The sequence below is a fragment of the Rutidosis leptorrhynchoides genome, chromosome 3 (genome assembly GCF_046630445.1).
Source record: "Rutidosis leptorrhynchoides isolate AG116_Rl617_1_P2 chromosome 3, CSIRO_AGI_Rlap_v1, whole genome shotgun sequence".
NCBI classification, from domain to species: Eukaryota; Viridiplantae; Streptophyta; class Magnoliopsida; order Asterales; family Asteraceae; genus Rutidosis; species Rutidosis leptorrhynchoides.
In genome coordinates this window covers 658,040,328-658,112,416 of record NC_092335.1, presented here as the reverse complement: position 1 = coordinate 658,112,416, position 72,089 = coordinate 658,040,328, and the positions used below count along the sequence as shown (strand labels likewise).

The window sequence follows — 72,089 nt, the reverse complement described above, 5'->3', positions numbered from 1 at the left end:
TCCTTCACCACATCCATCCATCTACGTTGACGATAATTCAAATCCCGTTGATCAAAAAGATGTTTCAAACTCTTGTGATCCGAATAAATCGTACACTTGACACCATACAAGTAATGGCGCCAAATTTTCAAAGCATGGACCACCGCCGCTAATTCGAGATCATGAGTCGGGTATCTCTTTTCATGTTCCTTTAATTGGCGAGAGGCGTAAGCGATGAATTTACCTCGTTGCATTAGAACACACCCGAGCCCATTCAAAGAAGCATCACAATAAACTGTCATATCATCTTCACCTTCCGGCAATACTAAGACCGGATCTTGACACAATTTCTCTTTCAATAATTGAAAAGCGATTTCTTGCTCGTTCTCCCAATTGAATCTCGTATTCTTCCTTGTCAATTTAGTTAATGGAGAAGCAATCTTTGAAAAGTCTTGGATAAATCGACGATAATAACCGGCCAATCCGAGAAAACTTCGGATTTCCGTAGGCGTAGTCGGTTGTCCCCAACTCTTCACCGTCTCTATCTTCCCCGGATCTACTTGAATACCATTCTCGTTCACAATATGGCCAAGGAATTGAACCTCCCTTAGCCAAAATTCACATTTTGAGAACTTAGCATACAACTTCTCCTTCCGCAACGTCTTCAACACACTACGAAAATGATGTTCATGTTCCTTCATACTCCTCGAATAGACAAGTATGTCGTCGATGAACACGATTACCGACTTGTCTAACATAGGTTGTGAAAGGACCCGTTCATATACATTATAAACGATTCACAATAGTTGATTACATTGCGAGGTATTTGACCTCTATATGTGTAGCGACCCCGACAAATCGTCAAGTGACGGCGTCGGCTACGTGGGTCCCATTACCTGATTATAAGTCTTTAAGATAACGTTTGACCAAAATATGTCGCCTTCATTTCAAAATAAGGATTGTTTCAAGTTTACAAGAATTGTTCAACCAAAAGTTAAGTTACAACGTCATAGATACGATTGAAATCTAGGCGACACGGTTTAAAGTAAAGTCAAAAGACGCTCCATGAAATGCATGTATACTCGACATCGGATGCAAGTATCAAATAGTAAGCGGAAGCATGTTTCACATATCGTGCAAGACCTGAGAAAAACATAGAAATCTGTCAACGAAAACGTTGGTGAAATCATAGGTTTAAGTAAGTAAGTACAAGTGAACCACAAGATTTGCATCAATGAAATAATAGTAATACATTCCAAAAGTTTGTTTCACGAGCACCCAATTATCAAAGCTTAACATTCCTTCCATTGTATACCCCATCACTTAGTGCTAGAACAAACACTGATTCTCGAAAATATATTTCATCCGTAGACGGTAGCGAACCGTCAAAGATGAGGGTTGTCAACCCATATGGCCATATAACATAAGTTCTCGCTTACACCCGGCAAGTGTAACTAATGATAATCGAATTGAGGAATTTTGTTCTAAACTCGTATGTAGAATGTTTGTTTTCCCGTTCTTGTGTTCACTTAGTTCAAAAGAATCGTTTATGTTTTCTCATCCCAATATAAGTTCAAAAAGAGTAAAAGTGGGACTATGATCTCACCTTGAGTGCAAGAGTTAATAAAGTACTTCAACAAGTAGACGCGTGCAAAGACAAAGCTAGTCTTGACCTAATCATATAGGTTGTATCAATAACGGTAAACACAAACGGTCAAAGATGTTCAATTAGTCCTACGGCTCGTTACGACTCGATTATGTAGCATGTGAATCAATTAGTCAAGTTTCATGCACGATACAAGTAACTAAGCATGTTAGAACGATCGTATAATTGTTTGGTTAAGTTTGACTAAAAGTCAAACTTGGTCAAAGTCAAAGTCAACGGGGTCGGATCGGGTGTCCGACAATTTTCTCATGATGAGAAATCATTTATGAGCAGAATGGCCAAGTTTCATGTTAATCGGAGTTACGGTTAAGCGGGAAACATTTTGTGAAAGGAAAAATAAAAACTAAAATGAGCTGGGCATATGCGCGGCGCGCAAAGGGTTGCGCGGCGCGCACCCAAGTGTAAATCCTGGTCAGAACTTAACCACGAAGGCAAACATCTGGGATTTCTAATTTTTGCGCGGCGCGCGGGTATATGCGCGGCGCGCAATACCTGGGAAACATGCAGTTTGCAGAAAAAGACCAAGTCACGAACCAAAACTCAAATTAACCTATTTTATGAACCGAAAACATCCAAAATGCATACTATATATCGTCGGAAAGGTAATTTGACAAGGAAAACAACTAAACACGTTTCATCAAACAAAAACATCAATTTCAATAACCGATTTCCCGTCAAGTGATCATTAAGAATCCATTTTCAAAGTTTCAAGTTCATCAAATGCATTTTAAGTTTCGGGAATCCAATTCACACATGTGATATGCCGTTTCGAAGGTAATTAAGCATACATTACAACTAATCACTAACAATTAACATTCCATGGCATTCAAGCATCAAAAGTTCATGTCAAGAACTATCAAACCCTAGTCAAACATCACAAAATCAATATTCATGTTTTTGAAGTTTTCTTAATCAACCTACGCATCAAAACGAAGCTAGTGATACTAGTAACACAATTAAAACATGCACTTTAACAATCTAACAACATTAACTCATCCCAAAATCAAGGATTAAGCACACCCATTTCAAGTTCATGCTAGTTACTCCAAAAACAACAAATCGAGCAAACCAAACATATATTCATGTTAGACTCGAGCCATAGACACTAACTAACACCATTTCAAATCAAAAACACGAATTTAGAGAAATCTAGAGTTTTAGAAATGTTACCCAAACGAGATGAAGTTGGTATCAAATTGTAGAGGATGAAGAGAGGATTCCAAATATGTAATCGGATTTGTTGTGAGCTTCCAAGATTGAATTTAGATGATGAATGAATGGAATGGGTTTGTGTGTGTGTTCTTGAGATGGAGAGAAAAGGGATGAGGGAGATGATGGAATGGATGAAATGGGTTGACTAGTTGACCTAGTCAACTAGTTTGCCCATTTGGCAACTCCGGTCCCTCGAGTTTCAAAGCGGGTGCGGGATTTAACCGATCGAATATTTTTAAAACGCAAGTTAACGAGAGATGTTATAATTAAATGACGGAATTATTATGAACGTTAGTCAACGGAAACTACGAATTTAAATAACGAAAGGTATTATTTAAAAGAAAAAGACGGTGTTAAAAATAAATTTAACGGAAAACGCGGGATGTTACATTATCCACAACTCAAAAGAAATTTCGTCCCGAAATTTAGTTGGAAGTAGTAGTCGATATCTCTTACTCGAGACTTTACGTTGTCAATGCTATGAATAAGTGAAAGTACGTTCTTGAGGGTTCTCATGAATTTGGATAGTCAGGGTTTTACGTTGCATTAAGGTTCGGTTTTTACGATCCCCAGTTTCAACTGGTTTTCCTATGAAGAGAAGTTTGTCATCGATAGTTGATGTATCCGGCAGGATTGCACGTTCCTGTTCCGCAGGACACGTTTCTAAGTTTGTTACACGAAATGTAGGGTAAACGGAAACTTAATTGAGTCGGAAGTTCTAAACGGTAGGGAGCGGTTCCAATACGCCCCAAGGTTTCAAAAGGGTTAACATGTCGCGGGTTTAACTTTCCCTGATTCCCGAAACGGATTACACCCTTCCAAGGTGCGGGTTCTCAATATTACGCGGTTACACACTGGGATTTGTGAGGTTCTCCTCTAAGTTTGGTATAACTCTTCTGGCGACAATGGGTTGTCTCGAGCCCTTCTCGGACTTGAACGATCTCAATTGTTGTTTCTTGATGGAGTTCAGATTTCGGTGGTTGATGCTTTGGTTAAATGAACAGGGGTATGACATTAGCGGTCATATAAGGTTTCGAAAAGTGCGCGTGAACACACGAGTGGTAACTACTGTTGTAAGAGTGATCTACTAAAGGTGACAATACGAGTTTGTGAGATGTCTTTCCAAGACGTAAATCGTTCGTTTGCTCGGTTCGTCAGTTTGTGGGTGGTACGCGGTACTCATGTCTACGCGGGTTCCCAAGGTTTCTTGTAAAACTAGAAGTGAAACGAGTATTTCGATACAGAATAATTGACAAAGATACACCGTGTTGGAATAGAATCTCTTAAGATACGTTTGAACAAGTTAGTTAGGGTTCGAAAAATGTTCGTTAGGACTATTCACCCTCGTGGCGAATACTTATGTAATATGAGGAGTTTCTCTATCCATGGAGAAATGTTACAAGGAGTTTCTTTAAACGGAAATGCGAACGGTAAAGATAGTAGTGAAATGAGGACTTAGAATAGGATGAGTTTACATCTCGAGGTTGCCATAACGTGCCTCTAGTTGTCAAAAGTTGAAGTCTGAAAGAGAAACGAGGTAGTACATGTAGTTGTATAGTTCGGGGTTGAATAATGGTTGGACGATTATCAGCAACGCAAGGGCGTTAAGTCAAAGAAGAGTGAAGTATCGTTGGATTGTGTGCTATCTTAAATTCCAGTAATATCAGACGGTGACGGTGAAATAACAGAGGTACGTAGTGTGGTACGTGATGACGAGAAGATTGATCGGATCCACAATTTAGTATTCGAATTCTTCGTGTAAAATAACGAATTTCCGTTCCGTTGATTTCGAGTCGAGGGAGTATGCCTTTCGGCGTCCGAGTAGAAATATTTCCATATTTGAGTCCCATCTGGTGTTGTACGAATTTAGCTAGAAATGTTGGTGTGAAGAATCACGCTCAAGGTTCGATCGCGGAGAGATTAAAGTCGTGTAATACTAGAAAAGTCAGAAATGAATCTTCGGTAACAACCGGTGAGATCTAAGATTTTTACGAATACAAGTCTGAGTTGGGAGAGTTTCCTGATTACATGTGGCTTGATTTCGAGATTGATTGTAATTCCTTGACCATTAACTTCATGGTCTAGAAAATTGGACTTCGTTCAACAGAAATTCTCACTCGGAGAATTTGGTATAAAGTTGCTCTTTCTCAAAAGTTCGAGCGTAAGATGGTGATGTTGTTCGTTTTCCTTCTTTACTTAAATAAGTTAAGATGTCATCTATAAATACGATAACAGATTAGTCTATATGAATTTGCATACGCGGTTCAAGAGGTTTATGGATACGGGCGAGCCCTAAATAAATCAAGCGGTACTAAGAGAGATTTACAACTAACGTTGCGAGTTCGGAAAGTGGCTTAGGAGACATCGTCTCACTTAACCCCCAATTGATGATAACCGGAACGGAGGTCGATTTGGAACATACGGGATTCGTGCAAATAATCATGAGGTCATGGATGCGAGGGAGAGGGTATCGGTTTCCAACCGAAAATTACTCAGTTCACAATAATCTATACAAGATGATGGGGAACATTTTTTTTTTTTTTTTTTTTTTTTTTACGAATAGGTTCCGAACTCCCTAGTTCTATAGGTGTCAAGTCAAAAGTCTTTACGTATTTCCTCCAATAAAATTTATAGGCACACAATATTTTTCCGTCGGTCACTTAAATCGTCTAAGTAGTATCTGGGGGAAAGAGGTGGAATATAAAGAGCATGAGTCAAATCCTTGGTTATAAAACGTCTAGCGGTAATCGAATCGAACAAGTATGAAATATACGGTTTGTTGTGAAGAAACGTACCCGTTACTAGTCCATCGTCGTTCCGGGCATCCTTGGTGTCGATGTCGAAGGTTCAACGGCGTGCGTTGGGGTTGATTTTCTTATTTGGGCACACATTCCTAAAATGACCCAGTTGGCCACATTCGAAGCAAGCACCCGTTCTGTGTGCGTTGGGCATCTTTCGAGCGACGGGTCCTTGGCGCCGGTGGCGAAACCTGCCACATCCTTCAAAGTGATGCTTGTGGCATTCGTCACAAAAAGGCAGTTTTCCGGCATAGCCTTTCTTGTCGTTGGAGGTAAAAGGCTTCTTGGCGGGGTTGTTGTTATTGCTTGATTGAGAGGCTTCCCATGTTCTTTTGTTGTTACTCGGGTGGTTCTCGACCATTGGTGCCGGTGCTTCCATTTCATTCACCGTTTCTAAGGCTTGGCGGGCCATTGTTAAAGCCTCTTGTAGGTTAGTGGGTTGAGATGTCATTACCTTGTGTTGAATGCTCTTAGGGAGGCCATCCATGTAAAGTTCGACTCTTAGGGATTCGGGAGTCATGAGAATTGGACACATCGAGACTAGTTCGGTAAACCGTTGATTATAAGCCTTGAGGTCATTTCCGGCCGTTTTTAAATTCCTTAGACCCTGTTCGAGCCTTCAAGTCTCGTCGCGCGGGAAGTATTCGGTGATCATTCTTTCTCTTAATTCGGTCCAAGAGAGTGTGTGGGCTTCATCGCTTCCCACTAATTGTACATACGTGTTCCACCATGAGAGAGCAATACCGGTGAAAGTGAGGGTGGAAAACTTGACCTTATCTTGGTCTCGACAACCGCTTGTGTTAAAAACGGTCTCCATTTGTTCAAACCATCGGGTGAGAGTAACCGGTCCCCCGGTTCCATCGAAAGTGGGAGGATTGTACTTCATGAAGTTCTTGTAGGAGCAACCTTCGATTGAATTACCGGCTCCATGATTGTTGTTGTTAGAAAAGTGATCGGCCACGGCCGTACCCACGGCGGTGGTTATCATTCGTTGAAGAGCTTGTTCTAGAGTTTCGAGAGGAGTATTGTGTTGACCTTGGTGAGCCATTGTTCCTTCATGAGACAAGAATATCGTTGGTTAGTATTTTCAACAATACTAACCGTGGCATGGAATAAGGATAGAGAGAAAATTTTCCTTGACTCGCCTTAAATTCTCTATGTCATAATGTCGGAACGTCCATGTGAATCACCGTAATATAATCCCGGAAATTATATTACCCTGATTCTCATGTGCATTTAACATTACTTCATAAAGTCAAGGTGGCGCACCAACAAAATTTATCAACGTAAGATCAAGATCAAATACGAGTTAGATATGATAGAAGAGATCGAGTATAAATGCACAGTTAGTCAAATAATTCCTACTTCAGTCTATATGCCGGTTGTAGTCTAGATTCACCTATGTACCCTATGACTCGGGGTGAACACAAATGAACTCTAAATCCCTACAACCAAGGCTCTGATACCACCTGTAGCGACCCCGACAAATCGTCAAGTGACGGCGTCGGCTACGTGGGTCCCATTACCTGATTATAAGTCTTTAAGATAACGTTTGACCAAAATATGTCGCCTTCATTTCAAAATAAGGATTGTTTCAAGTTTACAAGAATTGTTCAACCAAAAGTTAAGTTACAACGTCATAGATACGATTGAAATCTAGGCGACACGGTTTAAAGTAAAGTCAAAAGACGCTCCATGAAATGCATGTATACTTGACATCGGATGCAAGTATCAAATAGTAAGCGGAAGCATGTTTCACATATCGTGCAAGACCTGAGAAAAACATAGAAATCTGTCAACGAAAACGTTGGTGAAATCATAGGTTTAAGTAAGTAAGTACAAGTGAACCACAAGATTTGCATCAATGAAATAATAGTAATACATTCCAAAAGTTTGTTTCACGAGCACCCAATTATCAAAGCTTAACATTCCTTCCATTGTATACCCCATCACTTAGTGCTAGAACAAACACTGATTCTCGAAAATATATTTCATCCGTAGACGGTAGCGAACCGTCAAAGATGAGGGTTGTCAACCCATATGGCCATATAACATAAGTTCTCGCTTACACCCGGCAAGTGTAACTAATGATAATCGAATTGAGGAATTTTGTTCTAAACTCGTATGTAGAATGTTTGTTTTCCCGTTCTTGTGTTCACTTAGTTCAAAAGAATCGTTTATGTTTTCTCATCCCAATATAAGTTCAAAAAGAGTAAAAGTGGGACTATGATCTCACCTTGAGTGCAAGAGTTAATAAAGTACTTCAACAAGTAGACGCGTGCAAAGACAAAGCTAGTCTTGACCTAATCATATAGGTTGTATCAATAACGGTAAACACAAACGGTCAAAGATGTTCAATTAGTCCTACGGCTCGTTACGACTCGATTATGTAGCATGTGAATCAATTAGTCAAGTTTCATGCACGATACAAGTAACTAAGCATGTTAGAACGATCGTATAATTGTTTGGTTAAGTTTGACTAAAAGTCAAACTTGGTCAAAGTCAAAGTCAACGGGGTCGGATCGGGTGTCCGACAATTTTCTCATGATGAGAAATCATTTATGAGCAGAATGGCCAAGTTTCATGTTAATCGGAGTTACGGTTAAGCGGGAAACATTTTGTGAAAGGAAAAATAAAAACTAAAATGAGCTGGGCATATGCGCGGCGCGCAAAGGGTTGCGCGGCGCGCACCCAAGTGTAAATCCTGGTCAGAACTTAACCACGAAGGCAAACATCTGGGATTTCTAATTTTTGCGCGGCGCGCGGGTATATGCGCGGCGCGCAATACCTGGGAAACATGCAGTTTGCAGAAAAAGACCAAGTCACGAACCAAAACTCAAATTAACCTATTTTATGAACCGAAAACATCCAAAATGCATACTATATATCGTCGGAAAGGTAATTTGACAAGGAAAACAACTAAACACGTTTCATCAAACAAAAACATCAATTTCAATAACCGATTTCCCGTCAATTGATCATTAAGAATCCATTTTCAAAGTTTCAAGTTCATCAAATGCATTTTAAGTTTCGGGAATCCAATTCACACATGTGATATGCCGTTTCGAAGGTAATTAAGCATACATTACAACTAATCACTAACAATTAACATTCCATGGCATTCAAGCATCAAAAGTTCATGTCAAGAACTATCAAACCCTAGTCAAACATCACAAAATCAATATTCATGTTTTTGAAGTTTTCTTAATCAACCTACGCATCAAAACGAAGCTAGTGATACTAGTAACACAATTAAAACATGCACTTTAACAATCTAACAACATTAACTCATCCCAAAATCAAGGATTAAGCACACCCATTTCAAGTTCATGCTAGTTACTCCAAAAACAACAAATCGAGCAAACCAAACATATATTCATGTTAGACTCGAGCCATAGACACTAACTAACACCATTTCAAATCAAAAACACGAATTTAGAGAAATCTAGAGTTTTAGAAATGTTACCCAAACGAGATGAAGTTGGTATCAAATTGTAGAGGATGAAGAGAGGATTCCAAATATGTAATCGGATTTGTTGTGAGCTTCCAAGATTGAATTTAGATGATGAATGAATGGAATGGGTTTGTGTGTGTGTTCTTGAGATGGAGAGAAAAGGGATGAGGGAGATGATGGAATGGATGAAATGGGTTGACTAGTTGACCTAGTCAACTAGTTTGCCCATTTGGCAACTCCGGTCCCTCGAGTTTCAAAGCGGGTGCGGGATTTAACCGATCGAATATTTTTAAAACGCAAGTTAACGAGAGATGTTATAATTAAATGACGGAATTATTATGAACGTTAGTCAACGGAAACTACGAATTTAAATAACGAAAGGTATTATTTAAAAGAAAAAGACGGTGTTAAAAATAAATTTAACGGAAAACGCGGGATGTTACAATATGATACATTTTACAAACATTGCATTCGTTTTTAAAAGACAAACTTTCTTTACATTGAAAATTGACAGGCATGCATACCATTTCATAATATCCACTATCCAACTATAAATTGATTTAATAATAATCTTTGATGAACTCAATGACTCGAATGCAACGTTCTTCGAAATATGCTATGAAAGACTCCAAGTAATATCTTTAAAATGAGCAAATGCACAACGGAAGATTTCTTTAACACCTGAGAATAAACATGCTTTAAAGTGTCAACCAAAAGGTTGGTGAGTTCATTAGTTTATCATAATCATTTATTTTCATCATTTTAATAGACCACAAGAATTTCATTCCCAGTTCTCATAAATATACGTCCCATGCATAGAGACAAAAATAATCATTCATATGGTGAACACCTGGTAACCGACATTAACTAGATACATATAAGAATATCCCCTATCATTCCGGGATCCTCCTTCAGACATGATATAAATTTCGAAGTACTAAAGCATCCGGTACTTAGGATGGGGTTTGTTAGGCCCAATAGATCTATCTTTAGGATTCGCGTCAATTAGGGTGTCTGTTCCCTAATTCTTAGATTACCAGACTTTAATAAAAAGGGGCATATTCGATTTTGATAATTCAACCATAGAATGTAGTTTCAATTACTTGTGTCTATTTCGTCAAACATTTATAAAAGCGCATGTATTCTCAGTCCCAAAAATATAAAGGGTAAAAAGGCAAATGAAACTCACCATACTATATTTCGTAGTAAAAATACATATAACGTCATTGAACAAGTGCAAGGTTGGCCTCGGATTCACGAACCTAAATTAATTATATATAATTATGTGTTGGTCAATATTTGTCTAACAAATTAGGTCAAGTCATAGTGTACCACAATCCTAATGCTCGAGACTAATATGCAAAAGTCAACAAAAGTAAATTTGACTCAAAATAATTTCCAAAAATCTATACATGATTAATATATAGTTTAAATATCGTCGTTTTATATTTTTAAATATTTTTAAAAGATTTATTAGAGTAATAATATAATTTATTTATTAATAAATAAAATTTTATATTAAATTTATGTAATAAAATATACTTTTATATATATTAAGTAATAAAATTTATAGGGTTCATTTAGCATCATAAAGATAATATGATAGGTATTATTAAAGTAAGTTATTACATGTAGTAAAATATGTTTGTATCACATATTTATTTGATAAAATAATATCTATAATGATAGTAAGTAAAAGTTGTATTATTTTGTAATAATAATTATTATTATAAAAAATATATTATTATAAAAATATCAATATTTATAATTACTAAGATGACATTATGATAAAACGATAATTCTAATTATGATAACTTTAATATTTACGATAATTTTTAATATTATCTTTAAAATAATAATTCTATTTAAAATAATAATAATAATAATGATTTATAGTAACAATGACATTTCTATTAAAATGATAGTTTTTGTTAAAATGATAGTTTTAATACTAACGATACTTTTAATAATAATAGTAATGATAAAAATAATAAGAACGATAATTTTACCTAAATCAATATCTTATAATATTTTAATTTCATCATGATACTCTTACTCATTATTTCCTAATCGTTTCGTTTAATAGCTTTTAATCGTCTTTTATATCGTGTTTATAATAATGATAATAATAGTAATCAAAATAATTAGGTGTTACCAATATTTGTTTTAATTACACTTATATTAATAATGATAGTTACTATAACATTATTAACGATAATACTAATAATTATCTTAATGATAATATAGTAATAATAATAATAATAACAATAACAATAACTATTTTTAAATAATGATATATATATTAATAATGATAATAATAATAATAATACTAATAATAATAATAATAATAATAATAATAATAATAATAATAATTGGATAATAATAATAATACTAATTATAACTTTAACGATAATAACGATAGTAATAATAAAAAAAATAACAATTTTTAATGATAAATCCCTTTTATTGATAAAGATAATAATAATGATAATAATAAGATAAAACTAGAACGACGATAAAAAAAAACGACGATAATAATAATCATTTTTAATAAAAATATCGAAAATTCAATTGATTATAACTTCTAATCCGTTCATCGAAACCATTCGATATCTAAAGGAAAAGTTCTTAATTTTTCGCTAGCTTTCCAAAGACATGCATATCTTATACCTTATCTCAACCGCAAGTGTAACTAATTCAATATTCAACCTAACCTGTCTAAGGGCAATATAAAAAATACAAGCATGCATAATCCTAAATACTCGAGCACTAGTCAGGGATACACTATTAGTATGTAAAAGTTAAATTATGAGTACTCACGTATCAATATTGAGATTCAATATTGCAGGAAAGGTACGTAGACGCAACAAAAATGATAAACACTATATTGACCTCACGAGCATACCCATGAACCATACTCAATCACCTCCATAGCTATAACCCATAATTTCCTTAATCCTATCCTACTCGAAAAACAATTTCGAAATCACTCGGACAGCACTCCGTCGTAATATTTTATGTATACTAATAATATCTTGAAATAATACGGAGTAAATATATATGTACATCGATTGAGAGAGTTTAGAGAAAAATATTTTCAAGTTTCTATGAAATAATGAAACCTATTAAATTCTATTTATAATAGATTTTTGAATTATTAAAGTGAATTATTAAAGTATGAATTATTAAAGTGAATTATTAAAGTATGAATTATTAAAGTGAATTATTAAAGTATGAATTATTAAAGTGAATTATTAAAGTATGAATTATTAAAGTGAATTATTAAAGTTAAAGTAAAGTAAAAATAAAGTAAAGGTAAAGTTTAAGTATAGTAAAAGTATAAAATTATGTACGTATAATATGCGTATAAATATATATAATATTAATTTAAATTGTTATATATATTTAATAAAATAAAATATAAATATCGTTATCTTTATCATACTAGTTAAGTAATGAGTTGTAAAAAGTGATTCTAGATATTTATAAAAGTTATATACGTTTTAATAATAAAGTTCTTTTTAAATTGAAAACGTTTTTGTACGTTTGAAACTAAATAGATCAATCGAGTCTTTATGAGATTCAATCTTCCACTATCCTTTGTCTAGTTCTCAATGATTGACAATTTATTCTTATTTATAAATCACTTTACCATTTTTTGAATATTGTTAAAATGGAAAGATTTCTCAAATCAACGTGGGCCTTTCAACAGAGACTTGTAATCATAATTCAATATATCTGATAAGTCAATCATTTGATCTTATCTTCTAATTCCATTGATAAACATTTTGAAACAGATACAATCATATAAAGTATTTAATCTAATATTTTGTTTACGTTTCAAGTTATAATATATATACAAATATACATATATAATCATATTCGTTTAATGGTTCGTGAATCGTTGGAACTTGGTCGAGGTTGAATGAATGTATGAACATAGTTTAAAATTCTTGCAATTTAACTTAACAAATATTGCTTATCGTGTCGGAAACATATAAAGATTAAAGTTTAAATTTGGTTGGAAATTTCCGGGTTGTCACAGTACCTACCCGTTAAAGAAATTTCGTCCCGAAATTTCAGTGGAAAGGTCGTGAATGATAATAAGTATGTTTTCATGATGCATACGGGCTGAAAATTAGAGTTTTCTCATCAGCGAATAATTTGGATAAACAATCCATTTATATGAAGAGTACGAATGAAGCTAAAATAGAAGAGTGAAATGAGTAAGTGTAGATTCATCTTATCATTTGACGTAGATATGATTGATTCCCATATTTCAAGGGATTTGAAGAAAATCTTCTTAATAAGATTTGAATCTCCGGTAATCAAGGAAATTAGGATCCGCTTTAAATGCGATCGTCCATTTTAATTGTTCTGTCAGAGATTTTCTTATAAATTTACCTCCTTCGTTTCCTTACAACTCACACCTTCTGTTGATGCATTTTATACAACTCCCTAGACATCTACCCACGTCCATTGCAGGTACAACAGTTTACAGGCCACCATGATTGCTCGTTATTATCCTATCCGTGTTTGTATGTGGTTACAGGAACTGCAGGAACGAGATTTAGATGTTTGACTATGTTAGACTTAGTCAGACGTACGAGTGAAGCCTCACTAGTACGGCTGACAGGCTCATACGTACGATTGATGCTGAGCTAAGTCACAATTACAACCTAAATGAGAAGACACGAGTGAGTGATCACCCGTACGGCTGATGAAGCCAACTCGTACGTGTGATGAATGAATCGTATGGGTGAGTCAACAGCAGGGGTATATAAAGTCTTATGTTCTTCATTTTAGGTTAAGCCTCTCATTTGTTATACACACTCAGATCTAGTGAGCTCCTCCGATTCTCTCTCAGTCCAAATCACCCAGGTGGTGAATAATAGCTCTAGGTGTTGATCTAATCACACTTGATTTAGTTGTGGTTTGACTAAATTAATCAAAAAAAAAAAACTTAACCTATTCACTAGAGGGTTTGATTTACTTATTCCGCCATTGTGTGAGTTAAATATGTTGATTTCTAAGTTCCTAGTCATGTTTCATCACCTTCTATTCTTTCCCCCTCAACTCATATTTTAAAGTATTCATCAATATGCTCCATCCAGTTCTGATTCTCGATATACTTCTAACTTTCATATCGGTCATTCTTCTTTTTCATCTACCGCCGGAAGAATCTATTTACTTCTACTATACTCTTGGGTTTATAGTGTTTCTAGTTCTCCCGTGTCTTTATATTGCTATATGCATCGATATATATGATTTATAATTTCTGGTTTGTCGTTGGGATTTATATGTTCCCTTATATTTCAAAGTCTCTGCTTCTATCTTCTATAATCATTATCATTCACAGTTAATGCTCTCTTTTATTTGCTGCAATTTATACCCCAATTTCTATTTCGAAGTTTTGTCCTTTCGTTTCTTCTTCTTGCGATTAAGCACCGCTTGTAATGGTCCAGAATTCACAGATATGAATTTCGGAATGAACATTGTTAATATTCTAGGAAGGAAATTGTGATGGCACGATCTTGACTTGTCAAATTACTAGAATACCTTGGAAAAGGCCGAATCATCAAGAAATATTTTCTTGATATTTTAGAGGTTAAATAGAATACAAGAGTCGTATAACATGGCACATGATGATGTTATGATCTGTGAATCATCACGTTCCATTTAGAAACTCAGCATGACTTACTGTAATATAATCACATTGATCAAGTGTCATTATATTATACTAATTCATGCTTCAGTTCCCAACATTACTTCAAAATATTCCTATTTTAAACTTGAATGTTTCAGAATTTAGAAACTAAAATAGTTTCTTTTATGATATAATACAGATAGCGCGAAGAGGTAAATGATTTCAAATAAGAAAAATTAAGAAAATATCTTCAGAAATATGGAGGATATTTATAATGAAAGATATGATGATATTTTAGAATTTCTAATATCAGAGGATGATGAAGAATATTGTCCGCAGGGGTTTAGAGTCAGGAGCAAGGTATTCGTTAATGACTTCTGCAGGTACTGAATCATTTGGATCTTTTCAAGTCAGGTCCAGTCTTTGTAATTTGTCCACAGCCTCCTTCCTACTTTGCTCAATCCGTTTTCCAGTTCCAAAACTTCTCTTTTTCTGCGCTTTTCCAGCACACTTCATCATTATAATCCAGCTTTTATCCTTTAAAGTCGTTTATAGTTTTCGCTGCTTCATCAGCATTTTTTTTTCTCCATTTTCGGAGAACCAATTCGTAGTTCGGAGTGTTTTTCAGAAACTTCACATTCAAATTAAGTCCAGAAGATAGACGTTATATATACACATATAACTGTTGGCATAAACATCCTGCGAGATTTCAAAATACTGATTGCTAATTCCCAATGATTCGTATGGCAATTCTCATTACAAGATGCGAATGAGTAAATGATGGGGTTTCAATGAATAATTATAATGACTTTTTGGAGAGGCTAAAGTCAAAGGGTAATGAAGTTGTTGGTACATCTGCTAATAATGTGGTGGAATGTAAAAGGTTCCCTGGTAACGATGGTGTATATCTCAAGGTTATAATAAGGTTAGTCTGACTGAAAAGTCGAAGTTGACTTGCTGGAGCTGTGACAAAACTGGCTACTTTGAATAGGAGTCGCAAAGTTATTTTTGCTAATAAATGCCAAAGAATCTGACGCGGATACGTTGTTTAAACTTTTACTTTGGTTTCAAGAGTTTTTCGGGTACATAACTGTGGGTAACATGTGGTTGGATCATCATCTCGATTGCTCATCATTCGAAGTGTCTTCAGAAATTTTCGAAGGGTTTGAACACAGATTGTAATCGTTAACATACATTTGATGTTCTAACACAGTTTTGAAGTCAAAATATAGCTTGTGAAAGATGTAAGGATCTAAGAGTGATGATTTTGGTCTTATCTCAAGTTGAATTTTGAGATTTCAAAATCAGAATATGTAATTAAATTTTGAATGAGTATGGTTGTTTTGATTTCTATAAAAGAATGTATATTGTTGTGAAAGTATGGAGTATAATGGATGATTTGCTTAATTAGATTCGAAGAATGTAACATATTAATTGTGAATTTATATATCTCTCGGGTATTACCTACCCGTTAAAAAAAAATTTCACAATTAATATTTTGTACAAAAGAATTTTATTACAGTCTTTATAAAAATATATATATGTATATTTTCTTCAGATGTAATATAGATTTAATGAGTTAATGTTAAATTAAACTCATTTGATTTACGGTTGAAACTAGAATTGAATAATCCCTAAAGGCTTTAAAAAGTACATAACTTTTACGCAGTATTTCTTTAATGACATTGAAATTATGAATCAATACTTCATTATTTGTTGATGTATGATGTTCGGTTCATGGAATTCTTGTGAATTTCGTAAAGTACGAATGATGTTATCTGAAAAGTTTCGAGTACATCGATGATGAAAGTGTACAATCAAATATATACTTGATTTATTATGAATTGGAATTTGTTGAATTGCGACAGAGATTGTAGTTAATGCTGGTTAAGTTGCGGCCGAAGGACGTACATTATTGCATATTTGTAATATGAATTAACCGAGTAGTTAAGATTCACACACAATAGCTTAGCACGGAAAGATTTATTTCAAATATATATATATATATATATATATATATATATATATATATATATATATATATATATATATATATATATATATATATATATGTATGTATGTATATAATATACATATAATTTCTTCAGAGGGAATGAGTTAATTCTTCATAACTCGTTGATACAATATACACGTTATTGATTCGTAATAATGTCCACAGTGATTCTTGAATTGACGGAGTTTGTGATGTTATCGGTGTTGTTGATTCGGATGTTGACTGTACTGACGATGCTGGTAACGCTAACGGTACTGTTGATGCTGTTGGTAAAGCAAGTTTAGCTTGTTAATCACACACCATTTTTGTCAGGGTTTCTACTCTTCCTTCTATCATTTTGATTCGTTTAACTGATTTATGGTTAGGGCTAGATTAGATAATCTCTAAGACTTTAGAGATTACAAAATCGTCGCGGAATGTTTCTCCAATGAAGTTATGAATTAATACTTCGTCAGTTATTGTTGTTGGTACTCCTTGGTATCTATGGTGCGTATGACGTTGATGCTCATGGGACAGATTGTGAAGTTGAGGTTTATGACGCAGTTGTGGTTGGAGGTGGTAATGGTACTGTTGGCATTGATGATGGTGGTACTGGTTATGCTGCTGGTGCTGCTGCTGGTGTTTGTAATCTTTGCACCATATTCTCCAAAGCCACTACCCGAGCGCGAAGCTCGTTGACTTCTTCTATTATACCGGGGTGATTGTCGGTTCGGACGAACGGATAAATATAATCTAGAATTTGATGTAGTATATAATTGTGACGAGATACTCTGGAAATGAGAGAGAAAATGGTGTTTCGGATTGGTTCGCCGGTAAGTGCTTCAGGTTCTTCGTTAAGAGGGCAATGGGGTGGATGGAAGGGATCACCTTCTTCTTGTCTCCAATGATTGAGGAGGCTACGAACCCATCCCCAATTCATCCAGAATAGATGATGGCTGATTGGTTGATCCATTCCGGTCACACTGCTTTCAAATCTGGAGTGAGATTCCATTTCGGAATCCGAGGAACTTGAATTAATGATGAATTCCATTTCGTACGATTGAATAAGGATTTTTTTTGATATGAAATGATTTTCGGTTATCGGATGGTATTCTAATTACATAGAATATCCATAGATATAGAACAAAAGATTTCGTAGATTACGGAGGAATTTACGGGATATGTCAGGTAAAGTTTAAAGTAACAGATACGATAAGATATGATTTAGCAGATACGCTAAGATATGAATTTTGTCTATACACTACTCATGCAATTAATGTAGCAAGACGTGTCTAAACTAGTAATGATAAGCAGGTAATTTCCTAAGAATGATAAGCAGATGATTTCCGACTAAAAATGATAAGCAAAACTTTTGACATGCAGACACGGTCGAAGTCCAGACTCACTAATGCATCCTAACGACTTATCAGTTAGACACACTAATGCAGACATGGTTCGCTAAGACCACCGCTCTGATACCAACAGAAAGGACCCGTTCATATACATTATAAACGATTCATAATAGTTGATTACATTGCGAGGTATTTGACCTCTATATGATACATTTTACAAACATTGCATTCGTTTTTAAAAGACAAACTTTCTTTACATTGAAAATTGACAGGCATGCATACCATTTCATAATATCCACTATCCAACTATAAATTGATTTAATAATAATCTTTGAACAAGTGCAAGGTTGGCCTCGGATTCACGAACCTAAATTAATTATATATAATTATGTGTTGGTCAATATTTGTCTAACAAATTAGGTCAAGTCATAGTGTACCACAATCCTAATGCTCGAGACTAATATGCAAAAGTCAACAAAAGTAAATTTGACTCAAAATAATTTCCAAAAATCTATACATGATTAATATATAGTTTAAATATCGTCGTTTTATATTTTTAAATATTTTTAAAAGATTTATTAGAGTAATAATATAATTTATTTATTAATAAATAAAATTTTATATTAAATTTATGTAATAAAATATACTTTTATATATATTAAGTAATAAAATTTATAGGGTTCATTTAGTATCATAAAGATAATATGATAGGTATTATTAAAGTAAGTTATTACACGTAGTAAAATATGTTTGTATCACATATTTATTTGATAAAATAATATCTATAATGATAGTAAGTAAAAGTTGTATTATTTTGTAATAATAATTATTATTATAAAAAATATATTATTATAAAAATATCAATATTTATAATTACTAAGATGACATTATGATAAAACGATAATTCTAATTATGATAACTTTAATATTTACGATAATTTTTAATATTATCTTTAAAATAATAATTCTATTTAAAATAATAATAATAATGATATTTTATAGTAACAATGACATTTCTATTAAAATGATAATTTTTGTTAAAATGATAGTTTTAATACTAACGATACTTTTAATAATAATAGTAATGATAAAAATAATAAGAACGATAATTTTACCTAAATCAATATCTTATAATATTTTAATTTCATCATGATACTCTTACTCATTATTTCCTAATCGTTTCGTTTAATAGCTTTTAATCGTCTTTTATATCGTGTTTATAATAATGATAATAATAGTAATCAAAATAATTAGGTGTTACCAATATTTGTTTTAATTACACTTATATTAATAATGATAGTTACTATAACATTATTAACGATAATACTAATAATTATCTTAATGATAATATAATAATAATAATAATAAAAACAATAACAATAACCATTTTTAAATAATGATATATATATTAATAATGATAATAATAATAATAATACTAATAATAATAATAATAATAATAATAATAATAATAATTGGATAATAATAATAATACTAATTATAACTTTAACGATAATAACGATAGTAATAATAAAAAAAATAACAATTTTTAATGATAAATCCCTTTTATTGATAAAGATAATAATAATGATAATAATAAGATAAAACTAGAACGACGATAAAAAAACGACGATAATAATAATCATTTTTAATAAAAATATCGAAAATTCAATTGATTATAACTTCTAATCCATTCATCGAAACCATTCGATATCTAAAGGAAAAGTTCTTAATTTTTCGCTAGCTTTCCAAGGACATGCATATCTTATACCTTATCTCAACCGCAAGTGTAACTAATTCAATATTCAACCTAACCTGTCTAAGGGCAATATCAAAAATACAAGCATGCATAATCCTAAATACTCGAGCACTAGTCAGGGATACACTATTAGTATGTAAAAGTTAAATTATGAGTACTCACGTATCAATATTGAGATTCAATATTGCAGGAAAGGTACGTAGACGCAACGGAAATGATAAACACTATATTGACCTCACGAGCATACCCATGAACCATACTCAATCACCTCCATAGCTATAACCCATAATTTCCTTAATCCTATCCTACTCGAAAAACAATTTCGAAATCACTCGGACAGCACTCCGTCGTAATATTTTATGTATACTAATAATATCTTGAAATAATACGGAGTAAATATATATGTACATCGATTGAGAGAGTTTAGAGAAAAATATTTTCAAGTTTCTATGAAATAATGAAACCTATTGAATTCTATTTATAATAGATTTTTGAATTATTAAAGTGAATTATTAAAGTATGAATTATTAAAGTGAATTATTAAAGTATGAATTATTAAAGTGAATTATTAAAGTATGAATTATTAAAGTGAATTATTAAAGTTAAAGTAAAGTAAAAATAAAGTAAAGGTAAAGTTTAAGTATAGTAAAAGTATAAAATTATGTACGTATAATACGCGTATAAATATATATAATATTAATTTAAATTGTTATATATTTAATAAAATAAAATATAAATATCGTTATCTTTATCATACTAGTTAAGTAATGAGTTGTAAAAAGTGATTCTAGATATTTATAAAAGTTATATACGTTTTAATAATAAAGTTTTTTTTAAATTGAAAACGTTTTTGTACGTTTGAAACTAAATAGATCAATCGAGTCTTTATGAGATTCAATCTTCCACTATCCTTTGTCTAGTTCTCAATGATTGACAATTTATTCTTATTTATAAATCACTTTACCATTTTTCGAATATTGTTAAAATGGAAAGATTTCTCAAATCAACGTGGGCCTTTCAACAGAGACTTGTAATCCCAATTCAATATACCTGATAATTCAATCATTTGATCTTATCTTCTAATTCCATTGATAAACATTTTGAAACAGATACAATCATATAAAGTATTTAATCTAATATTTTGTTTACGTTTCAAGTTATAATATATATACACATATACATATATAATCATATTCGTTTAATGGTTCGTGAATCGTTGGAACTTGGTCGAGGTTGAATGAATGTATGAACATAGTTTAAAATTCTTGCAATTTAACTTAACAAATATTGCTTATCGTGTCGGAAACATATAAAGATAAAAGTTTAAATTTGGTTGGAAATTTTCGGGTTGTCACAGGTTGGCACACTCGGTTCATAAGATCCATGAACACCGCCGATGCATTCGTAAGACCAAAAGGCATAACTACAAACTCAAAATGCCCGTAACGCGTTCGAAAGGCCGTTTTCTCGATATCTTCCTCACGGACCCGCATTTGATGATAGCCGGACCGTAGGTCAATTTTAGAGAAATATGTCACACCTTAGAGTTGATCAAATAAATCGTCAATCCTAGGCAATGGATAACGATTCTTGATCGTCACTTTATTCAACTCCCGATAATCAATGCACATACGCATACTACCATCTTTCTTCTTCATAAACAAGACCGGAGCACCCCATGGCGAAGCACTCGGATGAATAAAACTCTTCTCAAGTAACTCTTGGGTTTGATTTAACAGTTCTTGCATTTCCGTCGGCGCTAAACGATAAGGAGTTTTAACAATGGGAGTAGCTCCCGGAACCAACTCAATACGAAATTCAACTTGTCTTTCCGCCAGAACACCCGGTAACTCATCCGGAAAAACGTCTTCGAATTTATTAACCACCGGAATCTCGCGAATGGGTGGTGGCTCATCACGAGTATCAACAACATGGGCAAGAAAAGCCATGCCACCACTAACAAGGAAACGACGTGCCCGTGCAAAAGTGCATATCGGCACAAGTCTTCTACGCTTATCGCCATGAATAATTAACTCTCCCCCACTTGGGGTCTTCACACGAATAGATTTTTCATGGCATGCAATATCGGCTCTATTATAATCGAGACAATCCATACCAACTACGATATCGAAATCACCCAAGGTCATCGGGATGAGATCAATTTTAAAGTTTTCGGCACCAAACACAACATTACAATTTTTACACACATCAACCACTAGCACCGTCTTGCCATCCGCTATTTCGACTTCTACCGGACGACTTAACTTAGCTAATGGTTTATTAAGTTTAGGCACAAATTTTGGAGACACAAACGACAAGTTAGCACCACTATCAAAAAGTATCCGTGCCGGATTAGAGTTAACCATGAAGGTACCTGAGACAACTTCATTGGATTGTTTAGCTTCATCATTGGTCATAAAATAATTACGCCCCCTTGCCGACCCCGCCGCCTTCTCTATTCTCTTAACTTGATCATTTCGGAGATCGGGGCACTCCGACTTCCGGTGCCCTTCTTTTTGACAATTAAAACACGTGATTGTATTAGTAGAGAGTTTTGGACAATCACGAGAGTAGTGACCCTTTTGCCCACAATTGAAACATGTGACCATGTGACCACTAGAAGCACCCCTCTTCACTCTACCAACACTTTCGGTTGCTCCCTTACTCTTCTTTTTCGAAAAACTAGAAGCTTCAAACTTTCTTTTACTTGGCGCATAACTAACCGGACTCGGAGCTTGCGCTTCAAACCCCTTCGCCACCGCCAAAAGCTTTGCAAAAGTCTCAACATGACCAATATTAATTTTACTCTTCAAATCATCTCTAAGGGTCGCATGAAAGTCTTCCATTAACAATTGATCGTTCCCCACATACTCGGGGCAAAAACGCGCTTTGGCGAGAAAGTTGGTTTTGAGAGTGTTTAGGTCCAAAGACCCTTGACGCATGTTCCTTAACTCGTTGCGCAATTTGGAAAGATCCGCTTGCGTACGATATTGGAGGAAAAACTCCTTCTTGAACTTCGCCCAAGACAACCCCACAAAAGCCGCATCACCCACCATATCAATTTTACCATCGAGCCAATCTTTAGCATAACCCCTCAACAAACTAGTAGCAAGCCTTGTCTTCTTCTCGGGTGGGCACTCGGTAGTGCGAAAACAACCCTCAACATCGGAGATCCAAGCCGCACTTTTCATGGGGTCGGGATCCCCGTGAAAGTGAGGAGACTTAGTCTCCAAGAAGTTCTTATAGCTAAACTCCAACTCGCCCCCATTTTGAGGTCTAGGAAACCTCCTTTCAACTTCTTCTTTGACGACATTGGTCATTCATTCTTGAATCATATCGACAATTTGTTCCGAAACCGACTCTTCGAATATTTGTTTAACCCTTCGTGAGAAAACCGAAACATAGTGTTCTAAAGCGGTCTCAATCTTGGTAGTCATCTCATCTTCCTCCACATGAGAGGGACCACCATTGCCATTCGTATCCGTTCCGTTTCTCATATTCATTCTAAGATTAAAAATGGATTAGACATCACAACAATTTAATACACATATATACCTATGCATATGACCGCACACACACCACATCTAGCTCGATACTTGTCGCACATCCTTGCTTGACTTGACTTGCAACCGTAATAGTGGTCGCGACTCACTATTACGCTCACATGTCGTGCCATGCTCAAACGTATCACAACCATCTTGCTCGATGTTCAAAACAATAACACATGATTAGTATGTCATAACATAAGCATAGTTAGTCCACCTATGCGCCAAAGGATTAATCAAAACCCGCACTGACCCGTAATCCTACAAGTCCCGCATATAATTCAACAACACCAAAGTCTAAGTCTAGGCGCCTATCTCAAGTCACCTAAATCCCTTAGACCATGCTCTGATACCACTTGTAACGACCCAACCCGTTAACCAACCAAAACTGCAAAATAAAAAAAATTTCGAAGCAGGCCTGCCCAGGCTGGGTGCGCGGCGCGCACCCCTACCTGTGTGCGGCGCACACAGGGCCTGGCAGCCCGCTGTCCAAATTGTTCCGTTTTAGTAAAAAGATCTAACGCTTCCCATCATTTTTAGACGAGATGCTTTTCACATCAATTTAGTATAAGTAAAACAAGCACGAATCAATGATAAAACGAGTTTTACATTGCGGGGCCCACATACGCCCAAAATACCATTAAGTACGAAATACGAGTTTCGACCACAAAAAGTTTAATTGCCAAACGTCACTAGAGCATGGTGTTTGGGGTTAAACTACCCAAATCTTGGTCGAACTTCCAAAAAGCTAAAACCCCCGAGAACCACTAATCCAAGCGAATACCTTTGTCCTTATCCAAGCCGGATCCTAAAAAGGTAAACAACGAGAGGGTAAGCTAACGCTTAGTGAATGCAATAATTATACACATACATAAATAACCTACGTACTTGCAATCACATACATAATTACCTCATACACGCTAGCAATTTAAATGACATACCAACGCAAGGTATAACGCTAAATCTCCAAGACCACAAGCTAGCACAAACGATAGCACATATAACTCGAATAATATAAAGTGCCACACTACAAACACACAACCATGGTTAACCAATAGTACAAAGGAATGGCACTTCGAATTTTCCATCGGTGTTCCCAACAACCGTTAGCGTACAACGAATTATAACACTAACCCCGGAGTGGTATCGATCGCCCGAACTTTAAACCCACCCGTCACGTGTAATGTGGTATCGAACACCCGAACTTTAAACCCACGCTACACACCCACACACATACATGACATGGCATCGAACGCTCGAACTTAAACCCATATCATATATTGACCCGATGTGGTATCGACCGCCCGAACTTAAACCCACATCGAATCTCGTACAAGTAAATACATTATATACACACATGTATAATCATTCCACTCACCTTGTCGACTTGGTGAGATTTCCAACAATAACTTGTAACCTTCAAAGCGAGTCACCTAACACAATTAATTCCCAATTAATTCACATAATAAGTTGGACTACCCACCAACTAACCTTACTAGTGCATTTATGACCCATTTGCACTAGAATCACGCATTAAAGGTCAAGACTCCCAACTAATCACTAAAAGCTAGTGACTAAGGTTCTAAGACTTCCATCAATACATAACTAGGGTGTTTTCATACTCAATTTATCCCGCTAGGTCAAACCCACCCATTTGGCCCATTTCAAGTCAACCATAAACCCTAGAACCAATTTTACTAGCAACACAAGTGAGCTAGTGAATAACTAACCATTTTAGACTCAATAACACCAATTATTACTTTGAAACCCTAGGTTAGTCATTCTTGAGTCCTCTTGACTCAATCTTACCCAAAACCCCCAAAATCACCAACAATAGGTTTTATGTTCATCACTAACCCAAGTTCTAACCCTTAAACAACTTAAATTAAGGAAATCAAAATTAGAACATACCACCACAACCAAAACGTAGCTAGAGGGGAGATGAACAACTTTATAACTCGAGCTAAGACTCGAAACTAGCTCCTTCTTCCTTTACTTGAGCTTTCTCTCACTCAAATTTGGGTTTCTCTCACTAGAATTAAAGTAGAAAGAAATTGGTGGTTGAAAGTGGAGTTATGACTCCCAACCCACTGATTTGTGATCTTCTCTCGTCCCCAAGTGAAATTACCACAATGCCCTTTCAAAATATTTAATTAAAAAGGCAAAACCCGGCTACAGTAGGAGTGCGCCACGCGCACCCCTAAGTGTGCGCTGAGCGCACTTAGGCCTGAACAGAATCCGACTTCTGTTTAAATCCAGAATTATTTCCACGCTTTATGTACTATATTTACACTTATGTACAATAGATACTAAGGTGTTACATTCTCTTTATTCTTAGAATATAAAAGATCTCGGTACAAGAAAAAGTACACTATAATTTAACCCTAACCCAAGCCCCTTAGATTTTAGGATAAAATCTAAGTTTTCCATACACTCTTTTACACTACTTACAAGAATAAACTCTCGGCCTCACAAAAATACACTATGTTTTTCCTTTTTTTGATGATTTCTCCTTTTTGTATGATCACCTATTTATAGATGAAAGCATACATGCATACACTTTACTTGGACAATTTCTAGCCACTTGTTGCATTCCTTCTTTGACTTGTAAGAAAACAAAATCAAACTTTGCTACATCAACAGCCAACTTGACATATGAAAACAATAAACAAGTTGCTACCATGCAAAATTCCAATTTACTACCATCTTTGACTACATAACCATGGAAAAGGCAATTTGTATTTGTCTACTAAATGTTTGTCATAATTTGACCACTTTCCAACAATCTCCACATTAACAAACATTTATCTTCTTCGTCACCGAAAATACTAACACCAAGTATTTTCACCATTGGCCTCCTTATCACCGCTGCACACTCCTTGAATCACTTCGATCCTGAACCTAATTCAAATAAAACGGTCAATAATCATGTACAACTGACCCTGTCAACTTACATAGTTGACTTCGGAGAGGAGTCTCAAATCACCTCTCCCACAGTAGGATTTTGAAATGTCCCATTCATATTGATTATAAACGTTCCATATTAATTGATTTCGTTGCGAGGTTTTGACCTCTATATGAGACGTTTTTCAAAGACTGCATTCATTTTTAAAACAACCATAACCTTTATTTTATCAATAAAGGTTTTAAAAGCATTACGTAGATTATCGAATAATGATAATCTAAAATATACTGTTTACACATGACCATTACATAATGGTTTACAATAGAAATATATTACATCGACATATGTTTCTTGAATGCAGTTTTTTCACAATATCATAAAAACATGGACTCCAAATCTTGTCCTTATTTTAGTATGCAACAGCGGAAGCTCTTAGTATTCACCTGAGAATAAACATGCTTTAAACGTCAACAAAAATATGGGTGAGTTATAGGTTTAACCTATATATATCAAATCGTAACAATAGACCACAAGATTTCATATTTCAATACACATCCCATACATAGAGATAAAAAATCATTCATATGGTGAACACCTGGTAACCGACATTAACAAGATGCATATATAAGAATATCCCCATCGTTCCAGGACACCCTTCGGATATGATATAAATTTCGAAGTACTAAAGCATCCGGTACTTTGGATGGGGTTTGTTAGGCCCAATAGATCTATATTTAGGATTCACGTCAATTAGGGTGTCTGTTCCCTAATTCTTAGATTAACAGACTTAATAAAAAGGGGCATATTCGATTTCGATAATTCAACCATAGAATGTAGTTTCATGTACTTGTGTATATTTTGTAAATCATTTATAAAACTTGCATGTATTCTCATCCCAAAAATATTAGATTTTAAAAATGGGACTATAACTCACTTTCACAGATATTTCCTTCCTTGGAAATAAGACATGGCCACGGATCGATTCACGAACCTATACAAATATGTACATATATATCAAAGTATGATCAAAATATAATTACCACCATTTTTATTATGTTTTAAAGATTTGAGTGTATTTAGTCAGCTGTCCTCGTTAATAACCTACAACTAGTTGTCCACAGTTAGATGTACAGAAATAAATCGATATATAGTATCTTGAATCAATCCACGACCCAGTGTATACATGTCTCAGGCTAGATCACAACTCAAAGTATATATATTTTTGGAATCAACCTCAACCCTGTATAGCTAACTCCAACATTACTGCATATAGAGTGTCTATGGTTGTTCCAAATAATATATATACATGGGTCGATATGATATGTCAAAACATTTGCATACGTGTCTATGGTATCCCAAGATTACATAAATATTAGAATACATGTATAATACAATATAAGTTAGCTAGGATATGATTTGTATAGATTTGTTAAACATTTCCCGTAGCTAAAAAGATCAAAAATATCCAATCTTGTTTTACCCATAACTTCTTCATTTTAAATCCGTTTTGAGTGAATAAAATTTCTATGGTTTCATATTGAACTCTAATTTAAGAATCCAAACAGAAAAAGTATAGGTTTATAGTCAGAAATTTAAGTTACATGTCAATTACTAAAGAGGTAGTCATTTTCGTCGAAAGAACGACATCTTGATGACCATTTTGAAAAACATACTTTCACTTTCAGTTTAACCAAGATTTTTGGATATAGTTTCATGTTCATATGAAAAATCATTTTCCCAGAAGAACAACTTTTAAATCAAAGTTTATCATAGTTTTTAATTATCCAAACCAAAACAGCCCCCGATTTCACTACGACGGCGTATATCCGATTTTATGGTGTTCATCGTGTTTCCAGGTTTTAAATCATTAAGTTAGCATATCATATAGATATAGAACATGTGTTTAGTTGATTTTAAAAGTCAAGTTAGAAGAATTAACTTTTGTTTGCGAACAAGTTTAGAATTAACTAAACTATGTTCTAGTGATTACAAGTTTAAACCTTCAAATAAGATAGCTTTATATGTATGAATCGAATGATGTTATGAACATCATTACTACCTAAAGTTTTCTGAATAAAACTACTGGAAATGAGAAAAATGGATCTAGCTTCAAAGGATCCTTGGATGGCTTGAAAGTTCTTGAAGCAGAATCATGACACGAAAACAGTTCAAGTAAGATTTTCACTCGAAATAAGATTGTTATAGTTGTAGAAATTGAATCAAAGTTTGAATATGAATATTACCTTGAATTAGAAAGATAACCTACTGTAAATAGTAAAGGTTCCTTGATCTTAGATGATTACTTGGAATGGATTAGAAAGCTTGGAAGTAGACTTGCAAACTTGGAAGTGTTCTTGATTTTTATGAAACTATACTTATGGAATTTATGAAGAACACTTAGAACTTGAAGATGGAACTTGAGAGAGATAAATTGGATGAAGAAAATTGAAGAATGAAAGTGTTTGTAGGTGTTTTTGGTCGTTGGTATATGGATTAGATATAAAGGATATGTAATTTTGTTTCATGTAAATAAGTCATGAATGATTACTAATATTTTTGTAATTTTATGAGATATTTCATGCTAGTTGCCAAATGATAGTTCCCACATGTGTTAGGTGACTCACATGGGCTGCTAAGAGCTAATCATTGGAGTGTATATACCAATAGTACATACATCTATAAGCTGTGTATTGTACGAGTACGAATACGGGTGCATATGAGTAGAATTGTTGATGAAACTGAACGAGGATGTAATTGTAAGCATTTTTGTTAAGTAGAAGTACTTTGATATGTGTCTTGAAGTCTTTCAAAAGTGTAAGAATACATATTAAAACACAACATGTATATACATTCTAATGGAGTCGTTAAGTCTTCGTTAGTCGTTACATGTAAGTGTTGTTTTGAAACCTTTAAGTTAACAATCTCAATTAATGTTGTTAACCCATGATATTATGATGTATGAATATCTCTTGAGTTAGTAGTCTTGTTTTTACATATGTAGTTCATTGTTAACACACTTAATGATATATTTAAATATCATTTTATCATGTTAAATATAGTGTATCAATATTTTAATATGATACATATGTATTTAGTAGACGTTATCATAACGATAATCGTTATATATATCATTTCGAGTTTCTTAACTTAGTAATCTCATTTCTTATGTATATCACACATTGTTAATATACTTAGTGAGATACTTACTCATCATAATCTCATGTCAACCATATATATATGTCTATATATACCACAACATGTAGTTTTTACAAATTTGTAACGTTCGTGAATCGTCGGTCAACTTGGGTGATCAATTGTCTATATGAAACTTATTTCATTTAATCAAGTCTTAACAAGTTTGATTGCTTAACATGTTGGAAACATTTAGTCATGTAAATATCAATCTCAATTAATATATATAAACATGGAAAAGTTTGGGTCACTACAGTACCTACCCGTGAAATAAATTTCGTCCCGAAATTTTAAGCTGTTGAAGGTGTTGACGAATCTTCTGGAAATAGATGCGGGTATTTCTTCTTCATCTAATCTTCATGCTCCCAGGTGAACTCGGGTCCTCTACGAGCATTCCATCGAACCTTAACAATTGGTATCTTATTTTGCTTAAGTCTCTTAACCTCACGATCCATTATTTCGACGGGTTCTTCAATGAATTGAAGTTTTTCATTGATTTGGATATCGTCCAACGGAATAGTGAGATCTTCTTTAGCAAAACATTTCTTCAAATTCGAGACGTGGAAAGTGTTATGTACAGCCGCGAGTTGTTGAGGTAGCTCCAGTTGGTAAGCTACTGGTCCGACACGATCTATAATCTTGAATGGTCTAATGTACCTTGGATTTAGTTTCCCCCGTTTACCAAATCGAACAACACCTTTCCAAGGTGAAACCTTAAGCATGACGATTTCTCCAATTTCAAACTCTATATCTATTCTTTTACTGTCCGCGTAGCTCTTTTGTCGACTCTGGGCGGTTTTCAATCGTTGTTGAATTTGGATGATTTTCTCGGTAGTTTCTTGTATTATCTCCGAATCCGTAATCTGTCTATCCACCACTTCATTCCAACAAATCAGAGACCTGCACTTTCTACTATAAAGTGCCTCAAACGGCGCCATCTCAATACTAGAATGATAACTGTTGTTGTAGGAAAATTCTGCTAACAGTAGGTGTCGATCCCAAATGTTTCCGAAATCAATAACACATGCTCGTAGCATATCTTCAAGCGTTTGTATCGTCCTTTCGCTCTACCCATCAGTTTGTGGATGATAGGCAGTACTCATGTCTAGACGAGTCCCCAATGCTTGTTGCAACGTCTGCCAGAACCTTGAAACAAATCTACCATCCCTATCAGAGATAATAGAGACAGGTATTCCATGTCTGGAGACAACCTCCTTCAAATACAATCGCGCCAACTTCTCCATTTTGTCATCTTCTCTCATTGGCAGGAAGTGTGCTGACTTGGTGAGACGATCAACTATTACCCAAATAGTATCATAACCACTTGGAGTCCTTGGCAATTTAATAATGAAATCCATGGTAATGTTTTCCCATTTCCATTCCGGGATTTTAGGTTGTTGTAGTAGACCTGATGGTTTCTGATGTTCAGCTTTGACCTTAGAACACGTCAAACATTCTCCTACATATTTAGCAATATCGGCTTTCATACCCGGCCACCAAAAGTGTTTCTTGAGATCTTTATACATCTTCCCCGCTCCGGGATGTATTGAATATCTGGTTTTATGTACTTCCTTAAGTACCATTTCTCTCACATTTCCAAACCTTGGTACCTAAATTCTATCAGCCCTATATCGGGTTCCATCTTCCCGAATATTAAGATGTTTCTCTGATCCTTTGGGTATCTCATTCTTCAACTTTCCTTCTTTTACAACCCCCTGTTGCGCCGCCTTTATTTGAGTAGTAAGGTTAGTACGAATAATTATATTCATAGCTTTTACCCGTATAGGTTCTTTGTCCTTTCTACTCAAAGCATCAGCTACCACATTCGCCTTCCCCGGGTTGTATCGAATCTCAAAATCATAATCATTCAACAGTTCAATCCACCTGCATTGTCTCATATTCAGTTGCTTCTGATTAAATATATGTTGGAGACTTTTGTGGTCGGTATATATAATACTTTTGACCCCATATAAATAATGCCTCCAAGTCTTTAATGCAAAAACAACAGCACCCAATTCCAAATCGTGAGTCGTATAATTTTGCTCGTGAATCTTCAATTGTCTAGACGCATAAGCAATCACCTTCATTCATTGCATTAATACACAACCGAGACCTTGCTTTGATGCGTCACAATAAATCCCAAAAATCATCATTCTCTTCAGGCAATGACAATATAGGTGTCATAGTTAGCTTTTTCTTCAATAACTGAAACACCTTCTCTTGTTCATCCTTCCATTCAAATTTCTTCCCTTCATGCGTTAATGCAGTCAAGGGTTTTGCTATTTTGGAGAAATCTTGGATGAATCTTCTGTAGTAACCAGCCAATCCTAAAAATTGACGTATATGCTTCGGAGTTTTTGGGGTTTCCCACTTTTCAACGGTTTCGATCTTTGTCGGGTCCACCTGGATACCTTCTTTGTTCACTATGTGACCGAGGAATTGAACTTCTTCCAACCAAAATGCACACTTTGAAAACTTAGCGTACAGTTTTTCTTTTCTCAATACTTCTAGCACTTTTCTCAAATGTTCTTCGTGCTCTTGATCATTTTTTGAGTAAATAAGTATGTCATCGATGAAAACAATGATAAACTTGTCAAGATATGGCCCACACACTCGGTTCATAAGGTCCATAAACACAGCTGGTGCGTTAGTCAATCCAAACGGCATAATCATAAACTCGTAATGACCATAACGCGTCCTAAAAGCAGTTTCTGGAATATCATCCTCCTTTACTCGCATTTGATGATATGCAGAACGTAAATCGATTTTTGAATAAACCGACGAGCCTTGTAGTTGATCAAATAAGTCGTCAATTCTTGGCAGTGGATAACGGTTTTTGATGGTAAGTTTATTCAACTCTCTGTAGTCAATACACAACCTAAATGTACCATCCTTCTTCTTGACAAACAAAACAGGAGCTCCCCATGGTGATGTGCTTGGTCGAATGAAACCACGTTCTAATAGTTCTTGCAGTTGGCTTTGCAGTTCTTTCATCTCGCTGGGTGCGAGTCTGTAAGGAGCACGAGCTATTGGTGCAGCTCCTGGTACAAGATCTATTTGAAATTCAACAGATCAATGTGGAGGTAGTCCCGGTAATTCTTTCGGAAATACATCGGGAAATTCTTTTGCGACGGGAACATCATTGATGCTCTTTTCTTCAGTATGTACTTTCTCGACGTGTGCTAGAACAGCATAGCAACCTTTTCTTATTAGTTTTTGTGCCTTCAAATTACTAGTAAGATGTAGCTTCGTGTTGCCCTTTTCTCCGTACACCATTAAGGGTTCTCCTTCTTATCGTACAATGCGAATTGCATTTTTGTAACATACGATCTCTGCTTTCATCTCCTTCAGCCAGTCCATGCCAACTATTACATTAAAACTCCCTAACTCTACTGGTATCAAATCAATCTTAAATATTTTTCTACCCAGTTTAATTTCTCGATTCCGGCATATATAATCTGCTGAAATTAATTTACCGTTTGCTAATTCGAGTAAAAATTTACTATCCATCGGCGTCAATGGACAACTTAATTTAGCACAAAAATCTCTACTCATATAGCTTCTATCCGCACCCGAATCAAATAAAACGTAAGCAGATTTATTATCAATAAGAAACGTACCCGTAACAAGTTCCGGGTCTTCCTGTGCCTTTGCCGCATTAATATTGAAAACTCTTCCGCGGCCTTGTCCATTCGTGTTCTCCTGGTTTGGGAAATTTCTAATAATGTGGCCCGGTTTTCCATATTTATAACAAACTACATTGGCATAACTTGCTCCGACACTACTTGCTCCGCCATTACTCGTTCCGACTCCATTTGTTCCTTTCGTTCTGTTAACCCCTGGTCCGTAGACCTCACACTTCACCGCGCTATGACCATTTCTTTTACAATTGTTGCAAAATTTGGTGCAGAATCCCGAGTGATACTTTTCACACCTTTGGCATAGCTGCTTCTGATTGTTGTTGTTGTTGCGGTTGTTATTGTTATGGGGATGATTGTTGTAGTTGTTGTTGTTGTTGGTGTGCCATTTGTTGTAGTTGCGATTGATGTTGTTATTGTTGGGATAGTTGTTGTTGTATTGGTGACTCTTATCACCGTTTTCCTCCCACTTTCTTTTGACTAGCTTCACGTTGGCCTCTTCGGTCGCCTGTTCTTTAATTCTTCCCTCAATCTGGTTCACTAGTTTGTGAGCCATTCTACATGCCTTTTGTATGGAGGCAGGCTCGTGTGAACTTATATCTTCTTGGATTCTCTCCGGTAACCCTTTCACAAATGCGTTGATCTTCTCTTCCTCATCTTCGAACGCTCTCGGACACAATAGGTACAATTCTGTGAATCGTCTTTCGTACGAAGTAATATCGAATCCCTGTGTTTGTAAACCTCTAAGTTCTGACTTGAGCTTATTGACCTCGGTTCTGGGACGGTACTTCTCGTTCATCAAGTGCTTGAATGCTGACCACGGTAGCGCATAAGCAGCATCTTGTCCCACTTGCTCTAGATAGGTATTCCACCATGTTAACGCAATACCTGTGAAGGTATGCGTAGCGTACTTCACTTTGTCTCCTTCAGCACACTTACTTATGGCAAACACCGATTCAACTTTCTCGATCCACCGTTTCAATCCGATTGGTCCTTCGGTCCCATCAAATTCTGAAGGTTTGCAGGCAGTGAATTCCTTGTAGGAGCATCATACACGATTTCTTGCGCCGTTAGCTGTATTGCTAGATTCAGAGTTATTGTTGGTATGTAACGCGGCCTGTACTGCGGCTATGTTTGAAGCAAGAAAGGCACGAAATTCCTCTTCGCTCATATTCAAGGTGTGTCGAGTAGTCGGTGCCATTTGCTTCAAAATAGTCAAATGAAACAAGTTAATCATACAGAATATTAAGAGTAGTCAATAGTATCTCGTAGCATAATATGAACTCATTTATAAAAGCTTTTTCTTCATATTAGCGTTTTATAAGTTTAAATTCGGGTACTACCTACCCGTTAAGTTCATACTTAGTAGCTAATATACAATTCAACTACTATAATTTCATATGAAAAAACATACAAATATTCTTCAAACTTACAACTTCGCTATATTACATATAACATGAAATATAGTACACTATGATACATGACAGTTTTGAAGATAAATCTGGTTAATACGCAAGTTGTTCAGCAAAGGAAATAAAGACATGTAATTCATAAGTCCAGAAACAAGTCATGCATTCTGGTTTTACTAAGACGACTTTCCATCCTTGGTCTTGTGGAAAATAACCGTTATGACCATTGGCTAGGCAGCATGTTGTAATGTTATCAAAAGGACGAGGGTTTCGTAATGTCCAACAGCCCTGTAATAATCTAAAAACCTTGTTTCTCACCCCAACTACTGAATCATGCACTTGTGGGAAAGTTTTATTTAAAAGCTGCAATCAGATGTTCTTTTTCTCACTTTGGAAAGAAGCGAACATCACTAACCCGTAAGCATAACATGCTTCTTTTTGTTGCATGTTAGAAGCTCTTTCTAATTCACGAAATCCTATGTTGGGATATGTTGAGTCAGAATAGATTCTTAACCCGTAGCGTAAAATTGCATTTGGGTTCCCCGCATTTAACGCTTTAAAGAAAACACGGCGTAACTTAAAATCTCCCCAATGTGATATACCTCACCTATCAAAGGAAAGCCTTTTATAAACTAAGGCATTTCTGGAAAGTCTTTCAAATGTTTGACAAGTTAATTTCACCATAACTAAATGTGCTGATGAATTCTGACCGACTCTAGACAAGATTTCCTCAATCATATCCTCTGGTAGGTCTTCTAAAATATTCGGTTGTCTACCCTTAACGTCCATTTTGTTTTTATACTGTAAAATAGACAAGGATTAGATTCGTAATAACAAACAATACAAGCAATTTTTAAATAGAACATAAAAGTACAAGCACACTACAATACATTTATTACACAACATGCTCACACCCCTCTAATCTGAATCACTGGTTTTTCTTCTTTGGACTTGGTTCTTTTTCCTAATTTTCTAGGGATATATGATGTTCCTCTAACACGAGCTGTCGTTTTCCACATTGGTTTAGAAAAACCTGGTGGTTTAGAGGTTCCCGGTTATTGTCACGATATTGAAAATGCGGGTGTTGACGGTACATATAAAGTTCATCGGGGTCGGAATCAGATTTCTCTATTTTGATGCCTTTTCCCTTATTATTTTCTTTTGCCTCATTAAATTGGGTCGGGGTAATTTCTATAACATCATCGGAATCCTCATCAGGATCCGATTCATCAAAAAATTGGTAATTTTCCCAATATTTTGCTTCCTTAGCGGAAACACCATTGACCATTATTAACTTTGGTCCATTGGTTGAGGATTTTTTTTTATTTGACCGGTTTTCTGTGGTTCCTACTATTCCCCCCCCCCCTCCGGAACCTCTTCTTCTTCCGGTTCCTCTTCTTCTGGTTCCTCTTCTTCTGGTTCCTCTTCTTCCAGTTCCGTTTCCTCTTCTTCCGGTTCTTCGGGAACTTGTGAATCTTGCCAATATATATTCGACTCTTCGTTATTATTAGGTGAGTCAATGGAATTTGTGCTAGAGGTAGACATCTATCACACAATATCAAACATGTTAAGAGATTAATATATCACATAATATTTACATGTAAATAATATATAGTTTCCAATAAAAATGTTATGCAATCATTTTTAAAGAAAACACGGTCGAAGTCCAGACTCACTAATGCATCCTAACAAACTCGATAAGACACACTAATGCAAATTTTCTGGTTCTCTAAGACCAACGCTCAGATACCAACTGAAATGTCCCGTTCATATTGATTATAAATGTTCCATATTAATTGATTTCGTTGCGAGATTTTGACCTCTATATGAGACGTTTTTCAAAGACTGCATTCATTTTTAAAACAACCATAACCTTTATTTTATCAATAAAGGTTTTAAAAGCATTACATAGATTATCAAATAATGATAATCTAAAATATACTGTTTACACATGACCATTACATAATGGTTTACGATAGAAATATATTACATCGACATATGTTTCTTGAATGCAGTTTTTACACAATATCATACAAACATGGACTCTAAATCTTGTCCCTATTTTAGTATGCAACAGCGGAAGCTCTTAGTATTCACCTGAGAATAAACATGCTTTAAATGTCAACAAAAATGTCGGTGAGTTATAGGTTTAACCTATATATATCAAATCGTAACAATAGACCACAAGATTTCATATTTCAATACACATCCCATACATAGAGATAAAAATCATTCATATGGTGAACACCTGGTAACCGACATTAACAAGATGCATATATAAGAATATCCCCATCATTCCGGGACACCCTTCGAATATGATATAAATTTCGAAGTACTAAAGCATCGGGTACTTTGGATGGGGTTTGTTAGGCCCAATAGATCTATCTTTAGGATTCGCGTCAATTAGGGTGTCTGTTCCCTAATTCTTAGATTACCAGACTTAATAAAAAGGGGCATATTCGATTTCGATAATTCAACCATAGAATGTAGTTTCACGTACTTGTGTCTATTTTGTAAATCATTTATAAAACCTGCATGTATTCTCATCCCAAAAATATTAGATTTTAAAAGTGGGACTATAACTCATTTTCACAGATATTTCCTTCCTCGGAAATAAGACTTGGCCACGGATCGATTCACGAACCTATACAAATATGTACATATATATCAAAGTATGATCAAAATATAATTACAACCATTTTTATTATGTTTTAAAGATTTGAGTGTATTTAGTCAGCTGTCCTCGTTAATAACCTACAACTAGTTGTCCACAGTTAGATGTATAGAAATAAATCGATATATATTATCTTGAATCAATCCACGACCCAGTGTATACACGTCTCAGGCTAGATCACAACTCAAAGTATATATATTTTTGGAATCAATCTCAACCATGTATAGCTAACTCCAACATTACTGCATATAGAGTGTCTATGGTTGTTCCAAATAATATATATACATGGGTCGATATGATATGTCAAAACATTTGCATACGTGTCTATGGTATCCCAAGATTACATATTATATTAGAATACATGTATAATACAATATAAGTTAGCTAGGATATGATTTGTATAGATTTGTTAAACATTTCCCGTAGCTAAAAAGATCAAAAATATCCAATCTTGTTTTACCCATAACTTCTTCATTTTAAATCCGTTTTGAGTGAATCAAATTGCTATGGTTTCATATTGAACTCTAATTTAAGAATCCAAACATAAAAAGTATAGGTTTATAGTCAAAAATTTAAGTTACATGTCAATTACTAAAGAGGTAGTCATTTCCATCGAAAGAACGACATCTTGATGACCATTTTGAAAAACATACTTTCACTTTGAGTTTAACCAAGATTTTTGGATATAGTTTCATGTTCATATGAAAAATAATTTTCCCAGAAGAAAAACTTTTAAATCAAAGTTTATCATAGTTTTTAATTATCCAAACCAAAACAGCCCCCGGTTTCACTACGACGGCGTATATCCGATTTTATGGTGTTCATCGTGTTTCCAGGTTTTAAATCATTAAGTTAGCATATCATATAGATATATAACATGTGTTTAGTTGATTTTAAAAGTCAAGTTAGAATGATTAACTTTTGTTTGCGAACAAGTTTAGAATTAACTAAACTATGTTCTAGTGATTACAAGTTTAAACCTTCGAATAAGATAGCTTTATATGTATGAATCGAATGATGTTATGAACATCATTACTACCTCAAGTTTTTTGGATAAAACTACTGGAAATGAGAAAAATGTATCTAGCTTCAAAGGATCCTTGGATGGCTTGAAAGTTCTTGAAGCAGAATCATGGCACGAAAACAGTTCAAGTAAGATTTTCACTCGAAATAAGATTGTTATAGTTGTAGAAATTGAATCAAAGTTTGAATATGAATATTACCTTGAATTAGAAAGATAACCTACTGTAAATAACAAAGGTTCCTTGATCTTAGATGATTACTTGGAATGGATTAGAAAGCTTGGAAGTAGACTTGCAAACTTGGAAGTATTCTTGATTTTTATGAAACTATACTTATGGAATTTATGAAGAACACTTAGAACTTGAAGATGGAACTTGAGAGAGATCAATTAGATGAAGAAAATTGAAGAATGAAAGTGTTTGTAGGTGTTTTTGGTCGTTGGTATATGGATTAGATATAAAGGATATGTAATTTTGTTTTCATGTAAATAAGTCATGAATGATTACTAATATTTTTGTAATTTTATGAGATATTTCATGCTAGTTGCCAAATTATGGTTCCCACATGTGTTATGTGACTCACATGGGCTGCTAAGATCTGATCATTGGAGTGTATATACCAATAGTACATACATCTAAAAGCTGTGTATTGTACGAGTATGAATACGGGTGCATACGAGTAGAATTGTTGATGAAACTGAACGAGGATGTAATTGTAAGCATTTTTGTTAAGTAGAAGTACTTTGATATGTGTCTTGAAGTCTTTCAAAAGTGTAAGAATACATATCAAAACACAACATGTATATGCATTCTAATGGAGTCGTTAAGTCTTCGTTAGTCGTTACATGTAAGTGTTGTTTTGAAACCTTTAAGTTAACGATCTCAATTAATGTTGTTAACCCAATGTTTATTATATCAAATGAGATGTTAAATTATTATATTATCATGATATTATGATGTATGAATATCTCTTAATATGATATATACATTAAAATATCGTTACAACGATAATCGGTACATATAAGTCTCATTTCGTAATTCTTGAGTTAGTAGTCTTGTTTTTACATATGTAGTTCATTGTTAACACACTTAATGATATATTTAAATATCATTTTATCATGTTAAATATAGTGTATCAATATTTTAATATGATACATATGTATTTAGTAGACGTTATCATAACGATAATCGTTGTATATATCATTTCGAGTTTCTTAACTTAGTAATCTCATTTCTTATGTATATCACACATTGTTAATATACTTAGTGAGATACTTACTCATCATAATCTCATGTCAACCATATATATATATGTCTATATATACCACAACATGTAGTTTTTACAAATTTGTAACGTTCATGAATCGCCGGTCTACTTGGGTGATCAATTGTCTATATGAAACTTATTTCATTTAATCAAGTCTTAACAAGTTTGATTGCTTAACACGTTGGAAACATTTAGTCATGTAAATATCAATCTCAATTAATATATATAAACATGGAAAAGTTCGGGTCACTACAGATTTCCCTTATCACCGTCGCCTAACTTGATCAAACATGTCGTCACATGTTCCCGATCAATTTCCCGTGTGCACACTTTCCAAACCTTCGAGATACGAGTACATTTAGTACTCCCCACCAGACGATACAAACCCTCATACTTCTCTCCAATCATCAGGACCTTCACGGCACGTGTGATTTTCATAACTCCACCTACGGCCGAATATCTGTATCCTTGAGAATCTAACTGGCTTAAGAAAATTAGATTTTTGCACATCTTTGGTACGTACGCCACACCACCAAGTGTGTAAGCAGCTCCGTGAAACAATTTTATTTTCACCATGCCAACACCCTCAACATCACATGTTGAACCATCACTTAAAGTCAGCACCCCCGCTTTCTTTAATATTAGCTTATCAAAATAAGCTTTCTTGGAACACACATGCATCGTACAACCAGAATCTAAAATCCATTCATCTTGAGCAGAAGTAGAACTTTTGGAGATTGTGAGAACATCTCCCAAATTAACTGACTCATTAACTGCTACTGCAGCTGATGAACCCCCAGATTTATCTTCACCATTCTTCCAGAGGGGACAATCTTTCTTGTAGTGACCTCACTCTTAACATTTGAAGCACTGGACACCCTTCATTCCGTCTCTTGATCTGGACCTACTTTTATCACCAGATCTTTTCCCGGAAAACCTTCCCTTTCCATGACCAACTATAGCAAATTCATGCTCAAAACGGTCATCGGATATTCGTCTCTTATCCTGAGATAAGAGTGCTGGTACTACCTCCTCCATGTTTACAGTAGCTTTTTCGTAAAGAATCGTAGTAACTAATATATCATATGAACTGAGAAGAGAGGTAAGAAGAATAAGGGTCTTATCTTCTTCCTCAATATTAACATCAACTTTTGCAAGTTGATCAACCAGACCATTAAACACATTCATGTGTTCAATGATATTCCCACCTTCCTCCATCTTCAACCGATACAGATCACGCTTCAAGCTTAGCTTTGTAGTCATGTTCTTCCCGAGATATAACTTCTCGAGAGCCACCCACAACCCCGCCGCGGTAGTCTCGCCACTGACATTATTAATGATCTTATCACTGATGGAAAGGCGAATGGTACTGACACATCTTTCCTCGATGTCATTCCAATCGTCATCCGTCATCTTTTCTTGCTTTTCGTCCTTTTTTACCCTTCAACGGCTTTGCCAAGCCCTGTTGAACCTAGACATCCTTCACCCTTGCTTGCCACAAGGTGAAATTCCCATTTCCATCAAATGGCTCCACCTTAAACTGCATACCGCTATTTCCCGCCATCTCAAACCAAAAAATATCCGATGAACCTCGATACGCTCTGATACCACTTGTTATGACAACTTGCCCAACGCACCCACACCAGCGGAAACGAGGATATAATTGTTTGAGACAAACTTGCGGAAAATAATAATTAGCAAAATAAAGTAACTGATAACACGACGATTTAACGTGGTTCGGCAAAACCCTGCCTACGTCCACCCCCAAGAGTTCCCTTTATTCTTAGAATATAAAAGATCTCGGTACAAGAAAAAGTACACTATAAGTTAACCCTAACCCAAGCCCCTTAGATTTTAGGATAAAATCTAAGTTTCCCGTAAACTCTTTTACACTACTTACAAGAATAAACTCTCGACCTCACAAAAACACACTCCTATCATATTATCGCTCAACTATGTTTTTCCTTTTTGTGATGATTTCTCCTTTTTGTATGATCACCTATTTATAGATGAAGACATACATGCATACACTTTACTTGGACAATTTCTAGCCACTTGTTGCATTCCTTCTTTGACTTGTAAGAAAACAAAATCAAACTTTGCTACATCAACAACCAACTTGATATATGAAAACAATAAACAAGTTGCTACCATGCAAAATCTCAATTTACTACAATCTTTGACTACATAACCGTGCAAAAGACAATTTGTATTTGTCTACTAAATGTTTGTCATAATTTGACCACTTTCCAACAGTATGTATGTAAATGGATGTTAACTATCTAATCGAATTGTCAAATAAACTATTGGCCGGGATTGGATCGTTCTAATTGGAAAGCTTAATATATTGAATCGGAACAGATAATAATTTGAATTAGCTAGTATATTGATTCTCGGATCTCTTTTGAACAATTAATGAATATGAATATACTTAGTATTACAAATGATTTATTAATATTAGTTCATAAACATGCAAATAAATTTACCTTTCTTTCCAAACAATGCTACTAGTTACGTAGTAATATTTATAAAGAAAACTAAACTTAGGTTTCTATAAGATAATAAGCTTGGGTCTTCCAAACACACCCCAATAAAAAAAAAGGTTTTCAAAACTTTTAAGAAAGGATAAGTAAGTAATTATCTCTTTATACAATACTTCATACTCCGTATTTCATAAAGTGATTGTTTTGTTGATAGTATAAAAAGAAGGTGGTAACATTTTATAATTACCAAGGGGTCTAGTTCGCTTTCATGTACATTTTATTAATCTTGAAGATGCGGAATCCATTTTGTTTTGTCTTAAGGGTGACGACTTCCGCATAAAGATCTTGTTTTGCTTAGATTAAAAAATGTATATGTATTATATTATGTATCATGTATTTAAACATGTAATATAATTAAAAAAAAATGTAATTCTATTATATTATGTATCCAGTGACGTCCATGTTCTAGTCTCAAACTTATTAAGATTGTACTTTTTGGTTGTACGTAGTATTATATGTCCTACTAGTAGGAGTATTGTTAAGATTGTACATTTGTTAGTATTTTTTTCCCCAAAGAATGAATAATTAAATGATTAATTGAATAAATTAATTTTATATGTATAAAATAATGGTGATAATACTATTTATTAGTTTATAATTTCATATCAAACAATAAATATAAATACACTAGTTTTACTGGGAGACCGACTTTGTGTCACGTAATAATTAGTCTAGACCTTTTACATTTGAGTAAAAATATTCATCCTTTCTGAATAGCCTGAACTTGAAGAATAGCGATTTTTAGGTAGCTAGAGCTCATGAAGAAAAATCATTTTCTAAGAGAATTGTTGAGTGAAAATGTAGTAATATATCGTTCAAGGATTAGATGTGCGAAATATCTTATCAGACAATTTCCAAAAGAAAACTAAGCGATAGTTTGGTGGTTAAAGACTTTAAAATTTTCTAATGAAGAGTCAAGTTTTAAAACCTTGTCTAACAACAGAACCCTTAGACCATTTACATCGTCGCTCAGTAATATCGTGTATTTTTAAACCACCAAATGATGAAACAAAAAAGACTGGCGTTGACTCAGGTCTAAGAGGTCTAATTCTCTAAACAGAATGAAAGTATAGTACTATTACATTGAATAGATTTGCAATTTACTCTATTTTAGCCTTTTAGATGTGGTAATAGTGTAATACATATCAGAGCAAAGCGAGAACGACTACCCGTTTTTAGTGAACTTGACAAACGGGAAGTTGATCTTCACTCTATGTTTTGTCCTCTTTGCGATGGTGATATAGAATCGGTGAGGCATTCTCTATTTTCGTGTTCACATGTCCGAGAAGTTAGGGAAAAGGTCCGAGATTGGTGGGGTTTTATCTTTTGATAATCTTTTTTGTGGTCTTGTCCCCTCAAATTGCTCAGAATTGGTTAACAAGATATGGCAATCGGTTGAATGGATTTGTGGCTATCTTATTTTGAAAAATAGGAATCAAAAGGTTTTCAAGAAGTCTTCGTGGACTACTCCGAATGCGCTTAGTGAAATACAAATCAAGAGTTTCGAATGGGTTGCGAAGCGTTGTAAGAAGAAAAGGATCGAGTGGCATGATTGGATCCATAATCCACGATCTATACTTTTGTAATTATTATTATCATGCACGTTATCTATGTAATTATTTAGGTGTAGGATTCTAACTCGGTATCTCTATGCCTTCGAGTTGTAATTTTTTGTACTTGAGTCTTCTTCGAGCAATAAAATTTCTATTATGCTGTTCAAAAAAAAAAAAATACATATCAAACATTTATAGCGACAAATTATATATCAAAACCAAAATAAAACGAATACATCAAATGGTTGCTAACTGGTTATGATGGTCTTTAGTTGCCTGTTGGCTAATACATTTCTTAAGCATACAGTTTAATACAATTAACACTGTTATCATCAACTAATCAATATTTTAAGTTAACGTCATCCCCAAAACAAATGATACAATATAATATAAGCCATCAAATATTAGTATACGGTTATGTCATTAACGTGCTTATTAAAGTTAAAAACAAAAGGGTAAACCTAATTTGTCCTTTTTCGGCAACTTGTTATTTTTTTTCTGTTGAGCATTATTTGTATAAATTGATTAAAACTTTAGAGTGACCATGTAATGAAGACTTGTAAATTATGGCTTTCCAATCAAAAACATATGCCCCACCCATTTGTACTTGTCACCACAAGTTGTAAATAACCAATTTATTGTGCAACTTGGGACGCGATTTATCTTAAAAATATATTTAAAGTGACTTTCAGATTATTTCAACAAGAAATCAAATCAAATAGTATTTAAATGATTTGATAATTTGCATCAAGTTCAAATACTTTATAAAAAAATAAACATAGAATAATGTATAATGTATTTGTATTTATTCATATTCATACATATTATTGCTTATTGTAAATCTCGATTATAAATAAATAGTTGATAATAAACATAACATTTGGCAGATCATATCATGCCAGGAATGTTTTAGATCGGTGAATCTAGATGAAAAAGTCATCGGCTGGTTCAAGGGACTCTCCAAATCAATGATTGGCAAAATCCAACTAAACGTTAAAAGTTTTAATATTACTCCGTATCATTAACTCTGTATTGGGTTAAAATACACAAAAGCAAACACGCGCACATTTTTAATGACATACACAATGCCAAAATAACAAATTTTCATGAAGATTCAAAACGATACTAGCAAAACATTGAGATTTAAGAGAACAAACTTCATAATACAAAAAACAAATACTAGCATGACCTGACTACAGACAGCAAGTCTTAAATTCTGGCAAAACTCACACCAACCACCACATTAAGATGAATGTCAAAACAAAAGAGCTACACTAGGCAACAAAAGCATAAACCTTCACCAGCTCCTACACAATGGCATTAGCAGCACTCGCAATCCTAGGCCACAAATCAGCACACTCTTTTCCAATGGGTCCAGTAATCGCAGATCCTATAAATATAAACATAACACCAAACAATGGTTACAACAACTTCTACCCACATAAACTAAATGAATGATTATATGTGAGGTCAGCATTATTGTTTTGTTCCCTAGATTAAATGGTTAAAGGTATGGTTGCAAACCTCACTTGCCCAATTTCATACGAAGTTGATGCATTCAATAAAATTACCAACGCTATCATAATGTAAAGCATGTTAACACTTACCCCATTCAACCCATTTAATAAAAACAACAAAAAACCAAGTTGACTCGCGTATAAGAAAAGGCTAGAAATTGACATTTTTTGATCAAAAGTACATTCTATTTCATATATTATAAGCTTTCATGTTCAAACGGATACTTATCACACATACAAGGTAGCAGTTTAACTATGGTTACCTTTCATTTCTCCCTTGGGATTGACAATAACTCCAGCATTATCTGCAAAAGAAATGTAAAAACACAATTAAATGGTTCAGCAAACCTCTATATAAATGTAAAGAGTAAAAACAACATAAAATATAAAAAAAAAATAAAAAAAAAATAAAAAAAGGCTTTCATGGTGGTCGAAAGCAAATGACTATCTGGAATACATCCAACAATACCAAAAGGGACAATAAACGACACAAAAAATCAACTTCACGATTTTAAACCTCGTATTCTGGAAAGAATAACACTGGTATTTACATCGACTCCTAACAACTTTCAAAGGCCAACACTTATGTATAGTATAAAATTCTTTCATACTGCATAGAAAAAACAATTTTACATTCCAAATCCAAATTAACTCTATACATTTCACAGTTTATATCTAATGCTTTGAAGTAAAGCAAACTTTCTAATCTGATATTCAAGAAATAGAAACACAGCACCTTGTAAATTGCAAACATAATATAGATGAGTGAAATCAAAAGTATAATATCAAGAGTACTTCCTTCAATGATATCAGTAGTCACACCTAACACATTCCATACTTTAAAACCAAAAACACACTCAAATTCCAAACACAAATAATGCTGTTCTTATTAAATGAATTCTCAAATTCAATTTTCAACGTTTATTTTCTCTAAAATTCAAAAGCCTAAAGGATGTAAGTACCCAACTAATCAACAATCTAACATACAAATCTATTTTTTCATACTAATATTGCAACAAACAACTATAAACTATTCTATTCACAATATATCATAAAAATCCAAAACAATTAAACATACTCTAACTAATCAGATCAGATGATGCCTATAAACACAAAAATATATTCTATGTGTGTATAATAATATACCTTCAAAGTACATGAAGACACCGTCCTTTCGACGCCAAGGTTTACGTTGACGAACGATGACAGCAGGCATCACCTTCTTCCTAAGATCTGGTTTACCTTTCTTCACAGTCGCCATAACCATATCACCGACACAAGCTGACGGAAGTCGATTCAATCGTCCTTTAATTCCTTTCACTGAAATGATGTACAGATTCTTAGCACCGGTATTATCAGCACAGTTCACCGTCGCAGCCACCGGAAGACCGAGCGACATCCGGAACTTGTTCCCGGCGGAACCACCGCGACCTGCAACAAATCATTATAATCTGTGAAATCAATTGAAAAGAAACTGATCGTGAATCGAAATGATGAAATATTACAGTTACAGTACCTCTCTTCGACATGATGATGATTGATCGGCTAACAGAGCGGCAGAGAATTGGAGATTTAGGGTTTTATGTGATACGAAGATTTTAGGGTTTCGCTTGTTGGGTATGTTTGGGCTATTGTTTGATGCATAATTGGGCTATTTTGGGCTGGGCTATCTTATAACGGGTTAAACAAGGATGACCCATCCTACCGGGTGGTGTTTTAGCGAAATGGAGGAGAACACTTGAAAGCGAGAAGAATGAATCCATCACGAATAGACCGAAGAGAAGATACCGAGAAGAGTAACAAATCACGAAAACTAATTTCAAAGTGAAGATACTAGAGAAGTAACCCTTCACGAATTAGAGGTACACACCAGAACCGAATCGGAAAAAACCGACCTGAAAATCTGAAACTAGTTCTGGTGAGAATCGGTTCTGCTAGAATCGGATCCTGTTCTTATGAATCGAACCGGTTCTTCTGATTCGTAACTTTTGAAAAATACCAGATTTTTTCCGGTTTTAAACCGGATAAAAAATCCGGTTAATAAAATGGTTCAGAACCGTTTTGGGATGTCGCGGTTGCGAAACATCGTATTGCGATCGTTTAAATGCTCGTGGTTTCTTACAGTGAACATATCGTGATCGTGAAACTATACATTACGGTCGCGATCTTGTCTGAACTGGGCTATTTTGAATGCTAGCCGTTTGAATGTGATTTTTTTGGTATTTTTTGAACATTCAATAGGATAAACTTGGTATAAATAGAGGGTATTAGTGTGGGTTGCATGTTAAACACACACCACCAAACACTCAATTCTCATATATCTCTCTAATATATATAATTGCTCTCGATTCACAATCACAAGCTTCCGGTTCCGTAAACGTTGGAACATTATCACAAACACGTAACTCCAACAATGATGCTTTAAGAGTTAAACTCGATTTATATTGTTTAATATTATTTATAGTTGTTCAAGGGTTATAACTTATGATTATATTTTTTATATTATTGTTGTTCAAACGTTATAAACATCGAGCCGGTAAAAATATATCGGTAAAAATCAAATCCAAAAAAAAGAATGGTTCATAACCAAAACCAGAAAAGGAGTGCCTCTCCATCACGAAACTATAATTTCGGCAATTTAAGAGATATATGTGGAATAATTTTTTTCAATTATTGACAAGGGCGTATCTACTTATATGGTTGTGGGGTCATTTGACCCCACTATTTTAAAAAAATTCTTTTATGATATACTTTTTAAATTGCATATGACACTATTAATTTAACTAAAACAACACATATTTTAAGAATTAATGGTTTTTTATAGGCAAATAACCACTACGTTGAACACCATGAGCGTCATGATGTTAAAGTCCGAAATTCGAAGTGAAATATTTTCATTTGCCCGTTACTAGTTGTCGTGGGAAAGAAAGGCAGAAAGAAAAAAGAAATTATTCCCACTTTTCTTGTCCAATACCCTTCCTATTCGATAATAAGGTCACGAAAGCATTTTTTTCAATTTTTCTTTAAATATATAGCGTGTTATGAGGGGGTGGGGATTCAGACCGATGAGGGACGTAGAAATTGCCCTTAATTGTCTGGAAGGCTCAAATAGCTTTCTCGAGAGCATCTTGCGCTTCAAATATAATTAGCTTTGAAATTTTATTTAGAACCCCATTCTAGATTCGCCGCTGATTATTGATCATGTAACTTAATGTCATCTAATTGTAGAAATTCACAAGGTTCTTAAATACTAACATACAAGTATAAATGTAATATTCAATTACTAGCCTTCACATAATATACATCCATTTTTTACTCCACTTTAAAGAACACCCTTAAAAAAATAAAATGTAATACCCCATCTTAACATGACCACAATATTGTCCGCTTTGCTCGCAGGCGCACGGCTTTTTCTTGGCGACCACACACGAGAAGCACTTTCCCAGGAGGTCACCCATCCTGGTAGTGCTCTCGCCCGAGCACGCTTAACCACAACGTACTCGCATTTCTACTCAGCCTGTGATCCCAAAACGCGTTGTGTCATTTAAGCGTGAGTATTACCTTATAATCCCATGATCACTCATGTTCGTGGGCGATGTGGGATTTGCCTAGGGTGTTACATTCACCCCCCCTAGAGACTCATCGTCCTCGATGAGGTTTGCCCCACCACCCCCAACGGCACATGAGTGGCTCTGATACCATTCTGTAATACCCCAGCTTAACATGACCACAATATTGTCCGCTTTGCCCGCAGGCGCACGGCTTTTTCTTGGCGACCACACACGAGAAGCACTTTCCCAGGAGGTCACCCATCCTGGTAGTGCTCTCGCCCGAGCACGCTTAACCACAACGTACTCGCATTTCTACTCAGCCTGTGATCCCAAAACGCGTTGTGTCATTTAAGCGTGAGTATTACCTTATAATCCCATGATCACTCATGTTAGTGGGCGATGTGGGATTTGCCTAGGGTGTTACACAAAAAACTTGTGGACGACTGACAAAAGACTATAAAGCCAACATCCTGCCTTATGCTGCATTAAAAATTATTAAATCCTACACATCCACATATTCAACGTACAGCGTCAAACCAGCTACAAAGGGCTGAAGACGATCCAAATTCATGAAGACGCTAAGTCGCTAACATACAAGAAAACATAAAAGAACGCGACGGGCTTACAAACACAATCTTAACAACCCATGTCTAACTTGTCATCATACTAACAATACAAGCAAACCAAACACCACTGGTTGAAACAGTCCCAAAACCAAGGTTAGCCCCATTGTGGTGACAACCTTTAGAAGAGGTTTGTTAATTATTTAATTGATCTTCTTTTTCTGGACCCTGAAACGATACAGATAAATATATGTTAAACTACAATCTTATAAACACAAGTAAAAGAACTTCATCCACAGGTACTGGAAGAAAATACGTGATATTATTTCATGTTTTGTTGACAGGTTCGCCCTTTGTGAACATTAAATTGTAGATTTGGCAAGACGGGCAGGTTGGGTTCAGGTTGAAACGGGTTATTGTTCAGTTTATGTTGGATAAAACATGCAAGTTTTTATGCTTCAGTGCAAGAAAAATGGGGAAGATGTGTACATAATGCTACTTACTATTTGGACGTTTGATGTTTCGGCAAAATCTGCTACCACATTTACACCTAAACGCCTTCACAGGATGTTCATCGTCATCAAAGTCGATACCATAATCCTGCAGGAAGGTTATTATATAATTGCTTAAAACAGGTCAATCATAGGCATATGTACATCCACATTGTACCATACAATTAGTCATTAGAATACAAATATTATATAGCAACAGCAAAGTGCAGTGCAATTGGCCGAATTAGGTATTGGACCAAAATGAGATTTTTCGTACGAGTAGAAACAGTTTAGATTTAACCAAAAATCATTAAGACAATCTTTTTAAACTGTTTTATATCATAGATTAGTGAATTAGTGATCGTACGTATTCTGAATAATCACGTTGAAGATAAACGGTTATCAATAGTAGGTTCTCCATTAACGTGTAATCAATTGATCTCCGAATCGAATAAGATTTTAGTCTGGTTTGAATGTAATGCTCGAATTCTAGAGAGAAAAACATTGTGTTAGAAAGATTAAACACTGTCTGTGAGAGAGAGAAAGTGTGTAATCTCTAACAGATTCCAAGTGTTTGAATAATGAAGGTCCAAGTATCCTATTCATACACAAACGGTCAAACCTTAAACTTCAAAAGCCACGTGTCGTAACATGATTGGCAGGTCAACCCATAAGGCTCGGAGTTGACCATCCAATCAGGTTACGACATGTTACATCCGAAGTTTAAGGTGTGACCTTTCGCCTATAAATAGGACACTTGGGTCTTCTTATTCAAACATTTGAAATTTGTAAAGATAACACAATTTATCTCACACAATGTTTCTCCCTCTAGAATCCGAGCATTACATTCAAACCGGACTCAACTCCTATCTGATTCGAAGATCAACTGATTACACGTCAACGAAGAACATAAAGGCATTTAAAAAAGACCCGGAACACAATGTTCAAAACTCCCCACCCCATTTTATATAGTTCCGTTTTAGCCGTTATTTATCTCATTTGAGCCGTTCAGAGTAAAATATAACCCAAATCGACCACTTCATAACTAGATGGATCGATATTGCTACCAACTATATATACAACAAGGACAGGACAACATCCCGAATTCAGGAAGAAAAAAAAATAGAGCAAACATATCTTTTTAGTTTAACTATGTTTAGAAAACAAATATAAAAATCCGATCGTACCCATGTTAATTCTTCAAGGGCTTTCACCTTTCTTGTAGTGAAAAAAGCAAGCTGCACATAAGAAACGGAGACAAGATTCACTTATGAGCTGCAATAATCAAACTTTAACATCCAACATATACGATTTCAATAGTAAATATCTATAAATGAACAAAACTACATACATGATAGTAGTGATGATCAGGATTCTCCACTTCAACTGGAATCTCGACCATATTCGAGTCAAAACACCTAAAAAGGGGGAAAATCAACGAAGAAAACAGAGTTACAATTACGGATCTAACTAAACGTGTTCGACGTACAAACTTACCTATGATTGACAAATCTAGCTACGTTTCCATAATAAGTAGCGTCCAAACAAAGAGCTTCTTCATCTTTTAATTCACTCTCAGCACCCCAATCAGCATCAAGTAGTACAGGATAAGCATGTTCATCTTTGTTTGAACTTTTTGAAACTCGTTCGTAAAGTTCAGCATTCGTCAATACTTCTCCAACATACTCACAAACAAATGCACCTTTAGGAAGATCCTCTAGAGTCCGTAGGCCCCACCCTTTTCCTCCAGGTGTCATGAACACCTAGTAAAAGATGACAAACAGAAATATTGTTAAGAAACATTATTTTATAAGTAACAAATATAAATAATAGAGATTATATAACTCAAGTAGAGGGTGCATTTTAAAGATCTCAACCAACTTATGTATGACTGGACAAATGTGGAATGTGTTATATCTCTACCATGTAACACGAAAGAAAATGAAGAGCACATGAAATAGGGTCAAACAGGTTGAAGGTAAACTTCGTTTATAGAATTCTACCTCATAAATCGTCTTATTTATAAAGTTAAATATTGAATATTGATTGTAAGAACATAACTTTTGTAGTAATTTAAGCTACCCTAAGAGAGAACTAGAGGTGGCATTTTCGACCAATTAATTCAGAAAATATAGTTTCATTTAGAATAAATTTTTAATTTTTAATATTTAATTATATATAAGTATTTGGTACACTAAATTATTTATAAATGTGCTGACCCAACCCATTACCATACTCATCTAGCCATCGAATAACTAAAGCAATAACAACATTGAGTAAAATTTATATTTAAAACAGAATAATTACCTGCAATTTGGCTTTAATACCACGCTGTACAACTCGATTACCGCACTGTTTATTACAACCGCACTTTAACCAACATTCCTTAATAAAACTTCTGACTGAATGACCTTTACAGGCTTCTACAATCTCGTCATTTTTGGATCGTTCTAAAGGGCATTCCTTGCAATAAAACAAACAGTGTTTTTGCGGGTCCCGGTTCATTTTAATACACTCTTCTAGAAGCTCCTCTTTAACAAGACCCTCTTGTGTATACGCAAATTCACCACCCGATTGGAGTGCACAAGCACACAGGGTTGATGATGTCAGACAATCGCCAAAACAAGATGAGCAACAATTGTCATCCCCAATACGAGCTAGCGAAAAGTTAACATAAGCGTTTTGGAAAACTGCATTGTTGCGAATGTAATTGAACGCTGGAGGACACTCGGTGTTGACTTGGTTGACCAATGATATCATCACTGATTCTTGTCCTTTAGATATGTCATTAACATCGACAACAGGCCGTATATCATTACTGTGTGACTCAGTATGTTCAAATCCGTTTTCGCAATCACCTTTTTTACCGATTGAGCCATCGGTGTCACCATTGGCATCAACAATGGAGTCGGTTTCAGCTTCCAAAAGGCACTCGCACATATCTTTCATAAGTTCCTTCACCGAAAAGTTTGGTTCCAGGAATTTGTATGAATTACGGCACTTAGCTTCCATTTTATTTAATAAATCATGTAAAGATAAATTAGACTTTGTAACAGAGTTGCAGCATAAAGAAATCTTGATTTCTCCAGATGAAGAGGAAGCGATATCTAATCTTTCGGTTGATTCATGTGGGACCATTTGAAGCTCATGACCATTTGTTACGTCTGATGGTGCTTTATTGTCAGCAGGCTGAGATGTTAGAGGTCGATCAGCTTCTGCGTTCGGGTCGGCTTCAGTTGAAGAAGCTCCATTGGTCAATGATTCTGTTAAGGTATAAGAAAACGCGTACCATTTAGCTTAGGATATAGCAAAATTAGACCTATTAGTTAGAAGATGTTCTTGTTGTAATACCTCAGATTAACACAATATTATAGGTAGAAATTTCGAACTACACTTGTAAATGGGTCAACCGCAGTTTTTTTCTCTCTAATGGGTCAAATAAAAATAACATGAAAAGAATGGCTCGAATAGGTCAAGTGGTCAAGTGGTCAAGTGGGTAAAAACTAATAAGAAACCCAAAGGTTTTCCTATGGATAGAATCGCCTAATTTTATTAATCAATAAAGTCTGATTGATTAGAAATAAAAATTATATCTTATAAACCAAATGTTTATATAAAACTTGATTTAAATCTGGACTAGATTGTTCAGGGTAACCACGCACAAGAAACTAGTCTCTTTGAACGGATACCATCTGAAACCATTACTCAACCTGCCTATTTTACAACCTCTAACCTCGCACTAAAATCTTACAAAATTAAAAAATGAATTACCTGGCCGAACCACTGAAGGAGGGATCTTAGCCGATGATGTATCAACCGGTTCATCTTTAGGCTTAATTAAAGGAAGAATGGTTTGTTTGGGTTTTGGCTCTCTAAACCGCACTCCATGTGACGACCTATCAGCCGCTGACCTCATCTCTCGAGGACCCGTTTGAGGTGAAATCGGTTCTTTCCCTTTGTCCTTCGAAGACCTTAGACGAAGACCCGAATCAGATCCAGAGTCATTCGCAATATCTGGTAAAACAGGTTTTTTTCCCTTGTCTATACTTTGTTGTTGGGGCGAAATCGGGTCAACGGTTGAAGTTTGAGCCCGTGCTTGAGACTTGGGTATAGCATAAGGAAGGTTATCAATCTCCAATTTGGGCTTCTTAAGTGGTACTCCATTTGAGTCGGGGGTGCAAGAGGATCCATCTTGGTGCCTTAACCGTAACCGCTTTAAGGGTCGTTCTGGTTCTTCGGGAATTTGTGTTTCTTCTTCTTCAATAACTTTCATTAACTGGTGATGGAAAATGGTGAAGCAAAAAAAATTAAATAACAAAAAGTCATGTTTATAGATGTGTAATCGAAAAAATGCATACACTCATAAATCAAAGACACTACATACTTCAGCTTGCTCAAGTTTCTTTTTCAGTTCTGCTGCCTGAAATACGACACCGATCGGGCCGAACAGAAGGAGAAGCAATGTTAGATAATAGATACTCATAATAGGTGGCCAAATGAGCCGAACGAGTTTATTGGGCAGTTTATACATCACTATAAGAGAATTTTTGATAACAATCTAAAAATTTTGAATAAAATCAACATTTAAGATATGATCTACCCTGTTCTTTTTTATTAACCTTTTTTAAATTTTTATTTTTCATGTGGTCCCTCCGAGATAAAAACGTTTGATTACCTCTTAGATGAATTTCAGAGTTCAAATACTCACTTAAGCATTAAGCACCTAACTTTTATGTAATATCTTCTTTAAATTATATCAAAGACACTTATTATACAACTTATTAAACAACTGTGATTTTTTTTTATCAATGCAAAAGGTTAATATGGTAATTTTACATCATTCACATTGTCATTTCAAAATGTTTATCAAACGGGTTATTGTCATTCATAACGCTTTAATCATTCAGCGCTTAATTAGTCAGTTTTATCAAAAGCACCCTCAACCCATTTAAAATTTTGATCAACTGAAACCACCACGTCTACTCATGATGATAACTACTTACTTCTGTTTCTTCATTATCATTTAGTTTCTTCTGTTCGGCTGCCTGGAACATAAAAATAGTCAGGGCTTTGAAGAAATTAAAGATGCATAATGAAGACAGTTAACTTTACATTTTATATCAATAATTATAATATCATGACAATAATAATTATAAATAATAATAAATATTAACTAAAAAGCATGCCTCTGCTTCCTCGCTGTCAAAGATGGCATCTGCAAGAGCTCTGTAATTTTCTTCTTCAATAAGTACCCAATTTTTTTCGTAGATTCTCAAAAGATTCTTTAAAACTGGTTTTGTTTTCTCTTCAGGTATACCAAGTTCTCTCATAGCCCGAAAGGCATTCACAACATGTGGATTCGGAGCCATAACTACAACAAATTCCAACTATCCAAAAACCTGCACAAAATATCTAGCCTTATGAGGGAATAAAATGTCATACAACATGATCCTACGTACACTAGAAAACATACTCACACCCCTTACTTTTTACCTACTATTTGTCACAAATGCATACTTTAGAGCACACGGAGTCGATACCCATTTTTCGCAGTTTTGTTCATCCGACACCGGGAACCCAACCCTTCCGGCGTTAAACCGTCGTCAAGGTCCAGTGTAGAGTCCAAGACTTTGGATTTGCACTTAACCACTCCACACTGAAATTAGACACCAAACCATTTTCCCCCTTTTGCCTTCAGTGTTAAATTAAATTTCAGTGTCTACCTAGACACTGAAATTAGACAGTGTCACGACCTCCTTGTGCTCTTAAAGACGAAATATAACTTTTAACTCTTTATTCTTATCAATTTATGTAGTACAAGTATCAAGGACCAAAAAATAGAAAAATACTACTGTAACAGGAGCTAACAACCTGACATCACTATCTTGTTTTAACTCCATTTTATAGTAACAAATATAGTAAACAGTAATAATAATAAATATAATTTGTTTGTCGCGTCAATTAACATCTTATAATACCAGAAAAAAACCCTAAAAATTGGGTGTTTATCATCGTAAGCGAATAAAGCGCTATTCTAGTAACAATGGACTCCACTACAATAATCAGAAAAATATACAAAGAACATTAACGAAATGCTACCAAATCAATCGTTCAAGCAGAAATGAAACTCTAATCCTAAAAAAACCTAGACTCAAATCAATCGAATTAAATGTTATAAAAAACTATAAAAAAGGGAAAATACCTCAGTGATAGGGGGAAATTGGTAGAGGATCCGTGCCGGAGAGGAACCTCAGATCCCGCCGGTGGAGCTCGAAACTGAAAGGGGAGTGAGGAGTAGGGCACCGCACGTCCGCACTGATGAAGAATAGGAAGTTAGGTAGGTCATGTCATCGAATATGATGAAAAACAAAACCCCCAAATATTTACTTACTTACACCAAAGATTTAATGTTTATATACTTTGACCCCATATTTATTTAATGTTTAAACTTTGACCACGTATTGCACCGAAGCTTCAAGTTCCCTTGACAAAGTCGGGATCATTGTTTGCTTTCCTCAAAACGGATCATGTCAAGCATATACACGAATCGGTCACAAACTCAGTGCATCCTTGGATTTAAATTTCGTTTGTTTGATGAATTTCCTAACGATACATTGTCTATCTCTAATCGAATTGTTATGTCGTGTTATCCATTTTATGGACAACATTTTCGATTCGGTACATGACGCGTTGAATAGAGTTGAAAGAGAAGGTAAAGATCGCGGACGTAGCGGAAAGAAGTTGGCTTTGGAACAGAGTTGACGGAGAAGGTAAAAAATTAATTCACGAAATTATGAGGTATTTATATGCAAGGTAAGATTTTAAAACTTCTTCCGGAAGATAAAAAAAAAGGGAGGTTAAAATGAAAGGCCCGAAGACAAAACACGTGCCACACATAGCACAAGGAGTACTCGAGTAGGGGGCAATGAAAAGACAGCTGACGGATGAAATGACGGTCACATGATGTCAGGCGGCGCTCTGAGCATTCCACATTAAATGCACCGCCCAACATTGATCAACCTTCCCCTTTCGTTCCCAATTACTATGATTACTTTTGCAAGGTTGTTTAAATTCATATTGGCAATGGCGTTAATATTGATGTTTCTAGATTAATACGACTAGTTGAGTTTGACACCATGCACACTTCTTGCGCATAAAATCGAACTGGGGGACTTAATGATACGCATACCCGAACCCAGCGTGTAGCGCATCACACGTGCTGATCACGTGTACAAATTATTAGATAAACGAACAAATGCGCCAGCAAAGATAGCACTGGCACAACAAGCTTATGAACATCGAGCGCAGTCGAAAACCGATGACATAAGTCGATCATGAAAGACATCAACTTGCAAACTGCAGATAAAGTGAAGAGCAGAGCACGATCCCAACATTGTACTATAGTCCGTTGGCATTATACTCCACGCAAGCGACCAGAACAGACGAATAGCACACCTGACATGATGATGTTACTTGACAGATTTCAAAGGAGAAATAGTACAACCACGGTCGGACATGATCTCATCATCTTATTACGTGGCACTTATGGACAAGTGGATTCCAACTATAAATAGAGGATTAATCTCTAGATACAGGAGACTCTCACCAAGAACACAATATCTCATACTTAATCATACCATAAGTTACACATGCGCCACCAGATACACAACTTCTCAACCCGCACTACCGGTCTAGTAGCTTTACCATCCTTACTCTTATGGTTACAGGTAACGTTCCTTGAACATAAATCCCAAACACTTCCCTTGAGCCATCAACCGGTTACCCCGATGATGGTGGGTCAACGTTTAACCACCCCTTATGAGATCATCATCTCGTAATGGGGTTATTCACGGTATTCTGGACCAGAGAGTTATACTCAAAAGACCCTTAAATCCCCTTACTTTGTTGTCAAGCATGGACCGAACCCGAATCGAATATTATATGCTTCATGAGTATCAAATGTTACTTTTTGGTAGGATTCATAAAATTGGTAGATAATTTGAGAATTTTATAAACCATGTTTCTTTTAACTGACATATTAAGCATTTTGAAATTATAAATTAATCTTGCAATATATATACAGTTTCCTATTTCATATATATATATATATATATATATATATAGATGTATAGATTTAGATATGTAGGATGAGATTGACTAGTAAGTTGGAAATGCCCATGCATATGGTATGTCCTACTTCCATTTGATATTTTTTATTCTTTTTTTTTAATAAGATATTTTCTTTTTACTATGTCAGAGTACCAAAAAATTGGCATGATAACAAAGGTGCAATACACATCAAATCCAATTACTAAAATTTGAATTTTTTTTATCATCTGGTATTTTGCCCATTTTGACATTAGTTAATCTGTTAGTTTTAGTTGCCGATATTGCTTGATTTACATATATTTTACCTCGCAATATCTCCCTCATTTAACTCGTTCTAGATTTTTATTAAGCCCGAAAGTCGGATATTTGTGCAATTGCATTGGTTTAAGGCTAAAAACTCATATTGGTGCAAAATTAACCAACATCTAGCCAAATTAGTGAACCAAAGTGCAGGGCATGGTTGAAAGTGCAAGGCAAGTGCAAATGTGCAGTTTCAAGTGAGAAAACAAGAATTCTGGAAGTGCAGTTAAGAGGTGCGGCAAACTAAACACCAGATGAGGCGCACCATTTCAAAGGAAAATCAAATTTCATCATCAGTCCATGAAGGAAGTTTGCCAAGTTATAAGGTGCGGCGCTCCAGCCTTAAGGTGCGGCACACCTGTGCTCTACGTTATATGGTGAGGCCCACCATTATAAGGTGCGGCGCACCTACGATGTTTTAAATGCAGAAATTTCACAAGTATAAAAGGGATAAGTTAGGGTTCCAAAGATAAGAGTTGCAGCTTTTACCTCGAATCTCACCCTAATTGTAACGACCCGTCAAAATCGCTATTGACGCGGCACGTTAATCATTGATTCCACAATGAGGTTTTGACCTCTATATGATACGTTTTGATAAAATATTGCATTCATTAAAATAAGTGACTTTCTAAACATAGAAAGTTATAAACATGTGGGCGAGTGCTTAGGTATAAGCAAAATCCCGAAATACATAAGTCTTTAATTTACAGGTTGACATCACAGTCCAATTATTTATTACACAACGCAGTTTTATTTTGAATGCAATAAACTTTGTACAAAGCATGAGAGACTCCATGCAGGCAACAAGCACATTACAGCGGAAGCATTCTAAGGACCTGAGAATAAAACATGCTAAAAAGTCAACACGAATGTTGGTGAGTTATAGGTTTAATTGCTCGAGTCATAAACATATATAAAGATAGACCACAAGATTTCATCAAAAGTTTATCAATAGATTCTACGTAACAGAGCACCCTGGTAACTAAACTTAACGCTATAGTGATAATTACCCCATTTGTTTTAATACACGCAAACCAACGTGTCTTAAACTCAAATAACATACGTCTGTTAAAAGGCTAGCGCTCTAGCTCGGACGGGGATGTCAAGCCCTATGGATCCATATACAATTATTCGCGCCCACCAGTCCATATCCTATGTACTGGCAGCTACTAGTTACCAAAGCTAAGGGATTTTTGGTTTAACTCAGTGTAGAATTTAGTATGTACTTGTGTCTTATCGTGTTTAAAATAAATTGCATGTATTCTCAGCCCAAAAATATTTAAAGTATTTAAAAAGGGAGACTATAAACTCACAGTTCAATATTGCAATTCAATATTGTAGGCAAATTGCGTAGACGTAATGATGGTAGACGACTGTATGGTTGGCCTTGGATTCAAGAACAATACCCCGAATAATACCCAATATTTCCTTAGCTTAAAGCGGTTTGAAACCCAAATTAAAAACACCCGCGTATATACCTTATTATTATTAAACTTAAATTATAAATTATAATTATAATTATAATTATAATATAAATATATAAAAAAAAAGAATCAAAGAGATAGAAAGTGTGATACTTCGTTCGAGCAAACTGACCTTTTATAATACTTTTGCATTTACTGTAGCTCATGCGATCGCATGGCCGCCTTTTTCGTTTTTGTTTGCTAGTTCGTCGACATCAAATAGTGTGTACTGTAGCAAATAGTGCACTGTAGTAAATAGTGTTTACTGTAGCAAATGCAAATCACTGTAGCAAAGTCGTTTTCACTGTAGCAAAATACGGTTTCACTGTAGCAAATAGTGTTTTACTGTAGCAAAGTCATTTTTACTGTAGCAAATAGTGTTTTACTGTATGAAAGTTGTTTTTACTTGTACATATATATATACATACATATAATTGTTCATGAATCGTCGAGAGTAGTCAAAGGTAATTGTATATATGAAACAGTTCTAAAATTTTGAGACTCAATCTAACAGACTTTGTTTAACGTGTCAAAATAAAAAAAATATCGTATAGAGAATTGGTTTAAATAAGTCGAAATTTTCCGGGTCATCACATAACCTCCCCGTTAAAGAAAATTTCGTCCCGAAATTTTGAGTAGTACCTGTTTTATGAGCGATATCAGTGAACAAATGTGAATACTTTTGCTTCATTTGATCCTCACGTTGCCAAGTAAACTCGGGTCCTCGTCTAGCGTTCCAACGAACCCTAACTATCGGTATTTTGCTTTGTTTTAATTGTTTGACCTCACGGTCCATGATTTCAACAGGTTCTTCGACAAAATGGAGTTTATCATTAATTCGTATTTCGTCAAGAGGAATTACGACATCCTCTTCAGCTAAACATTTCTTTAAATTTAACACGTGAAATGTGTCATGAACACTACTAAGTTCTTGTGGTAGCTTTAATCGATAAGCAACTGCTCCAATTCTTTCGGTGATTTCAAAGGGTCCTACGTACCTAGGACTTAGCTTTCCTCGTTTACCGAATCGTATAACGCCTTTCCAGGGTGACACTTTCAACATGACTTTGTCGCCCACTTGAAATTCTAGCAGTTTTCTTCTTATATCAGCATAACTCTTTTGGCGACTCATGGCCGTTTTCAATCGTTATTGTATTTGAATGATCTTGTCGGTGGTTTCATGAATAATTTCTGGTCCAGTAAGTTGTCTTTCTCCTACTTCGCTCCAACAGATAGGAGATCTACACTTTCTATCGTAAAGTGCTTCAAATGGCGCTGCGTTGATGCTCGTATGATAGCTGTTATTGTATGAAAATTCTACCAACGGTAAGTGTCGATCCCAACTGGTTCCAAAGTCAATCACGCATGCCCGTAACATGTCTTCCAATGTTTGTATTGTTCTTTCACTTTGACCATCTGTCTGTGGGTGATAAGCGGTGCTCATATCTAATCGAGTTCCCAATGCTTTTTGTAATGACTGCCAGAAACGTGATGTGAATCGGGTGTCGCGATCAGATATGATGAAGATAGGTACACCATGCCTGGAAACTACTTCCTTAAAATATAGGCGTGCTAATTTCTCCATACTGTCTGTCTCCTTTATTGTTAGAAAGTGAGCTGATTTAGTCAGACGATCAACTATCACCCAAATAGTATCATGACTACTTGCAGTCCTTGGCAATTTCGTAATGAAATCCATGGTTATTCTTTCCCATTTCCACTGCAGAATTTCCGGTTGTTGCAGTGATCCTGACGGCTTTTGGTGCTCAGCTTTGACCTTCGCACATGTCAAACATTTGCTTACATAAGTAGCAATTTCTGTCTTCATATTAGGCTACCAATAGAACTTCTTGAGATAGTGGTACATTTTCCCGTTTCCTGGATGAATTGAGTACCTCGTTTTGTGTGCTTCATCCAGTACTAGTTGCCTTAGGTTACCATGTCTTGGTACCCATATCCTACCAGCAAAATACAGGGTTCCATCGGCTTTTACTTCAAGTTGTTTTTCTAACCCTTTGCTCATTTCGCCTTTTTCGGTTTCTGCTTTTAAAGCCTCTAACTGTGTTGCTTGAATTTGTTTTGTGAGATCAGTACGAATTGTAATATTCAAAGCTCGGACCCTAAGAGGTTTTACTCTTTCTTTCCGACTTAGGGCATCAGCTACAACATTAGCCTTTCCGGGGTGGTAACGGATTTCACAATCGTAATCGTTTAACAACTCTACCCAGCGACGTTGCCTCATATTGAGTTGTTTTTGATCAAAAATATGCCGAAGACTCTTATGGTCGGTGTATACTGTACACTTGGTGCCATATAGATAGTGTCTCCATATTTTGAGTGCAAAAACTACTGCTCCAAGTTCCAAATCGTGCGCCGTATAGTTCTTTTCATGAATTTTTAGTTGTCGTGAGGCATATGCGATAACTTTTATGCGTTGCATTAATACACATCCTAAACCTTGGCGTGAAGCATCACAATAGATCACGAAATCATCATTTCCTTCCGGTAATGACAAAATGGGTGCAGACGTTAACTTCTTCTTTAATAACTGGAATGAGGATTCCTGTTCCGTGGACCAATCATACTTCTTTCCCTTTTGAGTCAATGCAGTTAAGGGTTTGGCGATTCTAGAGAAATCTTGAATGAATCTTGTAACCAGCAAGACCTAAGAATTGACGGATTTATGTTGGAGTCTTCGGTGTTTCCCATTTACTAATGGATTCGATCTTGGCAGGGTCAACTTTAATTCCATGTTTACTGACAACATGGCCCAAAAATTGTACTTATTGTAACCAGAAATCACACTTCGAAAATTTTGCATACAATTCTTCTTTCGTGAGTATCTCTAGTACCAGTCTTAAGTGTTGCTCATGTTCTTCCTTGTTCTTCGAGTAAATCAATATGTCGTCGATAAAAACAATGACAAATTTGTCTAAATACGGTCTACAGATGCGATTCATTAGATCTATGAATACTGCTGGAGCATTAGTTAATCCAAAAGGCATGACTAGAAACTCATAGTGACCGTAACGGGTTCTGAACGCGGTTTTAGGAACATCTTCTTCCTTCACTCTCAGCTGATGATATCCGGAGAGTAGATCAATCTTAGAATAAACACTTGATCCTTGCAATTGATCAAACAAATCATCAATCCTCGGTAATGGGTACCGATTCTTGATCGTTAATTTGTTTAATTCTTGGTAATCTATGCACATTCTCATAGATCCATCCTTCTTCTTGACGAACAGAATAGGAGCACCCCAAGGTGAAAAACTGGGACGAATAAATCCACGGTCCGATAATTCTTGCAACTAGTCTTGTAATTCTTGCATTTCTGAAGGTGCAAGTCTATATGGAGATCGGGCTACAGGTGCAGCTCCTGGTATGAGATCAATCTGGAATTCTACACATCTATGTGGAGGTAACCCCGGTAATTCTTCTGGAAATACTCCGGGATATTCTCTTACAACCGGCATGTCATCAATGCTTCTTTCTTCAGTATCGATCTTCTTTACGTGTGCCAGAATAGCATAACAACATTTTCTTATAAGTTTCTGAGCCTTCATACAGCTGATAAGGTTCAGCTTCGAGTTTCTCTTCTCCCCATAAATCATTAATGACGTTTCATCCTTATGAGGGATGCAGATTGCTTTTTCAGCGCAAAAAACTTCCGCTCTTGTTTTGGACATCCAGTCCATGCCAACGATTACGTCAAAACTTCCTAATTATACGGGTATCAAATCGATTTTGAAGGTTTCACCAGCGAGATTTATTTCGCAACCATGGCAAATTTTATCGGCTTTTATCAGTTTACCATTAGCTAATTCAATAGTATATTTATCGTCTAGAGGCAATGATATACATTTTAGTTTAGAACTAAAGTCTTTACACATATAACTTCTATCAGCACCCATATCAAACATAATAGAAGCTAGTTGATTATTAACGGTAAACGTACCCGTGACAAGATTAGGATCCTTACGTGCTTCACTGGTACTAACATTAAATGCCCTCCCACGTGCGGGTTCTTTGTTCTTCTCCTTATCAGGGCATTGATTTATAAAGTGACCAGACTTCCCGCATCCAAAATATTTCTTGACATCGGTCGGTTTTGTCTTTACTTCAGAAACGGTGGCATAACAATCTTTCGCCACATGTCCTTTCTTGTTGCACTTATCACAGACCACTTGACAATAACCTGCATGATGTGTGTAACATCTTTTGCAGAACGGATGGGGTCCCTTATAGTTTGGACTTGCAGTTGCCCCATCTTGTTTACCTTTAAAAATTTCTTGTTTCTTCAGGTGAGTACTTTTGCCCTTATAGTCTTCCCATTTCCTCTTTCCTTCAGTTGTCTTGACTTCGGTAATTGGTGCCTTAATCGAACTCTCTGTGATCTGGTCCATGAGTTGGTGTGCCATTGTCATGGCTTCCTGCATCGTATTTGGTTTGGACGATGTAACATTTCCTTTGATATTGATCGATAAACCGTCAATATACATTTCTATCTTTCGTTTCTCGTTTGGCACCAATTTGGGACACAACAAGGCTACTTCCATGAAACGCTTTTCATAGTTATTGAGATTCGCGCCGATAACCTTCAGATTACGTAACTCATATTCCATTTTTCTGATCTCGTTTCGAGGACAGTACTCCTCGATTAGCATCTTTTTCAGTTCTTCCCAAGAGATATCATATGCTGTATCTATTCCTTCTGCTTTAGCATAATTGTTCCACCAAGTAAGTGCACCATCTTGCAACGTGCACGAAGCATACTTTGACTTGTCTCCGTTTGCACAATTACTGATTTTGAAAATGGACTCCATCTTTTCAAACCATCGGGTTAGACCAACTGGTCCCTCGGTTCCACTAAACGTCTGTGGTTTGCATCCTTGAAAAGTTTTGTATGAGCATCCATTTCGTGAGTTTATGTTTACGGCTGCTACTTTGGCTACTGCTTCGGCTGTTGCTTTTGCTGCCTCGGTTGCAGCAATTCTTTCATTCACACGTTTCTCGACTAGCTGCTCAAACTCAGCATCCGACATTTGAGACATGTTTCTTCAATAAACACAACAGATATAATTTAATCATATAGAATATTATAGGTAAAATGAGTTGTCAATAGTTAACCGTAGCATATTAATAATATGAACCGATTATTATAAAAGCCTTTTCTTCTTATTAGCATTTTATAATTTTTTTCTAGGGTATTACCTACCCGTTAAGTTCATACATAATAGCTAGTACAAGGAATTAACTACTAAAATCCTAATAATATTCCACTATGAAAAATTATAGTGAGTTACTACATTATTATGTAATAATAATAATAAGAAGTAATAATGATACAAATAATCATTCCATGCATTTATTATTAATAAACCAAAATAATACAATACCATACAATACTGATATTTTACATATGCTTATTTTACATAACAAGATAGAGTAGCACACATAAGCAAAAGAATAGCGCATGGAAGATTTATGGTTGCGAGGTCGTTTATTCAGAACTATCAGAAACTTCTTCCCATTTGGTTCTCTCTGCCAATTGTTTGTGTGCACATGGTCCGACAGACATTCTAGCAGTGTATTTTATTTTTGATTGGGGTTTTGAGGTACCCGTTGCCTCAGTGGGTTTAATACAATAAGGGTGTTTACGGATCGAATGGTCATGTTCCTTTTTAATAATTAAGGACTTTTTATTATTGTGGTTGTTTTTATTATCTATAGCAAGTTGAAATTTCTCCTTAGTGACCTCTTTTATTTCATTAGCGAAATCCTCCTCCTTACTGATTTCGTCTGATGACGAACTGTCTGAGTCATGTGTAGGAGAATATGATGACGAACTGCGAGAATATGTACCGGTGGTCATGAATCGAAATCTGCCAGGCGTAATCGGCACAACCCGCCCGTCGGCGGTATATCTGGACCAATGTTCATATTTGTTTAGAAATGGACGATCCTCGTTTACTCCAGGGATCATGGGTCCATGCCAACGATACTGTGGCTCCGGAAAACTAAAGCTGAGTGGAGCTGGAACCTCCTCTGGGTTTACCGGGAGTTGAGATTCCCCGGCTAACACAATTTCTTCTTTAATAGGTATTGGAACGCCCTTTTCAGTTGTGGATAGAATAGATTCAGTGTCTGATTCCGAGTCGTACAAAATGATAGGATTAGAAGAAGTCATCTATCACATAATTGAAACAACAATTACGTTAGCATATAAATATATCATATATAATGTTTTTGACCAAATGATAAGCAAAAATCAGTAAAAACAGATATGGTCATAGTCCAGACTCACTAATGCATCCTAACAATTACCAGTTAAACACACTAATGTAATTTCTGGTTCCCTATGACCTCAAGCTCGGATACCAACTGTAACGACCCGTCAAAATCGCTATTGACGCGGCACGTTAATCATTGATTCCACAGTGAGGCTTTGACCTCTATATGATACGTTTTGATAAAATATTTCATTCATTAAAATAAGTGACTTTCTAAACATAGAAAGTTATAAACATGTGGGCGAGTGCTTAGGTATAAGCAAAACCCCGAAATACATAAGTCTTTAATTTACAGGTTGACATCACAGTCCAATTATTTATTACACAACGCAGTTTTATTTTGAATGCAATAAACTTTGTACAAAGCATGAGAGACTCCATGCAGGCAACAAGCACATCACAGCGGAAGCATTCTAAGGACCTGAGAATAAAACATGCTAAAAAGTCAACACGAATGTTGGTGAGTTATAGGTTTAATTGCTCGAGTCATAAACATATATAAAGATAGACCACAAGATTTCTTCAAAAGTTTATCAATAGATTCTACGTAACAGAGCACCCTGGTAACTAAACTTAACGATATAGTGATAATTACCCCATTCGTTTTAATACACGCAAACCAACGTGTCTTAAACTCAAATAACATACGTCCGTTAAAAGGCTAGCGCTCTAGCTCGGACGGGGATGTCAAGCCCTATGGATTCATATACAATTATTCGCGCCCACCAGTCCATATCCTATGTACTGGCAGCTACTAGTTACCAAAGCTAAGGGATTTTCGGTTTAACTCAGTGTAGAATTTAGTATGTACTTGTGTCTTATCGCGTTTAAAATAAATTGCATGTATTCTCAGCCCAAAAATATTTAAAGTATTTAAAAAGGGAGACTATAAACTCACAGTTCAATATTGCAATTCAATATTGTAGGCAAATTGCGTAGACGTAATGATGGTAGACGACTGTATGGTTGGCCTTGGATTCAAGAACAATGCCCCGAATAATACCCAATATTTCCTTAGCTTAAAGCGGTTTGAAACCCGAATTAAAAACACCCGCGTATATACCTTATTATTATTAAACTTAAATTATAAATTATAATTATAATTATAATATAGATATATAAAAAAAAGAATCAGAGAGATAGAAAGTGTGATACTTCGTTCGAGCAAACTAACCTTTTATAATACTTTTGCATTTACTGTAGCTCATGCGATCGCATGAGTTTTCAGTGTTTTTGCCATGCGATCGCATGGCCGCCTTTTTCGTTTTTGTTTGCTAGTTCGTCGACATCAAATAGTGTGTACTGTAGCAAATAGTGTACTGTAGCAAATAGTGTTTACTGTAGCAAATAGTGTGTTACTGTAGCAAATAGTATTACTGTTGCAAATAGTGTTTACTGTAGCAAATAGTGTGTTACTGTAGCAAAATAAGTTTGCATTCATAAGAAAGGGTGACGTTATAACCAACATCAAAAGTTTTACAAAGGATAGTAGGCTTCTACGAATAGAAGCAATTAACAATAGTACGAGACTCAATGGTCATTACAAATTCATTGTTTCAAAAGTAACATAGTTTGTGAATGCAAGTTAAACGTTTCATGCAGCGACATTTCTAGCAAAAGCAGCGGGAGTCTACACAGCAAGACTACTACAGCAGAAGCATCAAACCTCTAAGCACCTGAGAAAACATGCTTAAAAACGTCAACACGAATGTTGGTGAGATATAGTTTAAATGTAACAGTAATGTAAGGTAGGCCACGAGATTTCGTATTTCAAAACAGTATGAAAAGTATATGTTCAACAGTGGGCACTTGGTAACTAACTTAACGTAATATCACCCCCTAAAAGTACACTTGGCGAGTGCGTAAGTTTACGAAGTATTAAACACCCGTTAAATGCTAGCGCGACTAGCCCGAGTGGGGATGTCAAACCCTATGGATCCATATCTAAGATTCGCGTTCACCGGTTCAAAGACCAATGACTAAACATTACCGAGCTAAGGGGAAAGTTTATGTCGTTGTATAACCCACACATATATAAAGTTTAAGTACTCGTGCCTAGTATGTAAAACATAAAAAAAACGCACGTATTCTCAGTTCCCAAAATAGTTAAAGTAAAAAGGGATACTATAACTCACAGTGAAAAGTAGTAAAGTCGGTACGAGATAAGTAAGCAAGTAGTTGGTCCGAAAGGTCCTCAACCTAAGTCAAAAGTTACTAAGTCAGTAAATCATTCCTAAAGGTTTAAAAGTATGTAAATTAGGTCTTAAGTATCATCATCATTCAACAACATAAGTAAAAAGTAAAGTAAGTTTTCAATCAAAAATAGAGATCGAATCAAAGGCTGACTTCGTTCCACTGCTACAACCTCTATACAAATCGAAAAGATGCGTAGTCAGTGGCTATGGATCCGTATATGAGTCCTCCAACCATTGACCAATTTTTAGAACCAAACTCATCATCGTTTGACCGTGACGACGGTTTAAGTTCGAGTAGGTCAGAAATTTCAGCACAACGTTACAAAGGTGTAGTGACTTTCAGAAGGCTATAAATCCTAAACCGTAAATCGGATTAAGACGAGTCCTAAATGAAAAGTCATCTACTCGAACCGAAAAATCTGGAAATAAACTTTTCCAGTAGCCCAGGTGTAACGACCGGGATTTTTCCGCTAATATATTGAAGATTAATATTTACATAATTAAATATTTCCAACATGTTAAGCAATCAAACTTGTCAAGATATATATATATATATATATATATATATATATATATATATATATATATATATATATATATATTTGGAATGGATTTTATGCAAATGTTTGACCATCCAGTCTGTCTGACGATTCACGAACATCATAATTTGAAATAATTATATAATGAAGTATATACGGATATATATATACTTATGATTTGTTAAAATGATATTTAAGTATCTCATTATATATAATAACAATTGGTTATATACATAAAATGAGATTACTAACTTAAAGACTTCAAGACTATATACATATATATAACGATTAATGTTGTAATAACTTCTAAATTAAAATGTATGTATATGTATTGTATTAATATGTATTAATACACTTTTGAAAGACTTAATAATATATATCAATATATTTATACTCAATAAAGATAGCTATACTCATTTTCTCATTCAATTTTATCAAGAATCCTATTCGTATTCATACGGTATTTATACCCGTATAATACCCAGCTTCTATACGTATTTACTATGGGTATATACATACCAAATCATTGATCTTAGCAGCCCTCAATCAGTTGTGAGACATGTATAAACATGATGTAGACTTGTGAGAACCATGGCTTGAAAACTAGTATGACTAAATGCATAAAATTACAAACCATGGAGCCATGTTGTTGTCCCCATTTTGATGCCGACATGTAGGATAAATAACCATCCATTTCATTCCAATTAACTACATCATTTTACCCTCTAAACACATACTTAAACACTCTCTCAAACCTCCATTCAATTCAGCAAGTATTGGTCTCATAATCCAAGTTATAATTATCATAACAAAGCTTGATCAAGAACACTTCAAGAATTTCAAGCCATCAAGGGTATCTTTGAACTCAAGATATTCTCCTTATTTCTCCAGCAACTTTACTCATTTGATTTGAGGTAGTAACCTTATTCATAATCTTATTTGATTCGTATTCATATAGCTATCTTATTTTGAGTTATAACTAATAACAACAAGAACATAGTTTAGATTATTTCTAAACTTGTTTGCAAATAAACTTAATCCTTCTAACTTGAATTTTAAAACACTTCAACACATGTATTATGATAGTATGTCAAGCTAACATAAGGATAAAAAACTTGTAAACAGGAAGAACACCTTAAAATCGAATATACGTCGTCTTAGTCGAACGGGGGCTGTTTTGGGTTTAATTTTAAAAACCTATCTTAAACTTTGAATTAAAAGATTTACTTTGGTGAAAAATCTTATTTTATATGGATATGAAATATATCCAAAATCCATGGTTAAACTCAAAGTGGAAGTATGTTTTTCAAAAACGGTCATCAAGATGTCGTTCTTACGACGGATATGACTATCTTCTCTTATTTGAAACCTAAGCTGTATTTTTTACTATAAACCTATACTTTTTCTGTTAATATTAATAATGTTGAGTTCGATACGAAACCATGGCAACTCGAATCACTCAAAACGGATTTGTAACGAAGAAATTATGGGTAAAACAAAATTGGATATTTTTCTTAATTTTTAGCTACGGACATGATTTATAAAAATGGATGCTAACCTTATCCTAGCTAAATTACCTTGTATCCTACATGTATTTATACATGTCTTGTTCCCGAACTTATGGAAATACAATTTATAATAGTCGTGATTAAGTCCTACGACAATATATTATAGTCTTAATAAAGATCGTAAGGCACCATATATATATATATATATATATATATATATATATATATATATATATATATATATATATATATATATGACTTGATCACCGTGGACTCGTATACAAAGTTTTGACATTTCATTTTGACTTCTTCTATATATATTATTGGAACGAACTATTAGACACCATTGGCAGTAATCTCGAGTTAGCTGTGGGTCAAAGTGGATTCCAAAATATTATATACTTTGAGTTGTGATCGAGCTTGAGACATGTATACAATGGGTCGCGGATTGCTTCAGACAATATACATATTATGTGTCTTATTATATTAAGACAATATATTATAGTTTTAGTGAATTCTAACACAATATACGCATTTATATTTATACTGTTGGACTATTGGACTACGAACGTTGGACTACTAACAATGGACAATTAAAATTATCACAAGTATCATAAGTATGGAATATTAATTATATATATATATATATATATATATATATATATATATATATATATATATATATCTTGACACAAGAATATTATTATTAGGTTCGTGAATTTGTCAAAAGGCCAAGTCTTATCACCATCTATTCGGAAATCATCACAAGTGAGTTATAGTGCCATTTTTACTATTTAAATTATTTTGGGATGAGAATACATGCAAAATTTATAAATGTTTTACAAAATAAGCACAAGTTCATGGAACTACATTCTACGATTGAATTGTTATACCGGATATCTGTACTTATTATTATTATGCTTGGTAACCTAAGAATTAGTGAAAAACACTAATTGACGCGAATCCTAAAGGTAGATCTACAGGCACCAACCACCCCCATTTTCGAATAGTGAAAATGCTTTAGTACTTCGAAGGGTTCTTGTCATACATTTGAATAGTGGAATGTATGATGCCAGATATCTTAAGCGCTCTATGTTAAGGTCAGTTACCAGGCGACTCATCGTATGAATGATTTTTGTAGTTGTAATGATCCTGCGCATTTAATTAAATAAAATCTTGTGGCTTATTAAATGTTATGATTATTATATAGAAATTAAACCTATGGCTCACCAATATTTTTGTTGACGTTTTAAGCATGTTTATTCTCAGGTGAATATTAAAAATGCTTCCGCTGTCGTATGCCAACCCAAGGTCAAGATTTGGAGTCGGCATAATTGTTTATATTGTTTAAACTTGCATTCGGAGTATTTGTTATAATATATTTGATCATATTGTAATGAGTTGTGTAAAAACTTATTTATTTGAGGAGATTGTCTTTGATAGACAATCTAAATTATGTCATTAAGACCTTTATTCAATAATAAAGAATATGGTTTTTTTTAAAAACGAATGCAAGATTTGAAAAACGTCTCATATAGAGGTCAAAACCTCGCAAATAAACCAATTAATATGAAACGTTTATAATTAATATGAATGGGGCATTTCACCAGGTGACTGATCAGACCTCAAAAACAGTAAGCAAAGTGCTCTGGTGGGTTCTTGGTGCTTGATGTTTGATGTTATGCGAGGCGTACTAGGAAATAGTGTATATTTTACTAGGAAAAACTATTAAATACGATACAATTTTACACAAGATATTTATTTATTTATAGATGGAATATACCTAAACCTTGCTACAGCACTATAGGCAGTGTACCTAATCGTAGAGTAGTATAGTTTTTAGTAAGTCCGGTTCGTTCCACAGGGAGACGACTTATTTTACACTATATTTTTAAACAATTATATTTGTACAAAATATATTATATATATTAATAATATATAAAAGGGGGTTTACTG

General features: G+C 34.9%; 2 protein-coding genes across 2 annotated transcripts; both read right to left on the bottom strand.

Annotated features, from left to right (window-relative positions):
• Nucleotides 1–44,716: 44,716 nt before the first annotated feature.
• On the bottom strand, nt 44,717–46,762 carry LOC139899225 (large ribosomal subunit protein uL14). Its single transcript, XM_071882046.1, has 4 exons — nt 46,638–46,762; nt 46,268–46,552; nt 45,385–45,426; nt 44,717–44,994 (listed from the first exon to the last, which is right to left on the bottom strand). The coding sequence occupies exons 1-4, from the start codon at nt 46,648–46,650 to the stop codon at nt 44,912–44,914; spliced, it is 423 nt and encodes a 140-aa protein (XP_071738147.1). The 5' UTR covers nt 46,651–46,762; the 3' UTR covers nt 44,717–44,911.
• A 2,367-nt stretch (nt 46,763–49,129) lies between these two features.
• Nucleotides 49,130–56,071, bottom strand: LOC139899224 (probable inactive histone-lysine N-methyltransferase SUVR2). Its single transcript, XM_071882045.1, has 11 exons — nt 55,929–56,071; nt 54,913–55,125; nt 54,730–54,771; nt 54,111–54,146; nt 53,498–54,002; nt 52,034–52,989; nt 51,224–51,489; nt 51,078–51,144; nt 50,914–50,964; nt 49,739–49,835; nt 49,130–49,463 (listed from the first exon to the last, which is right to left on the bottom strand). Exons 2-11 carry the CDS (start codon nt 55,093–55,095, stop codon nt 49,435–49,437), a joined length of 2,232 nt encoding a protein of 743 aa, XP_071738146.1. The 5' UTR covers nt 55,096–55,125; nt 55,929–56,071; the 3' UTR covers nt 49,130–49,434.
• Between the last annotated feature and the right edge of the window lie 16,018 nt (nt 56,072–72,089).

Bases quoted from the DNA above. Each gene is read 5' to 3' on its own strand.
- LOC139899225 (XM_071882046.1), bottom strand. The intron at 45,427-46,267 runs GTATATTATTAT...TTTCTTTTGCAG, and splicing joins TGTCTTCATGTACTTTGAAG to ATAATGCTGGAGTTATTGTC. The intron at 44,995-45,384 runs GTAACCATAGTT...TTATATTTATAG, and splicing joins TCCCAAGGGAGAAATGAAAG to GATCTGCGATTACTGGACCC.
- LOC139899224 (XM_071882045.1), bottom strand. From the start codon at position 55,095: ATGGCTCCGAATCCACATGTTGTGAATGCCTTTCGGGCTATGAGAGAA. The intron at 52,990-53,497 runs GTAATTCATTTT...ATACCTTAACAG, and splicing joins TCCTTCAGTGGTTCGGCCAG to AATCATTGACCAATGGAGCT. The intron at 49,836-50,913 runs GTACGATCGGAT...ACCTTCCTGCAG, and splicing joins CCCTTGAAGAATTAACATGG to GATTATGGTATCGACTTTGA.